This window comes from Scleropages formosus, chromosome 2 (genome assembly GCF_900964775.1).
Source record: "Scleropages formosus chromosome 2, fSclFor1.1, whole genome shotgun sequence".
Classification (NCBI taxonomy): domain Eukaryota; kingdom Metazoa; phylum Chordata; class Actinopteri; order Osteoglossiformes; family Osteoglossidae; genus Scleropages; species Scleropages formosus.
Window position 1 is genome coordinate 31,250,394 of NC_041807.1, and position 72,089 is coordinate 31,322,482.

At 45.3% G+C, this 72,089-nt stretch overlaps 1 protein-coding gene across 2 annotated transcripts; it reads right to left on the reverse strand.

Annotated features, from left to right (window-relative positions):
* Positions 1-822: 822 nt before the first annotated feature.
* On the reverse strand, positions 823-42,612 carry sema3b (sema domain, immunoglobulin domain (Ig), short basic domain, secreted, (semaphorin) 3B). 2 transcript variants are annotated; one of them, XM_018737779.2, is made up of 18 exons: positions 42,254-42,612; positions 20,419-20,752; positions 18,699-18,856; positions 15,378-15,440; positions 9,947-10,066; positions 9,285-9,378; positions 9,043-9,162; positions 8,502-8,644; positions 8,222-8,336; positions 7,975-8,044; positions 6,341-6,485; positions 5,928-6,147; positions 5,625-5,716; positions 5,456-5,497; positions 5,036-5,193; positions 3,992-4,047; positions 2,758-2,897; positions 823-2,285 (listed from the first exon to the last, which is right to left on the reverse strand). In XM_018737779.2, the coding sequence occupies exons 2-18, from the start codon at positions 20,582-20,584 to the stop codon at positions 1,788-1,790; spliced, it is 2,400 nt and encodes a 799-aa protein (XP_018593295.2). In that variant the 5' UTR covers positions 20,585-20,752; positions 42,254-42,612; the 3' UTR covers positions 823-1,787. The 2 variants fall into 2 exon arrangements, with proteins under 2 accessions (XP_018593295.2, XP_018593296.2); XM_018737780.2 differs by lacking the exon at positions 42,254-42,612 and adding an exon at positions 24,531-24,919.
* Positions 42,613-72,089: the final 29,477 nt, after the last annotated feature.

Consider the following 72,089-nt stretch of genomic DNA (forward strand, 5'->3'; position numbering starts at 1 on the left):
GAAACGCACACTGAAAAAACAGGAAAAAGCACCAACGGGATGTGTCTCACTCGCACAAAACAGCCCTCTTTGTCTTATTTCCAAGAACACTGTCAACGTTTGTAACGCACCTTTCAAATGTGAGCCTAAAAGCGTTTTAAAGTTGCTCAGTCTTTCTGTTGTAAAACCTTTATTTGCACTGGACTTCTTAAAGGGACCGATAAACACAGTGAAAATTTTTGAGCAAAACACGTTAAAACTACCGGTGAAACAGTTTGCTTTGTGTAAAATAATCTCCAGACAAGGGGTAGGTAGGAGACGGTAAAGAGTGTGTGTTCAGCATGGCTGGCGCTGCGCTTGTTAGCAGCATTTGCATCACCACGAAACCATCATGCGGCTTCAAATAAGGTGTGTGCCCTCGAATCCCCGCGCTAATGAAGACTTGGCATAAAGGAGCTACACAAACACAAAGGACACGGTGGCGAACCCTCAGCACACAAGTCAGTCACACCCAGTGGAGCTCCAGCCATTGGAAATGCCTTAAATATTTCAGAATTTAAGATAAAACACTCCCATTACCCTATACGACTCTTACGCGTTACATGCCTTGCACTAATTTTAAGCTTAAAAACAAAAAAAGTCATGCAGAGAGCTTTATGAATTCTCACACGGTGGCAGCTTTCGAAATAAAAAGGGAGTTTGGCTCTAAAGCTGCGTTCACTAGAATCAGAATAGTGGTATTGCTTGTCTTCAGTGGTTTTTGGCCGAAACGTCCTGTATGACAGGACAAGACCAGGCTTTTATAGTTGTGTCGGTTCAAACATGCACGCACACACGCACGCACGCACGCACGCACGCAGGTAGGCATGCACACGCACAAACACATAAGTATACAGTATGTTCACTGTATGTGCTGGAACAGAAGTCCATGTTACAAGTTGAGTCCAAAAGAACCATCCTCTTCAAAACGTCTCCCAGAGGTACCTCAGCAGTGTTGATGCTGGTGTACATGCACTGTGTTTGTGTGCACACGTTTGTGTCTCTATAACACAATATTTTCAACACACCCCGGCTCTGTTTGTCACGTTCCGTTACACGAAGGAGCTGAGCTCCGAGCGGTCGTTCGGGAACTCGTCTGCAGCCCCGCGCGATGATTCACTGCGATGTCACTCCATCTGCATTACGGCAGAACCACGCGACTATCCTAAGAGCTGGTGTTATCATCCGGCCAACGCTTGATGATGTCATCTAATGACAATGATGTCATGTAATGAGAGTGAGCGGAGGCCAGGATGTGAGCAGCGTGTGGTTATGTATTTGAGTGGGTGTGTGTGTGTGAGACCATCTGTGTGTGTGTGTGTGTGTGTGTGCGCGCGCGCGTGTGTGTGTGTGTGTGAACGAGCACAGATGCCCATGCTTCTGTTCTAGCTTAATTCCGGTTAAGAGCCTTTGGAAAAAAAAGAGTACAGAGTCAGTAAAAGCAGTGGCCCACACAGCCACCTGGGTTGTGGGGGAGCTGGGGGTGCTCAGGTTGTCCAGCACACCGTGCACAGGAGTGCGGATCACGCAGTCCTTGAAGGAGACAGTGTTTGCGGGGTTTTCTGGAATGGAGCGTTGAGGGCTAGGTGTGGGCAGGTAGAGAGGGGACTCGCGGGAAGATGAATATACACAGGAGATTCAGTGTTGACCACCTGCATGAGTCCTTGGTCTCTCGGTCTCTCGGTCCGTCTCTCTTTCTCTTTCCCTCTGTCTCTCGCTCCCTTTTCTCTCTCTGTCTCTCTGTCTCTCCACCTCTCGCTGCCCCTACATCACCACTCTCCAGCGCTGCGCGGAGCGCGATGGGGGGGCTTGCTCTCGTGGGTTCTGCGGTTCCGGCCCTTCCGGATCTCCTGCAGGTGCTTCCATTTGCTCGGAGGGCCGTGCGGGACTCCAAGGGGGGCCGCGGGCTTGCCAGAGGCAGGTGCGGCGGGCACCGGGGCCTTGCTCGGCTGCCGGTTCTTCCGCATCCACACCTGCTCGCATATCTGGTCCACAGTGTTCAGGTTGGGGTGGTCCACCAGCTGCATGAAGTCCCGGTACCACATCTTCTGATTGACGGAGCGACCGTGGTTCAGGCTGCTGAAGGGGTCGGAGGGCAGGGCTGAGGAAGGCGAGGAGGAAGGCACCACCTCTAGCGCAATGCCCAGCAGAGTCTGCGTGAAGCCGTGCTCCATGGCGTGACACTGGTACATGCCGCCATCACGCCGCAGAACATTGCGGATCAGCAGGCCCCGGTCCGTCTGCAGCACTCGGTCATCCAGGTGTACCTGCCACAACACACACACACACTTTTAGCTATTACTGTGAGGACCTCAGTTAAATAGGTGCTTCATAACCTCTTCCTTGCAAAATCCCAGGAGATATAAAAGATGAAAAACAAACTAAAGGTTTCAGCCACAAATTATAATTTTTAGGGTACTCCATCTTTAAGGAAAGCGCCATCGAGTTGACACGGAAAAGTAGAAGCGTAAAACAGACGCGGTTTACCATTGCCCTCTTCCGCACATGTTGGACTGTGGGAGGACACCCAGGGAACATGCCACAGTCCAAGGGATAGTCTGAGCCCAGACCCAAACCCTCAGCCCAGGAGCTGTGTGGCACCAGTGCCGCCTGGTAGGCCACTCTATCTGTTCAGGGGGAAATTTCCCCAGCAGATGCACATTTGGAAACCATTAAGTGCACACATGAGGTCTGTACGCTAGCAAAGGGAAAATGGCCAACGGTAGAAGCACCGCTGACCTCCTCACGAGGCGTGTCCGTCGTCCTCTGGTAGGTCCAAGTGATGCGGGCCTGCAGGGACTTGGGCAAGCACTCCAAGAAGGTGCTGCTGCCTTCCACGCCATAGAGCTTCTTCTGGGCCACGCGGTGCTTATGGTGATCTAGGGAGAACCACAGATACAGGTTTAGGACCCCGGTCCCGCAGCACCCGCCCCTGGTTAAAGAAGTGGCTTTGCTTCCAAAAAAACATTCATTCCTCCTCTGCTCCTGTAATCCTTGACCAAGTGGCTTAAACACACACACACACACACAAACACACACACTGGCTGAAGCCACTTGTCCCAAATGGGGTTGCAGCGAGCTGGAGCCTAACCCGGCAACACAGGGCGGAGGGCCGGAGGGGGAGGGGACACACCCAGAATGGGACACCAGTCCATCACAAGGCACCCCAAGCAAAACTCGAACCCCAGACCTGCCAGAGAGCAAGACCTGGCCAAGCCCGCTGCACCATCGTACCCTCCCTGTGGCTTAAACTGAAATATTCAATATCATTCATTTTGTCTTTCAGACTTTTTATCCATGCACCACTCCCTCATACAGGGACACATTAAGGGCAATTTACAGGTCCCAGTTTATCTGAACAGCATGAGCTGTAACTGAAGATGCCTCATGCAAACAAGTGGGGGACATGCAACAATGACACAGGCACAGATTCAAACCTGCAACCCTGGAGCTCTTATATCCATACATATATATATATGAATATATATATGTATATGTATATATATAGGACACATGTAGGGAAAACTCATATGCGATATGTGGATATGTCCTCAGCAGCTACAGTACAAGTGTACGCTCCCCCGTCTGCAGTCCTCTTCAGTCCTGCGACTGGCAGTAAGGTGAGTGTGAACAACAGACCCTCATTGATTGTCTGACCACTAGCTCACTTCCTTCGTGAGCACGCGTGCCACTGGGCTGCTGCGAGGACCGACGCCATCGTTTCCTGTCGGAGACCCAGAGCGACAGAGCTCGCAGCGCCCGTCAAAACACATGACATCACAGCGTTGCGTTTGATGTTGTCTGTTGGGTTGGTTATTATGCATTTGGGATAAATGGCCCATTGTGGTCGCGAACAGAGCGGATCCAGACGACAAAACTTGGCTTTGACAAAGGCGGCAACACAGAACATGCAACGGTCGAATGTTGGGACAGCACCCCCTAGTGATGACCTCAGAGAATGAACCGTCCTCACCTCCAGAGCACAGCGTGTTGGGGTCCCCGTTCCTCACATCCTGACGACGGTAACGCCTGTGCAGATTCGACAGGTGGACAAATCTTTAAATCTTCTAATGTCACATTTTAAATGCTAATGCTGAATAAAATAAAAAAACAGCCATAATTAGACTCTACAGTCGGCCCTCTAAATTCGCGAGTTTCATAATCGCGAATTTGATTATTCACGAGTTGGTCTTCAAAAATTAAATGGGAAGTTTCTTGGGACTTTTTTCGATCTCGCATAAGATGCTCGCAGGCTGTAAATAAAATGTAAGGAAACGTTCAGCAATTCATATAATCTTATGATATGTGCATTATTATTCTATTCTATGTATACAACACTGTATACAGTACAAAATTTATTATAAAAAGTTTTTCAGCTTTGCTACCTAATGCGAAAAACTGCAGATGACGATGCGTATCTTTGTCTCGGCAGCAGCATCAGTTACGTGTTTTGCAGTGATCGAAGTGGCCGTTTCATCTCACGCTTCCCGCAGCAATTTGCAGTGAACTTTGTGCAAGAAACTTTGAACTGTAGTCATGGGTTTGAAGCGTAGTGCTCCTAAAGCTTCAGGAAGCGATTCCAAGAGGCAGAAAAAACGTGAAGATCCTAGACCCTAGAGGTCAAAAAATTACTTGCGAATTTTCGGATTCGCGAGGGGGCTGCGCCCCAGCAACTCGCGAATACCGAGAGCCGACTGTATTTTCTTTCGAAGCCGACCAGCTCAGTACAGTACATGCTGTACTATTTACATTTAACTGACACTTTCCTCCAGTGTTACTCTACCTTCAATGACTTACCCATGTATTTGTGATTTTTACTAGAGGAACTTACAATAAGTACAACAGCTGGAAGTGGGATTTGGACATACAACCTTTGGGTCCAAAGGCAACCGCTCTAACCACTAAGATATCAGCTACCCTTACACTACCACCTAGTCATACTCTCTGTGGGCTTCAGCACGACCCAGTCTAGCTCGCTGACCTGAACCATGCTGGTGTAAGGGAACATGTGGCGTACCGTTTGGTGTTGGGTAGGTAGCGTGTGCAGGAGGTCCCATCCCAGGCACAGTAGGGGTCTCTGGCCAGACAGCACTCTGCACAGGCCTTGCCATAGATGCTGCAGCGATGCAGGGGCACCTGGGCCAAGCCGGTCTCGGAGCCCACATACAGCTGTTGCTATTGGGCCGAGAGGACAGAGCCTTAGCACACAGCGGCGGTGGGACGAGTGGAGCTACGCGCAATCAAGCACTGCTCAACGGTGTCACAAACAGACAGGGCATTCTCATCCCGCTTTGAGAATTTCTTTAATGCAGCTGTCATAGCTGTTCTTCCTGTCTTTTAAAAAATGAAGTAATTTTCGTATGTCTTCACGGCAAAATTATGTAACGGATTCGATGGTCCCTAAAGCAGCTGAAGGTAATGAGGAGAAGATAGTTACCCGCTTTGAAGAGATCTGCATGTTAATGATTGAAGATGAATCCTGCAGACAAGAGGAGTGTGGATGGTCAGAACCACATGGACACAGCACACACATACAGGATACACTCACACAGGCTCACGAGGCACACCTAACGGACTTGCGCGCTCACGCACACACATGTGCTCACCTTGAACACCTGCAGTTCCTCCAGGAGCAGCTCTTCCATATTGTCCCAGTTCTCCTTGGGTACAGAGATCACCTTCAGGACGGTTCCCACATCTAGCAAGAGCGCAACACACAATCAGTCTCTGTGGCCCGGATGCTCACCTTTTTCAATATCTGTCTTGTCTGTCTGTCTGTCCGTGTAAATCAAAGAAAAAATGTTCCAAAAACCTTTCTACAGCTTTTTGAAAAAAACATGTTGTCGTATTTAACACGATGGCACATGGGAGTATGGATGCTGCAGAAAACCCCAGCAGATTGGCGCTACCTGTGCCGATGAACATGACGTCGTACTGGCCATCAGCCGCGGCCACCCTGTCCACAGCGATCTGCGTGAAGCTGTAGTCCACATTGGTGCGCAGGAACACAGGACGGTGCTTCAATGGGTACACGGGGTTGAACATGAGTGGGTGGTGGCGTGCGAATTGGATCACGTCGTCCGGGAAACCCTTGGTCGACTCAAAGCTGCCAAAGGTCTTGCTGGGACACTGCAGGGGAGATGCATACAAACGCTATCTGTAAACCCCCCAGCTCAACAAATCCCTGTCTCCCACATGGGGTTGGGAATTGTTGCCCCCAAGCAAAGAATTCCATTAAGAGGAACAATATATCACAAATGGCAGGAAACATTCTATCACAGCTGGGGATCAGTCTTAGCTTGTGGGAGGCTGAAAGTCTTACCATGCCAGGTCGTGGATAGGGCACCTTTCCTTGGTAGGGGACCCACTGGTAGTTGGGCCCCTCCTTGTGGGCAAAAGGCCCCAGGAAGGCCCTGCGAATGTCGTTCATGGTGTAGAGGCATACAGCTGAGCCCTTGAAAACACTGCTGTAGAGCATCAGAGGACACAAAATTAGTTTCGGCTAAAAGGCGGTGGAATGATCTCCCTCCTTCACTCGGAACGGCTGAATCCCTATAAACTTTCAAAAGGTCTCAAAGGGTCTCAAAGCACATCCCTTTCAGGCTCATGACTCTACTGATCTCTTATCAGCTCCATGGATTTCCATTATATCATTTGCCACAAATACCTTTATATTACCTAAATAAATGTAAATATAATTACCTATCAATTCTATATGTTGGTGCTCACATAATGATGATGTTAATGCTATCTGCTTTAAATCATTTTACTCTCTACCAATTCTATATGCAGCTACACGTATAATGTATGGACGTTTAATGGTTTAAATGGTGGCATCAAATTGTGTGGCTACTGCCATCAAACCTCTGCAGCTGATACAGAATGCTGCTGCACGAGTTGTGTTTGATTTGCCAAAGTGTTCCCATGTATCTCCTCTACTCATTTCTCTGCACTGGCTTCCTATAGCTGCCCAGATCAAATTCAAGACCCTGGTTATTTTCTACAAATGCATCAGTAGAACTGCTCCCAGCTATTTACAAGACTTGATCAACCTCTATACCGCAACCAGACCGTTTTGCTCATCTACTTCTGCCCGCTTGGTAGTCCTGCGCACGAAAGGTAAAGCACGGAGGTTCTCGGTTCTGGCTCCGTTGTGGTGGAATGACCTCCTCCTCTCACTCAGAACTGCTGAAACTCTGTCCACATTCAGGAAGGGTCTGAAAACTCACCTCTTCCAGACTCACTTCACCCATGATCTCTCAAGCTCATATGAGGTGTAAATGTTCATACACCATAACTTTATGATCATACCCAGATAAACCTTTACACAGCCACTACTCTTGCTTGTACGTAAATCTTTGCGTACCCGTTGAAAAAAATTGTAGGAAGGGGATCAGGATTAGCCTATCCTGAGTTTTGTGCAGCTACTCGTGTCATGAACATCGGTGCATAAAGTGGAAATAAACTAGGTTTACTTGAGAATCCCATGTCTGCAACTATGTCTCGCTTTCTCCAAACGTAATGTACAAATTGTATTTCTCTGAGATGTATGTCGCTTTGGAGAAAAGTGCCTGCTGAATGAATAAATGTAAATGTAATGTAAATGTAAACTGACTGTACTTTAAGAATCGTGTCTCATCATTTATATCTCTACATCTGCTGGTGAAATGCGCTGTGGTTTACTCTCAATCGTAAGCCACTTTAAAGAAAAGCACCTGCTAATTGAATAATTGCAACATGTAAATGTAAAACACAATCAGAGGCGCAGAACATGTGATCAGATATATACACAGAGCAGAGAAAACCACACCTATGCACAGCAACCTGTAGAGTCGATGTGTTCACAAACACCCTCACACTGATCTCGCTAAAGCACTGCTCTGCAGAATGAACTTTGCAACAGACTGTGGTTGGCAACCCTGTTTATTTCCCTGCACCGTGGCTCTGACCTCTTACCTGGAAGTTGAGAAGACCGTGTAGACCAGTGGGTTCTTCCTGTCTCTGGTCTGCAGCAGGAACACGTCCCCTTAGGAGGAGAGGCCATGTGTCAGGGTCAAAGGTCAGATGAGAGAAAGAAACCAGTGAGTGCCTCTGTTTGTTTATGGAAGCTTTGTTTACGAGGCGTGTCAAACCTCGGCCGATTGCGCAGCTGCTGCGGCCTCAGGACACTGAGGATATCTAAACGGTCGCGACAGTAGCTTACGGAGCTCATCGAAGTAGGTGTCACTGCCGTCGCTGCCTGGAACCGAGCAGATGAGTCTGGTCTTGAGGAACGTCGTCCATTTGTTCACCAGGCTGCGTTGGCCTCCCATGTCGTTCTGAAAGGCCAGAGTTGATGTTGTCTACTGCCAGTTCACCATGTTTGTTAGTCACTGTTTTGTGTTCATTGCTTTGTACAGGTTGTTTGTACTGTATTATTTCTGGGGTGGCCTCTGCAGACACCCTACACCCTTTACTCAGCCAGGGACCCACGGGCTGCTCACCCTGCACAGCTGGCCAATGCGTGAGTAGGTGGCCTTTCCCAGGCCCTGAGCCTCCACGGCCGTCTCCCGGAAGAAGAAGAAGATCTTATCATCATCTGGATTCTCACTCTCGGGCACCCAGAACGCTCCAACAAACTTGGGTTCTGCACAGATAGAGATAGATAGATAATACATGCATACTAATGATAACATCTGCATTTATTCGATGCTTTTCTCCAAAACATCTTACAATGCTGAGCTGTTTACAATGATTTAAGCATTTATACAGCAGGATAATATTTACTCTATCAATTCAAGGCAAGTGCCTTGATGAAGGGTACTTCAACAGCAGGAGGGATTTCAACCTGGGTCCTTCAAGGGGAAGAAAGCAGCTTTAACCACTAGGCTATCAACTTTCATATGTACATATTTTGAATAAAAACACAACCACAGTGTAAACTGGATACAAATTTTTCAACACTCTGAGCTATCATTTTTTCCAGGGAGATTTCAAGTGGTCGAGCCCACACAAGACTTAGCCCTCCTTGGGGTTCGGCCTCACCATTGAGCCAGCGGGAGTCGTGCTGCTCCGTCCGAATGGATGTGCGGCGGCCAAGGCTCCGGAAGATGGTGAAGTCTCGTCCCATCAAGTCGGTGGCTACTCCAGAATACAGCTCATCCCCTAGAGGTCGAGAAGAATGGAAAGGCATGATCGTTGGTCGGGGCTATGATGAGAGCGGGGTTTCTGCATTCGGCCACTAGAGGGGGAGCAGACTCTCTTCGCATCTTACGCACAGGTCTCACCTATCAGGACGGAGGCGGCCGCATGCCGGGGATCGTAGGGACTCTTGCCTTTCCCATCCTCTATGAGTGAGGGGTTCATCCTGAAGATATGATCCTGAGCAGTGGTGACAAATGGAAATGGAGGACTGAGAAAAATAAAATAACGGGACACAGGGTGGCAAGGAATGACCTCGTGAAGGAAGGTGTGTTTGAGGGAAGCATATCTCAAAATAAACAAAGCCAGTTGTGCAGCTGATGTCAGGAAGTGAACAAATATAGCACATTATGAATTATCCAGATAGGGAGAGGAGTGTCCCTGTATGTTAGTGAAACCCTGAGTGTGTTCAGCAGCTGTGATGACAGTTAAGAAGAGAGGCCTGCGGGACCAACGGGGAATCACATAATAAGGGGAAAGGGTGAGAAGCTGAGCTTCCCTGAGCAACACTGATTGTCACCATCTGGCTAGATATGTATAGAGGTGGTTGGTTCGCTAAATTCTGGGTCTTTCCGAATCCCATGTGCTGCTGCTGCACACCCTAAAAATCCAGACGCGCAAGTGGGGGTTGTAGAACAGAAGGCCTCTGAAATGACAGTGTAGGCAGATGACTTTTGTGCAGAGGAGCAGTTTGCCAGAAGCAGGAGGGGGAAGGGGGAAAGCGGGCCGAGATGTCCGAGCCACCCACCTCCATCTTCTGGCCCACCTCCAGGAAGGCACAGGTGGGGTGGAAGGCTCCAGTGCCACACGCATACAGGTGGGTACGGTTGTAATGGTGAAGGACTTTCACGTAGTTTACGCAGTCCATCTGGTGGGGAGGACAGGAGCACAGCGTCACTCGAGACACGGCGAGGTGATGCTCATAGAACTGAACGGAAACCCACACCCTGCGCAGATCCTCACTGAGGTACCCCATCTGCTGCAGACCATCCCAACAACTAGTCTACTTAGTACACCGTATTCATATTTTGGTGTTCGTAGCCCTTAGCACTTTCACTCTGAAATGTGCAGAAAGTGGAGTAAACACCGATTGAACTACATCGATCGACATGATGCACTTCAAAATATTCTAATGCCGAACCATAGATTGACTTGAGAAGCCAAAAAAAGAAACTACCCAGGAAGTGCATAGAAATTCTGGATTTATGTTTTTGAAATGTAATTTGGAAGTTTTTCTTGCATAAAATTTCTGTTTCACCTTTTCCATATTTTTATCCCTTTTTTCCTTGTTTTTTCTGATTTTAAAATTTTCTCCCTCCTTTTTTGGCCCTAAAAATTTTATGCGCTCTAGGCACTGCGCTTGTAGTGTCTCATGGGAAATCTGGCGTTGGCCGTATTCGCTTTGGACACATTCAGTCAGGGCCCTGACGTCCTCTGACATCAGTTTCGATGCTGCCTTTACACAGAAGCTGGAGTTAAAAAGAAACTTTAACCATGGCCACTCCTACACTCCGATAAACAGGGCTACGTGGAGTGTACAGTGTCACCCAGAGAGGGTGAACCAATGTGTCCCATCCCGCCATGACTCATTCCACTCCTCAGGGTCCCCACAATGGCACCCGAGTTAATGATTGAGCGCAACTGCATGTGAAAAAGTCACATACGTGATGTAAGCAGGTGAAGTTGTCTTGGCAACCAGCAAACAGGGAGAAAACGTGAACTCTCTGCACCACCGCTGCTCCCGTACGGGTTGGGGGAGGGGCGTCGTGCCGCTCCCGCGCCAGCTGCTCATACCTCTTGTACTGTAATTACACCATTGGACACCCACTCTCGCCAAGCCCCCTCTCCATTAGAGCTGATAATTTGCTACAGGGTCTGGAATTACCGCGGAATCCAGCTACTGAACGGCTAACATCTGTCCGCTAGCAGATCAAGTTTCGTGGCGCGAGACACCCCGGCGTGTGTGCAGGCCTTTGCGTTGAGGCCCGTGGGATGAAAAGATCAACGAGATCCGCATATATCTGAATTGCATGTTGATGGGTCTTTCCGCCCAACGCTCGGCCCTCCTCTCCTTAGGCAGCCTTGCGTTTAAGTGCCGAGCCGTTTCTGTTGCCGCAGTGCCGCGGTGCGAGTCGCCACCGGAGCAGCGTCGGCACGTCAGCGTTACGGCAGGGTGCAGCGTCGTGGCCCGCTCGCTCTGTTCTGTCCCATTAGCCCAGACACACACACACACACACACACACACACACACACACCCCTGCTCAAGGAACAAAGGACCCCTCTCAGGACAGCGCTCTGAGCACTCCTGGAGGGGGCAGACTTGTCCGCGCGCCAATTAAGCTGTTGACAAACAGAGTGCCAGCCGTGTTTGTTCAGGGGGGCCACTCCCCTCCCCCAGCGCCATCTCCCCCACCGCGGTCCTCTGTTGCAGCGGCATTATGACTTTCAATTAGCCCGGGGGCAGAGTGGGGTTAAGCAGAGAGGAGCTGCAGTCAGACTCGGGGCTTTTTGATGTGAGCGGCCCCACAAAAGAGGCAAGAAAAAGACAACAAAGGGGCTGGTAGAGAGAGGCACTTCCCAAAGCCATGTGTCACCCATCGGCCCTTTTGTCCCCTTCAGCCTTTTCACTCATTCTGTGCGCAACAAAGCCAACGCATTATCCCATTAATTTAATGCTGTCTGAAGGGCTGCATGCAAACGTCGGCTCCAACATCGCCAGCTTCGGGGAGAGACGCACTAATCCGTTGGGACAAGAGGTCGCTACTGTATCTTTACAGTATCTCTGCCGTAATGCCACGGTATCATTACGGTATCCCCCCGCTGAGGTGCTCAGTAGTGATGACATCCTCACTTTTTAACTGGGATTTCCTGTACAGTTAAGCGATGGATCAGCAGTAATAAAACATGAGGAAAAGTGCGAATGTGCACATCCATTTGTCAAAGTGAATGACAAAGACTCGCTCTGTGTGCGTCACACCGACCAGTCCTGCTGGGCTCTAACAAGAGCCTTGGTTTCCATGACGTTGAGGGGATGAGGAGTCTAGTCCCACTTAGACGCAGCCCAGCTGTGTCCTTGCTGACTGGGCTGGGAAGTGCAGGAGTGTGGGGAGAGGGTACGCCGCTGTTTTCGTACCCTCAGAAGAGTTCGTGCGCCTGGTGCCTTGATAGCACTAACTTCTTAACATTGTCCCACATTCTGTGAATTGTTGGCACAGGTGGCACAGTGGGTAGCACTGGTTCCTCCTGAGCTGTGAGTTTGGATATGAGTCCAAATCCAACTCTTTCTGTATGGAATTTCTATGTTCTGCCCATGTTTGCATGGGTTTCCTCCCAAAGACATACATGGGAGAAGGCAATGGTAGAACAGTTCCATACCCTACCTTCCCGTGAAAAGTGTGCGAGTGGTTGCCAAGAATCGACTCAAAGACGTTTACTACACAGCACCCCCCTCAGAGTACCTCTGCTTCACAGCCCGGACACCTCACAGTGCATCTGCCTCGCATTACATCACAGAACTTCTCCTTGAGTGTTTACATACCTCATTATTTCAAGTGTTTTTTACAATCTGCATCTCAATATTGACACAGCCTCACAACACTAAAGCAGCAGAATCAAACCGCAATAATACTGCTGCATTCCTCGCATCATCTTACATTCACCCGTCCTGGGTTGTGTCCCCTCCCCCTCCAGCCTTGCACCCTGTGTTGTCGGGTTAGGCTCCTGTTCGCTGCGACCCCGCTCGGGACAAGCGGCTTCAGCCACTGTGCGTATGTGTATATCTTACATTCATTCATTCACTCACACACACACACACATTTTCAGAACCGCTTGTCCCATTCAGGGGAACGGGGAGCCAGAGCCTAACCCAGCAACACAGGGCATAAGGCTGGAGGGGGAGGGGACACACCCAGGATGGGATACCAGTCCGTCGCAAGGCATCCCAAGCGGGACTCGAACCCCAGACCCACCGGAGAGCAGGACCCGGTCCAACCCACTGCGCCACCGCACCCTCTCTTACATTCACAAAAACACAATTACTTTCTCCACCCAGCTGCTGTAGTCTGAAGCACAAGCTTCTTGATTTTCGCTAGGCATGAAATTAATTTATTTGGAAATAAAATAAAGCTCGGCTTGTTGCTTTTAATATGATGAGAGGAGCGAACCTTGGACTTGTAAATGTGTCTCACTGTGCTGCACAGCGACGGTGTCCGATTAGCAGCTCTTTCCCTAGGTGGCCTAGTGTTTGCTGTGCTGAGTGACACACAGCGCTGGGATTAGGGTCGAATGAGGGGTCACTGTACTCCAAACACAGAAGGGCCTGCATGTCTTTGGGTGTGGTGGTATTAGAGCAAATCTCTTTCAGGTGTTCCTGGAGACCTCACAGCCAGACGGCCACCACGGTAGGAAGGGGTGCCCTCCATGCAAGACCCCTCATACGACCTGTTGATGCTGGACTGTCTGGGATACGGAGCCAGGCCAGGCCCTTCACTCCTCGGGTGCAATGTGACTTTTCAACAGAGACGAGCACATTAACATGAAACACTAAGCATGCATTTGACCTGAATAACAGAGCGGGAATAGAGAGCCCTGAAGTCCTTTAGGAAGCTTCTTCCACTTTTCCCTACATTGCTGTCTTTTTCTTGACAAGCGTGTGACGATGAAGACACAACTGCCGGGGTCACGTAACAAGGGCATGCAGGGTTGACCAGTATTACCTCCGGGTCACAGCAGGGTCATATATCACGGAGCTGGTAGGACGGCTGTAACTTATGTCTGAGGCTGGCCCTGTCTGATTGATTTGAAGGGGTTCTGGGGTTCAGGCCCTAGGGGGGCAGGTTAGGGGTTGGGCCAGGTGATATATAGTGCACTAGGGTTACATCAGTGGAGGGTATGAAATGACAATGCTTTGTGGAAATGAATGGACTGAATACCAAAAGCACCCACTGGTGTTAAACGGGAGGGCGCAAAGGATTTCTGAATATTCTGATGAGCGCCAGGTCTTTGCCTCCAGGCCGGAGATGCCTCCAGTCCCGTTGCCCCTATGGTTCAAGTTCGGTGTCTCTGGCAGAACATCTGTGCTGAGTGGCCCCTCGTTGCCCAGTAATGAGCATTAATGTTCATCTGGGAACACATTAATTGATTTTGGCATGACAGTGCACTGGCTCTTTGACACATTACTGTCTGATTTGCCCCACCCCCCAGCCATTTCCACTAGAAGTGGTTAAAAGCATGTATAATATTACAGCATGGACAGCTCTCAATGTACGGCTCAAGGTGAAACAATGGCAACTGATTCAGAGATTAATTGTCCACCAAGGTTTCCATCTGGCCTCTGTTATTTTTTTTTTTTCTGAAGCCAAGCAAATCACAGCATAAGCCAAGAAAAATGAAAGTTACAAAGCCTGAAGAGTGTCCGCATGTGGGAAACACATGCAAATGCGCTTTATCTGAGTCTTAGAGCGACCAGTATGATCTCATGCAGTAGCCCAGCCTAAAAAAACGAGAAGGAATTTAAAACAACGGGCCTTTTCTGTAACTTAAGCAGCACCTCAGTTACATCCTAGAGAAGGTCAAATAATGAGAAGTCCCAGTCCTGGGATCAGGTCAGACCAGAAGTACGATATAATACAAGACGCACACAGCTGACACAGCTCCTCAGGTGTAACGGGACCCAGGACTTTGCAATGAATGGGAGCTGTTGTGTGCCTCCTCCAGCTGTATAATCAGGCTGATGAGGGGCTGGTGGGTGCGAGTGTGCAGGCGTGTGTGGCTAGGCTGTGAGCCTATACCCTTGTTGCAGAGCCCCCCCCTACACGTACAGACGCACAGAGTTAGAGCCCAGCACCCTCTCTGGGAGGGACTGTTTCCTCAGAGTCAAGGGCCACCATTCACTCTGAGTGGGTGGTCTCACTAAACATGGAAGCAGTCTGGGTGGGTCTAGGCAGAACACAGGCTGCTGAGGGGCTGTGAGCTCCACTCCCGGCTGTGTCCAGCTGCACTACAATAAGAGCGGAAGGAAGGGTCCACTGATCTCAGCCAGCAGCTCTAGCTCAAGGCTAGTCACCTGAGCTAGTCAGGCAGTTATGGGGTCATTGGCCTTGTTTCATAAAAGTAGAGCAGCGATAATCCAACATGCCTTTGCAAAGCCAGGAGTCCTAATTCCATCGGCAGGTACTTACATTGATGTCCTTTCCTGCCCAGTTGCACTCCTCCCTCCAGTCCACTGGGGCTGGCCAGTAGATCTGAGAAAGAGATGGGGAAGAGCAGCGGTCAAAGGTCAGTAGGAAGGCTATTGTACAGCTATGCCTGGGGTCTTGACATCATAAGCTCAGACTTGCCCAGCCTGCAGGGACAATGCTGTCCAACACATGTGAAGAATCTGCACATAGCACCATAATAGCACCATAAAAGTATAAAAACGACATGACACCAGACAAGCAATATAGGTGACAGACAACACCAATAAAATGTCATGTCTTTTATAAATCAAGTGAAACTGAAAAAAGAGAGCAAACAAACAACTGACAGGAGTTTATTTGTTACAGTAAACCTGTCTGGGCAATATGAGAGCTCAAGAAGAGAAATGGTGAGATGAAGGCTAAGGTCTATGCCAAGCCAATAGCAATGATGGGCCAAATGTAGAAGAACTGAAACGGTGAGAAATGAAGTCCATTCATGGATAAGGGTCAGAAACAATCTCCATGTACAGATACACTGTACAGTGTTTGCCTTTTGAGATCTTTACCTTCACTGTTTATCACCTTAAAACACTATCCATGTGCATATGTTCATAGTGCTGGCAGAGAAGAAACTGATAAGTGCTTTGGATTGCAGATTGTGAGGGGGGACTTTGTGAGGTCTTTGGTCTGAACAGTCAAGGATAAACATGGCAATGTTTTTGACTGAAAGAGAATCCTCCAGGTAAGGGAAGAATACAAGACGGATCATGGGAGAGCTAAAATGGAAATGACAACACCAAATAGGCACCAAATCCACTTACATGGACCTCAACAATGCTTTTCCTGTGCCCAGCTGGCTCCTGTGAATAGAACGCTGCACACACACTGCTTGCACCATTGAGAGGGTCTACACACCCCTGTGCCCCCAGTGACCTTCACTTTCCACACCTCGTTCACTATGAACATGCCCCAAACACAGAACTTTCTCACCTAATGCAAGTTACTCCCTTTGAAAAGCAAAGGCACCCCGTTCTCCCACAAAGGAATGTCAGATCCGAGTCGATGCTGTCAGCCATTAGCTGTGAAGATTTGACCCCCGGGGTGAGGGTTGGGATTGTCGGTAAGAAAGGGTCCATTCATATTAGCACGTGAGCACAGGTCTTATTTTTTCTGGTCCAGTTCACCGTGTGAAAGTATAGTCAAAGTGTAGTTGTTCAACTGCACATACCTGTTATACCCACAAACCAGTGGTCTCAAAGGCAATAGCCTGAGGTTGGGTCTGAGTAGCAGCACAGCGCAAGATTCAGACTTTACAGTCTTGACTTTATTAAGGGAAACGTGTCCAGCTGTGCTTTGGTTCTGATTTTTCTAAAAATCCTAGAGCTCAAACAGATCTCAGCATTGCAAAAGGAGCACAAGTACCACTATAATTGCACACGAACTGTATAAACAATAATTTTGCTTCGCTCTTGTTTGTATCTATAATCATGAACAAGGATTTCTGCAAATTTGGAAAAATTTTACCAGTCAAGCTACAGTAAACATGAAATAATGTAAAAAAGCACTCCCAGGATCAGGTTAGGATTCTCCAGTTTACATCACACACACCATACAGAACTGAATGCATTAAAAAATCCATGGAACAAAGAAAATGCGTGGAAAAATGTGTGGGAAAGAACCCGATGGGAAGAAAACGTGTGAAAGCAGCACACAGGAAGCGAAGACAAAACACGACTGTGTCACTAAAGGGGTGTGGGGGAGGGCAGAAGTATGCAGGGACAGGTTGTAGAGCAGAAGATGGGTCGCCTGGCACTGAAACAACAAACCTCTGCAAATGGGGTGTCCAGTGAATCCAGGATCTCTTATTTCCCACAACATTGTCAAGAAACCAGTTTGATTCTGGGCCTTTTTCTACTGTGAGGCCCCACCAGGCAAAGCTAAAACACCTCTAAGCGCACATCAGAAGAGGCCACTTGGATGAGATGTGAAACGTTTTCAAGAAAACTTATGCAAGTCCAGTTGCCTTTGTTTTAGCTTTGTTTTTAGATATACAATGACCTGGATAATTGAGAATCTTCACAGACATCTAAAATGTAATGATACATAAAAATAGCTAGAACACAATCAAACCTGATGATTTAGACTTTAAAAAATGTCTCCTTAGTGATGGTTTTGATTTAACTCTTAAAGACATTAAATGAAAGAAGAAATGCACTCTTAAAAATGAGGGCTGCAGCCCAGTCGTACCAAAGCCTGTTGTGCACCGCTGTAAACTTTTGCAGAAGTTACCCAGCACGAGAGGGTTCAGACGGCGGTCTGAAAACAGTGGACTGCTGTATCTCTCTGGCCTGTCACATTGCAGTAGGCTGATGGATAGGAGCCAGGGAGAAGTTCACAGACTGGACTCAGCTAAGGCTGGGTGGGAGGTTAGAGGGCAGGGGGCTCAGCCACTTGGGGGAGTTGCTGATGAAAGATCTTTAGAGATTAGCTGACCCCGCGACACTCACCACCACAGCTTCACAAGTGCATCGCATCGTACCGTCTCTGATCGTATGCCTATGGTAAGATACGGTGGGGTCCGTAAATCTGTCACCACCACTCTTTCACCAGCTTAACCCTGGAGGAGGTGAGGTTAGGAACACCACACCATCTATAACCTTCAGCATGAAGTGGAACTCGTGGGTTTTATGGGAATCCTTGTGTAGGTCAAGCTTCATAGGAAATATCAGAAAACTAAAGAGTTTTGGACCCAGTGCCACATAAATATGTGTTCAGCAGTAATACCAGAAGGGTCAGGAGAACTAGATGGATAATTTAAAGACCACCTGTGGCTTTTTGGATCGTTGAGTATTATTTACTTTACTGTTACTATTGTACTGATGTGTTTTTTAAAGAAACTTTCAATGGTAGGTTTATACCCTAAGCTGCTTACAATTATTTACGTATTTACATAGCTGAGTCGTTTATTTACTGTGCCATTTCAGAGTAAGTACCTTGATCAAGAGTACTACTGTAGAACCCAGGACAATTTACTGAAAGGCCATGGCTCGAACCTCTACTAACCTACTATGGTGTGGCAAAAATCGGATGTTCTGGATGAAATGGACCGTGAAATGCTATATGTAGTCATCTAAAGTTTCCATTACTTAATGTGCAAATCATATTATCACAAACTGTCCATATCTCACATAACAATGTAAATCTGCAGTTTTCTAAAAGACAATCTGATTGAAGCACATCACATGGTGACACACTAATAGGTCGACAGACAGAGCAATGTTAGATGGCTAGATGGCCACATCAATGTTTTTCATCGCAGACCTTGTGCTCTTGCTTGGCGATGTTGTCCAGGCTGAGGGACAGCAGGAAGTTCTTGGCGCCCACAAAGAGACGTCCCCTTTCCTCATCTAGGAGCATGGTGCTGAAGCAGCAGGACCGATCCAACTCGTAGCGGCGCACACCGTGGAAGGCCAGCAGGTCTGGAGGGGGAAGGTGTGCTCAGTTAATGTAGGGCGAAGTCACACAACAGCCACACACACTGACACATATAACCTCCCACGATACACTGCCAGCAAGACAGGCAGTGAAATGGATACTTGGTTTTTATGTAAAGAAGTAAAACCTGCCATTCTCTGTCCTACCCCTCACATACGCAATGTGCAGGAGACACAGGATATGTGATGTAAGGACCTTCAGTGCCAGCTTGCTAGTTGAAATGGAGGCGATGCCCTCACAAGCTCACTCTTTTCTCAAGCCCTTTTTCATCATGGTCTTTAAATTTGGCTTCACTTCTTTGCATTTTTTTTCTATATAACAAAACTTGTTGCACTTGTCCAGCCCATATGGTCAGTTGCAGGACTGGACAGATGAGCTCAATACAACTGGCCACTGGAAGAGGAGTTGAGAATATGAGACATTCGACATCGCCCACTGCTCCTGCACTCATATCTTCCCCACTGGGGTATTACCGCTGCCCTCCACAGTTACCCAGGATACAAGGCGAGTCCTGGGAGCTTCCAGGGCAACAGATGTTCAAGTCGATGGCTTTGCAAGACACCTCATAGGAAGAAAACGGGTCAGCTCAGTGGGGGCAATTTTGGCATATATTTTCATTGCCCTAGGTCTCTGAGCAGCTCAAAGAGGTGAATTAGCATGAAACTATATGACAATTTAAAACAAAAAATGTGACCATAATCTATAATATATGTACACTTACAGAAATACTAAACGTGACACCTTTTTGATGAATAATTGATTTTTATGAATAATTGATCAGAAAACTGGGGCAGCATTAACATTCAGACCAGATGAAATCTAATATACATTATTAGCAAATATACATAATAATTTAGTTAATCCTTAACAGGGTATTTAAATTGGAAGGACAAATCTTGAATGAATATCATAAATTGAAGATTTATTTTTAAAGAATGGGAAGTGAGCAATCGGGGTTAAAAAAATTAACTTCAAGCTACTGAGGTATCAGATCACATTTCAGGAGAACAGCTGCTATTGTACCTTTGAGTAAGCACTTAACCCAGATTTCTTCCTTAATTATCCAGACGTATAAAAATTTTAAGGTATGTAAGATGCTTCATAGAGAAATAAGTGAGCAAATAGTTTCTCCTGTTTTTGGGTTACTGCTCTGGAGCATGTTATCTATAAAGTTGTATATAAATGCCTTTTTAAATATAAATAAGCACCATGTTCAGTATGTTATATTATGAAAAAAATAAGGAAAAGAATTAGGGCATAGATAATATTCTAAGCAATCACTACAGTAATAATATTTGTATTAATTTTTGTTTATTTCATCTCTGAAACCTTGAGATATGTCAGTGCTGTATGTTTTTCATCCTGCTGAATGGATGTCTAAGAACGTTATGCATTCCACCCATCTTCAGAAGCTTGTACAAACAAGCAAACGTGTGTCCAGTGAACTCAGTGGGAGGTGCTGGTCCCAGCGGACTGCACCAAAAAGTCAGAGCATAATTAGTGATGTGAGTGGAGGAGCGAGCGTAGACTGAAAGAAGTACCTTACCTTTGTAAGAAAGCTTCATGCGGGGGGAGGAGGAGGATGAAGATGGGGGGGTTGGTGATGTGCTGGTCTTGGGGACATCACTGGAGGAGGCCTGCGCGGTCAACAGGCCAAGGAACAGCAGGGAGCTGCATGTCAGCGTCATGGCCATCATCACCATTGTCATCATCTTGTCGGTGGCCTCAGCCCCCCTGGGGGCCTCTCTCTGTTGTTTTGTTTCTGTGGTGTCCCCCCTCTTGGTTCCTTGCCTCGAACGTTTAGGTCTTGGCCTCTCTGCTCTCCGTTTTGGTGTGCCTCAGCTTTGGCGGGAGGAACACTTCCCCAGCGGGATCGGAACCTAAAAATAACCCAGAGCGGCACCTTACTGAAATGGCAGCCTACGGGCTGGCTGGCACAGTGTAGCACGGATGGACTATTTTAGGCAGAGACTGCCACAATGCCCAGGCGCCACATGTTAATGCCATCCAGCCGTGATGGGGAGGCAAATGTCATCATGCTGTGGCCGGGATTCCAAAATGTCCAAGCAAGGGACGGTGTTCCAGAGGTCTGAACCTCTGCATCAGTGGGTTCTTGTGTGATGCCAAAGCCATTCCAGATTCAAACTCCCAGAGAAGGGCTTCCATGCCAGCTCACTCTACGGTCATTGTATTTTTCAGCACTGTATCACTTTTCAGCTCTTACGATTAGCATCCGGGGGCTGTAAAATGGAAGGCAATGCAGTGATACGAGTTAAGAAAGTACTACAGTATAGGCATTCCTCAGAGGCCAAGGAGATTCAGCCAGTACAATTCAGCCCGCTGTTCATGCCACTACCTTGATCCCTAGTACACAACAATGCACCCTTTCAGGAGAATGTTCCAACATTGGATCTCATCTTGGCATACCCTATAAAGTACAGTCAAATCCCCCCCTCTCTCGCATGCACCAGCTCAATAGGAGTCCTGAGAGTACCAAGGTACCAAGGTAAGATCAGAGGGAACTTCGGGAACTGAATGGCGTGCATTGTGAAAGTGTTCTCCATGTCACAGGCTCAGGTCTTACACAAAAGGCCACTGGGGATACGTCTTCACATGAGCAGGTCTTTACTAAATGGAGACATGTTGACACCATAAGCAAGAATGCAGAGACAAGTCCTGCTCTAAATCAGAACAGGCTCCCTACCTGCCGCTGGCCACTGGCCTCAGCTCTGTCCAGAGCAAAGCTAAAAATCTCCAGACTTCTGAAGGTGCTTTTAAGCACTGCCAGGGATCTCCCTCACTCCAAAGGGCTCAGCAGTGAATCATGTCTCCTCAGGCATCTAGTTTAAACATCATCGCTCCAAACTGGCTGACATCTGAGCTGCAACTTTGCGTCAGGCTTGTGTAGTATAGCAAGTATGCTGAACAGACAGAGTCTGTGGTGTTGAGCCCTTTCTCGGATGTTAGCTGTCTGGCCCCTCTGTGCATACTTGGGTGGGTACAGACGTCCCGATGTACAAATTGCGGGTGGATTATAGTCCGGTTTGACGTGTGTCAACGCAAAGCCTTTCTCCACACCTCCAGGGACATATAGGCCCCCTTTCAAAGTGCCAACAAGGCGCTGCATAGCAACCCCCTTGTGTCGCCCTACACCCCACTGTGTTGCTATAAAGTCCCTCTCTTAACAGGGAGCAGAATAGGGCAGAATAGGGCAGTTCAGCAACTGCTCTGCTCAGCATGTAGCAACTGGAAAGGGCCAGAGGAGACATCACAAAAGAGATGAATGAAAAAGGAGAGAGGGGGTACAGGGGGTCAACAAGTAGATGCCCTCATCATGAGGGCAATGAGGGGTTCACAGACACCCTCTCCATGGGACCAACAGACACTGCAGACTCTAGGGTCAGTGCTGCAAGGGTATTTGTGTCTCAGTGCCGCTGTTTCTCCCCACTATATGTCTTTGTTAAAATTCCTTTTCCCCACCTGTCACAAACCAGAACAGCAGCTGAAAAGCATACAAGTTGCGTTCTAAGTGCGTTGAAGATCAAGAAATGAAACCGCAAGAGATGCTGCAGCTCATAACTGCTACTGGCTGACAGGTCAACCTGCTCCTTCCTGATGTTTCGGGTGTCCCAGGTTTCCACACAAGCTTCCCTAGCAGAGATTTTCTGCCCACTGCACTTTGTTTCTTTCATCGCTGTTTATATGTCATAATCACAATTTAGCGGCTGTTCTCATAGCTCCAGTAGAAAGGATGGGTCCTTTCAGTGGAGATGAGCGCTAACAGGTTTTTTGGTCTCCTGTGGCTGGGGGGGGGCAGTGGCAGCTGGCGTGTGGCTGCGGGGACGTCCTCCGGGGACTTCCACGATGTAGGGAAACTGGGAAACAGTCTGCTCCCTCTACTGTAATCACCACGGTACAGCAGGAATCACCCAGCCTACCCTCAAGGCCCAGAGACGATTACTAATGGAGACAGACGAGCCAAGGCTGAGGAGGCGTGGAAATTACAAGGATATGGTTGGGCATGATAACGTTCAGTAACACGAGAAACAGACGGGTGATTGGCAGAGGGGCCTGTCTTGGTTTACTGGCCACCTGGAGCTGCTGCTCTCACCCTGGGAGCTGACCTCTCCGACCACAGCTATAGTACAACATCCCGATCGCTACCCACGACTACTAGAAACCAACGACAGATCAGAAAACAAATCCTTCTCAGGCTCAAACACAGACTCTACTGCAGACATGGGTGAAAATCCAACCAACATGCATTCAACAGCAAGTAACTGCAAAGCCGGACAAATAGCAGGTGAATGAGAGCATAGCTGTTATACACAGAATTTGAGCTGCCTCTCACAACCACCCACAGAGCACTCAGACACACACGAGATACAACCCTCAGTCCAACCGCAACACATGCACACACAGCTGTGCTAACATGAAGCCACCGGTTTGACTCGAGTGCACATAAAGGGCCTATTGACCCAGTCCAGCAGCAAGTCCAGACACTCAATTCAGATCAGAATAGAACAGGAAGAGTCAAGCCATATCTGCTGCTGGCCAGTAAAAAGATCACTGGAGTAGAACATGCATTTATATGCTAAGTCTGCCCTGTTCAACAATTTCCTTTCCCATAATTAACAAATTAGAAGTAGAACCCATCTCAGGTTATGGTGTCCATTAGTGTGTAAAAATGGACAAGAATCATGACCACTATTTGATTTCATATAAAACCAAAAAGCGCACACAGAGTCTGAAACCGCTTGTGCCATACGGGATCGCGGGGAGCCAGAGCCTAACCCAGCAACACAGGGCGTAAGGCCGGAGGGGGAGGGGACACACCCAGGACGGGACACCAGCCCGTCGCAAGGCACCCCAAGCAGGACTCAAACCCCAGACCCACCGGAGAACAGGACCCGGTCAAACCCGCTGCGCCGTCGCTAAAACCGAAAAGCTGTTCTTAAAATGTTTTAACTTCTAAAACTGAATGAAATGTAAAACAAATGGTCAGAACAACCCGTTAATTGACCAAAGTACTAGGGCACCACTATAAGGATGAGTTTCCTGCACCCAAAAGATGTATTAATCATCGTCTGAAAAGCTGAATACTGCATCATTCTAAAGAACAGAGAGTGGATTCCGTCTAGTTTAATGGGAAAATGCGATGTACTGTAACGCAGAAAATACAAAATAAAGGCATAATTAGACACAAAAAAAGTGAAAAAAAGCTCATAAAGTTTAACCTGTAGGATTTCAGCAGTGATAAATACTGGCTCTGTTAACAAAATAAACACATTATAATGTGAATGAATATAATTACACGGGTTTCTGTGCACCATGAGCCTCCAATATGTGAAGCAGGGGAGGGAGAATAACGGAGAAAAAAGAAGCTGATTGTTCCGTGGAACGCTTTCCCTGGCCTCGGACCAGCAGACAGTGCCTCTTGTGATGGAGGGCATAAAAGGGAAGGAAAGGCATTTTATAAGAACAAGTCCTTATATGAAGTGGTTAAGGAGAGCAAACAGCAACAGTGAGCTAGCAATTAGTGGCTTTTGGTCTCTTTCTAAATTCAGCAGTGAATGAAGTCAGTGAAAAAAAAAAGCGAAATGAAAAAAAGTCCGAAATCGTCATCGGGTGAAAAAGCTGTACCCCGGGGAAACTCACCTCACTTTGCGCCCCACGCACAGCCCGGCGCACAGCAGCACCGACAGTCAGCGCCATGCAGAGGACCCTGGGCCGCTGTGCCCCGACGCAGCGCGCTGAACACACACTCACACACACGCACCGGGCGCAGTCAGAGCTGCTGTGCGCTGTGACCAAAAAAATAAGCTGTAACGGAATTAGAGCAGGAGAAAAAGTAAATAAATCCTCTTCTAAGTGGCACACCCGCTGATGTAAAGAAAATTACATGTAAACATATTGAGCTTGAGGACATCCACAGAGCACTTTGTTTGAAGAGGCAAGCTCACAAGAAGGCTTGTAAAGTCCAGGTCAGCTGCTCACACTTCATTTCCAAAAAAACTCTCCGGGAAGTAGAAGGGAGATGGTGCAGCTACTTGGAGCACGAATGAAAGGAGGCCGGAGTAATGGGTTCAATTGAAGAGTGCCGAGGGAGGGACGGATGGATGGAGGGAGGGAACGAGGGAGGGAGCGCCGGAGGGAGGGAGGTGGGGGTGGCAGCACAATGTGCCCTCCCTGGCTAGGATATTTAATCCCTCCCTCTCTGCCGCATGTTGCTGCAGGGGGATCTGGACTGGGTTTGGGGATGCCCTGAGAGAAACGCTGGAGTTTTGCAGGTTCGAAAGTAAGACCTGTTCATCACCAAGGTCAGAGCTCTTACCCAGAGGGGGGGAAGGACAGGAAGAGAACAAGAAGAAGGCAAAAAGAGAGACACTTAAGGAATTTCCTAAAAGCAGAGGAATTCCTGGGTAACATGTCACATGCCTGGAAGCCAGCTGAAGCATCATCCCCAAGAGCAAAGGCTTCTACCTTTTAATATCAGGGGCTTCATTATTACTAATGTATAAGCACACACACAGCACTGTCAGTATTACATTTTGGCTTTATGGCTGCACACATTAGCATGGGAAAGGGCACCTGCTATGTGATGAAAATGTAAGTGTACGGCGCGTCCCTCAGTCTCATGGCCACCATGGATGAGCACACTGGGTCAATGGAAGAGATCTGCTGTTTCCTACTGTTTCCTTGGAATGGATTCTTCCAGACTCCCCCAGCATGGTTTAATGAGGGGTTTTTCCACAAACCCACACAACTTGTAAGAGAGCAGTGCCGATCCTGCAGAAACCTGTGCTTCTCTGCCGCCAGAGAGGGTCTGCCCAGATCGGTGCCCCGAGGGGTGATAGTTGCTCCTGCGGGGCTGCGATGTGCTCGGCTCCTACGTCACATGGTGCCCCACGCTGGGTTCTTGGTGTTGCTCGGTTTTCAGTGGGCTCACAGACAAGTAGCTAGCCGACTGGACGTAGAGCTATGAAGGTACCTGCATCTCTCGCTCCTTCTGACCCATGAACAGTTCCATTTCCACAGCAACCCCTCTCTACTTCCAGACTTTTCATATAAAAACAATCTGAAGTGAAAAAGTATTTTAATTTAAATTTAAAATTTTAGCAATTTAAATTGATTTTTTCCCCCCATCAATCAGCTTGTCATACCTTTAAATGTTACCTTAATTCTTTTTATTTTCTGTATATCTTTCCATTTATGCTGACATCATCATTCCAGCCTTTTATCCTAGGATTCCCCCTTGAAATATTATTGTTCACAATGTGGCAAACTTTTGAAATAAAGCCCCATAGAGGCCATGGCCAGAGGTCAGAGGTCAGCGCTCCAGGGCCACACGACAGCGCCCTCGCCGCATGCCACACACCGAGTTCTCTGGGCCAGCGCCTGGAGACGAGCAGCCAGCTGAGTGTGCACAGTGCGCTGCATTCAATGCGCACTAAAGCCCAGGAGTTCCAGTCACAAAGACCAACAGACACGGCTGGTTTCAGTGCAGATGATGAACTGCTTAGATGAAATTTTCCACGAGCAGCCGGCAGCCAAACAAACTACGCGCTTCAGGTAGCTCTTCCTGTGAACCTGCACAGAATTGTTACAAAGGATGATGGAATTCGACCATGAAAAACCACTATACTAATCACTACAGCACTTTGTGTAAGTTGAACATTTATATCATTATAGGGATGGCTGATGCCTAATACACCCTTAATATGTGTGACTGCTGAAGACTACAACAAAAAGTATTTTTTCATAAAGTATATCATCAGCACCAAAGTAACGGAGGCCATTAAGGGGTCTACGTCATCCTCGGACTAATCTCATTTTATGTTCTAATTGAATTTTGTGGGACCTTTGCTCTAAGGAAGCAAATTGCTGTGGTCTGGTAAGACTCCATAGTTCCTGCAAGCAAAGCACTTCATAAATTGTGTTTGACATTTATGCGTTCATGTTTTATTCCATGTTTGCATATGTGAGCAGTTAAACGGATGCACATGATGAGGTCATGGATAAGAGGAGCCAGCGCTCAGGCACTGTTACCACAGCTCAGCAAACAGGAGGCGCTATATCTTCCCTGGACTCTAGCAAAATTAACAGAAATTGAAATGCTACAATTTAAGCCTAGTGATGCTCCCATGAGCTGTATTTGCACTGACATTGTAATTATTAACATTTACTCAGCTGACACTTTTGTCCATTGTGACAACATTAGATAATACCTTTTACAATAATTTACCCATTTATAAAGCAGAATATTATGACTGTGTCAGTTCAGAGTAAATTTTTTGACTAAGGGCCTGTAGCAGGAGTGAGAATTCAAACTGTGGGCTTTGCAGATTACAGGATGAAAGTTCTAACCATTGTGTGATATGGTGCTCCTTTTGGTATACAGTACTGTTATTTAATGTTTTCTGCATTAGTGTCAAAGGGAAAGAGCATATTTTAGGTTTCCAAGCATTCCTTTTGCCAAAAGTTACAGTATTATAGTGGGGGTTTTGTATGTTGTTACAGAAAGATAGGACACAGACACACACAGTCTGAGACCGCTTGTCCCGAGGCAAACTGGAGCCAAACCCAGCAACACAGGGCACAAAGCTGGAGGATGAGGGGACACACCCAGGACAGGATGCCAGTCCATCACAAGGCACCCCAAGCGGGACTCGAACCCCAGACCCACCAGAGAACAGAACCCGGTCAAACCTGCCGCGACTCCGCTCGGGACAAGGGGTTGTTGACAATGGATGGCTACTAAGCTTTGTAGGAAGTTTATTAATTGAGAGCATTATTTTTGGAAGCGTTCACACTTTACAGCTTTTTTGCCCAAGTGCCGAAATCTTTTGTACAGTACTGTACGTTTCAATTTGCACGCTGATCTAAGTAAAAGAGAATTAATTAAAAATGTCACATGAATAATATTGAAATAAAACTTAATAGTTATCCAGGTAAACTGCGGAGCCATGTTCCCTCATTTCCTACCTGTGCTCTTAGTGACCCTATGTATATCCAACGACCCATACCTCTGCTCACACACTCGAGTGTGATGCCCCTCCCACCAGTTAGGCATGATCCCTTTGGATTCCAGGGTCCAGAAAGTTTATCCATCCTTCACCACGGACTGAGGCCCGCCCCAGGGGTCTGCTTACCCTAAATCTGCTCTCTGTTTGATGTGGGTGAGAAGTAGGGCACTCCTTGGCCTCTGGCCTCAACTCTACACCCGATTCCAGGTACGGGGGGACTTGCCAATAGATTACTACACCTTTAAATACAAGGGCGGCTTAAAGCCAAATTCACCATACTTTGGCCCCAGGGTCCCACAGTCATCCAAGAATCAGTTATCAGCCACTTTCTATAAACTGAGTAGGATCGAAATGTTTCATCACGAACCATCACCTGAACTCTCTGAGAATTTTCACACTCGGAAGTTCTATCCGCAAGAAAGCGGGTTTGACAGATTTGTCTGACAATGATCTGAGATACTGGAAAACAGACAAGAGAGGAATGATAAAATATCAAACAATAACACTGCCAGACCACACCGCATTAGGTGGACTCACAAGAATATGCAAAAACAAAAATCAGCATATGGGGGCATTATTTCTTTTACCTTAGTCAGTTATCAATTTTACTTTCTTTCAGAATTCTTTTTCCTCCCAGCGTGCATCTCCTATTCCAGAGAACTGGCACATATCCATTTGTCGAGATCACAGGCTGCATATTGCATGTGTGGGGGTTGAATCAGCCAGCTTTTCTGAGTGTAGAAGGGTATGCATTAGTTGGGAGGGGTGAGGGGGAAGGGGGTGGTAAATGTGCGTATTAATAAAATGGAAGGACCACTGTGCAATTAGCAGCTCTTGGTATTTTCTGCACACTCATCGATGGAGTTTCCTTTACAGGTTATATTTGACTGACAGTCCATCATTGCGCTAAAGGCCACTTTAAAGGATCTACCTTTGAGACCTTCCCGCTGCGCTCTGATCAGTCCACACTCCCCACTGATGCTGAAATATAAGCTGAAACCAGCTTGCAGAAGCCTCTCCAGAGCATGGGGAGTGACTGACAGCTCCTCTCAACCACATTACTCCAGATGAAACCACGCTGATGCGCTGTCAGTTGCCTCCCCCCAATGTGCCGCATTGTTGAGGGTATTAGAAGACCAGGGTGCAGAGGGCATGCTTAAGCGGGTCGAGAATTGCTCACAGCCCTCTGCTCCGCCAAGCCGCTGCTTCCCCCCGATGGAGAAAACAGATGCTAAGAACAGGGAGGTAAATACAGTACACTGCCTGAAGGAGCAACCCACATACAGGCAGCACAAAGGTGCAGTGTGTAATGCTGCTGTCTTTCGGAGTGTGGATGGCGTGAGTGAACATGCGTTCAGTTCCTGCTTAGTCTGTGTAGAGTTTGCATGTTCTCCCTAAGGTCACGTGCATTTTCTCCCAGACTTGTCTCAAGTGAAGCGGTAACTCTCAGTTGTCCATTGTATGTGTATGCAAGACAGAGTATGTTCCTCTGGTGGATGGATGAGTGACTGACTGTAGGTCGTGTGTTTAGCACTGTAAGTCACCTTGGATGAATAGGTGTGAGCTAAATACAACAGGTGAAACGCTAATCCTGTCTGAAATTTTTCCTGAACGAAAATGAAGCGCATGAAGTATAGCGAGACGCTCGCTTATTGTTTAAATCGATGTGCAGGATCCCCAAGGGCCTTCCATTCAGAGCAAGTCGGACACACTCGCGCACGTATGCAGTAACTGGACCAGCTGAGGTTTTGGTGGCTGTTTTGGGACGTTTCATTAACAGGCCACAAGACCAGGGTGCCTCCTGCTGCAGTGTGCGTATTACAACTTAAACCAAACCAGAGTCCCACACGCAGGCTGAGCGAAGCTTTGTTTGGATTCCTGTGCTGCTTGTACATGACCTCAGCGTGAGAGTCGTTCGCCCGCAGAGATGAATGTTGTGACTGTGCGATACGGGCCATCACGGCCATTCCAGGACACCCGGTGCTGCCGCATTACGAACGTCAGCAGACACCAATCATCTGCTCCTTACAGGATGGGTCCCCTTGACACGTCCCTGAGAGAGACGGCACACTCGTGTCCTGTGGCCACAACAGAGATCTCAGCGGAGACATTCCAGTCTTCCACACACACACACACACACACACACACACACACATACAGGCACACACCAGCTTGCCCCACACACCAAGCTCAAAGCCCTGCTCTAGACCCATAAAATTAGATTATAAGGTTTACTTAATCATTTTACATTGATTCTCTGGTGGATGAAAAGGAAAGTGGAGGGTCTATGAGAGTTATAAATCCTGCCAAGTAAACCTCAGGTGCATCGTGGGATAAGAGGGCTTTCTATAGCTCACACAGCTCCGGCAGAAATCCCCTCCATTGAAAATTAATTGAAGGCACTCGCAGCTCTGGGACGGTGAAGTATGATCTACCCGCAGCAGGGAAGCGAAAAGAGACGTCGGAGAATTGGTAGACCTTGAGCACCGCCTCATACCCTCCCCACAGCTGCTTAATTAAAGAACTTTTCACCAAAAGCACTGGCTTTAAAAAGGCTTCAGTTGCTTTTATTGGACTTTTGTACTGACAGGCAGGATTGACAGGGGGTGGGTGATTTATTGCCAGTGGGAAACACCCTTTGGGAAATCACCCTTTATCAGGGTACAAACAGCTGTCTTCACAGTAGTCTGGGCTGAAAGACAGCAGGTACAATCCAGGCAGCATGGAGAAGTTCAGACCAAACCATCTCTGATCTGCATCCTCCAGGAAAATTAAAATGGTTTCTGGAATTCATGTAAAGTAAAGTTTTTCCAAGGTATGGCACATCCCATCTGTTACCATTTGTAAATACGAACACAAGCACACGCACACACGCATGCACGCACGCACACACGCGCGCAATTAGCTAAAAAACGGTGCGATTCTAACGAAACACCTTCAGATGGGGCATGCTGAATAAGTGCAAATCGAGCAACCGGTTCTTTGTGGAAAGAAGGTGTGCCTTTTAGGATCGCTGCCCCGCTGTGAACAACGGCTGAGAAACAGACTCCTGCTTTCATGCATCCTCACCATGACAACGGCAAGGCAGGGGTCCCATCTGCAGATTCCCCGCTACTACCTGTACAGACGGACGTCTTGCGCTTGGAGCAGAGAACCCCCACTGGTGCGCGTTAGCAGACAAGAGCCTCCAGCTCTACATCGAGCCGTTGGCTGTTCAAACCCCATAAACGCATAACAAAGACACGCAGCGGACCCAAACGCACCAAAAGCAAACAGGCACAGTTCTCATAGACAGCCCAAAGTTCCTTTAAATGTTAGCCCAATAAGATCTCCACATTGAAGTGCTTGCCAACAGCTGTTAAAGCACTAAGTGCATTAGTTGACCCCTGCCTATTGCTTTAGTTGTCCTGCCAGAAAATGTGCCAGTGCTCAGATGTGTTTCCTACTCCAAGGATGCCAAACCACCCCAGTCTTGCACTGACTTCTACAACGGTCTGGCTTGGTCTTTTCAGAACACAGGAGCATCTCCCGAGAGACAGAAAACAAAGCCGTGTTAACGCTTTACAGAGGAGACGAGGAAGTTGATGCAGGAGCACTGCTGGGAATGAAAATCCTAAACAAAAAACACTGGCAATATCTGGCAAATCAAACATTGAACTCAGTAGGAGAATCACAAAACAGAATCTGAATGCTTAGATTTAGTGTGCACAGAAAAAAAAAATATTTTAAGAGGGCTAAAAGAAGATAAACAGTTGCAGAACCAAAGATGGTCCAGGATTAAAACAGCTCTTCATCTCCACCTTTACCTCTCCTATTTCTTTCCTGCTCTCTCTGTAGTGTCCTTCTGGTGAAACAATTTTTTCTAAATCAGTCGCAGTGGAAAAAGTTGCAGCACGGATCAGCATTTCTGAGAAATATTACCATATTGTTCCAAAAGCTTTTAACTAATTAAAAGCCAAATGTGTGGGAGGCATAATGATGTTTAACAGCCATAAGCACCTCGAATCAGTGTCACTCATTGTTCTGGGTGTAATTTTATCTGCCACCTCACGTGCAGCAAGCACACCTGTTTTCTCACTCAGCACGTGGGGCTCATTTTGGGAGAGAGGAGTGAGAGTCTTGAATGTTCACTCTGCTCCTTCAGCGTGTGCTCTTTCCACCAGCTCTTTTCAGAGAAGCTCATGTGACACAGGGAGTGGACAACAGCATACAGGCTTGTTGTTCAGGAGCCGGGCTCCTTAAAGACTCAGGAGGACTTTCTCGGTGGGATCTCCGTGCCTACAGCCTCAAAGAGCTCAATCGTGGGCTGTAGAAAGGGCAAAGTTTGGACCTTAGGGAATCCTCCTGACAACAACAAAAAGGAAACCTGCTTCACCGATCCCCTACATTCAGTTGCTCTGCTGCTCTCCTTAGTCTGGCTTGTATAAAAACCAGTGGCAGCCCAACCACCCTGAGCAAAGATGATGAACAACACCAACTGTGCTTCAATATTTAAGGCTCATAAGTCAGGATATGAGACAAGATTTATTGTGTGATTGAGTGTCAGTTAGTCAGTGTAACTCTCAGCCATGACTTGCTCCAAAGCAACTTACAACATTAAGTTACCTACAGTTATTTATCCATTTATACAACTGGGTAACTTTACTGGAGCAATTCAGGGTAAGTAGCTTGCACAAAGGTACTTCAACTGGAGGTGAAACTCAAACCTGCAGCTTTTGGGTCCGAAGCCAGGAGCGCTAACCACTACACTACCAGCTGTCCCAGGCTGTACAATGGATGTACATTGAATAAAGGAAATGGTGGTTATGGCAGTCACCACCACTGGGCTTCTCAGCTATGACTTCTGGCATATGCACAGAAAATGTGAGCACATTAAATAAAAAACAAACTTGGGGCACAGCGCGTTGGGCAGCGTGTCAGCGAGGTTTGCTGACGTCATCGCTCGAACCCGCAGCCCCCGCTGCTGGGAGGTATGAGACAGAGGGATTAGACTGGAGCACTCCTCAATGGCCCAGTGAGAAAACAATGTGCCCATGTCAGCGATTCACAAAGAGAAGCTCACATTCCGGGGTCCTGGAGACAGGAAGGAGTCCTCCCGTATAGTCTTCGAAAACGCAGGAGGTGGTGTTTGTATAGTTGAGTTGGAGCTGTCCATTAGGAAGGCGTGATAATGAGGTTGATGAGCAAAATCAAATTCTGTTCAATGTTCCCAACTCATTAGATTAAACAAATATGAGACAAGACTGACTGAATCCAAGTGGAACTGAGCGGCATTATAAGATGTGCAGCATATTTATACAACGACATGCTAAACACTAGACAACGTAACAGTACATTAACCGTTATGCACGGTTAAGAACCTATACTTTTCAATTGATGCCACACCTATTCTCGGATAAGGTAATGTGCATGTCTTGACAACCCACTTCAATTGCACCACATTCTGTGAATAGCCCACACCAAAGCTTTATTTCACTCCAAATATCTTAACGTAAAGGTTAAATTACAGCTCGCACCAAGGCTATGTCGCTCTTCTTGCAACACTCTCTGGCGCGACTGCTTTTCCCTCAAAGTCTACTGCAAGGTCAGCAGCCCAGCAGAGAGATAATACATGTGACAACTTTTTTAAACACAATTAAGTGCTGTATACTGTATGCTGCACTTCCATAAAGTGGGTAGGTTCAGTAAAGCACGCGAGTCACAGTATAAAGCTGTTATGATGAGTCTCTCACAGTGCAAAAAACAGACCTACCTTAGAACAATACATCAATGGCTAAAAGGAAGGGGAGCTCATGAAACTCGGGCCTCAAAAAACTGTGGGAAACTCTCTGTCCATTGTCTCTATCTCCTGAGTTGCATTTTTAACATGAAATTCAGAAGATTGGACAATTCTCCATAATAAGACTGACTCCTCAACACTTCCTGAATGTCTGTAAATGAATAAATATTTCTATAAAGTAAGCACAGTGCATAGTTTTGAAGTTTCTTCGAAGGTAGCCGCGGTCAAGGAATTGTACTTGGACCCTGGATTACCTGGATTACCCTTGAACCTGAATTGCTTCAGCAAAAACACCTAACCGTGAAGAAGCATAAAACACTTCAATGGCCTTCAGTTGACTTAGCCACACTGATACTGTCAAGTGTTGTTCTGGTACCCCACAAAACCCTATATGAGACTGGGGTGGGAAAAATGGAAGTACAGGAAAGTTTACGGAAATGTGGCGGAGGAGAGGACGTAGTTTACCGTACAGTGTTTGTACAGGTTGCTGGGTCACTGAGCAGCCTTCACCCACATGGGTGAGTCATCTCCACCAGGGACCTCCCTCCTGACTCCCGGCTGTTCACTGTGGTCTTCTCCAGCAGCCTGCTGACAGCACTGTTGCCGTCACACACTCGACAACACCTCCTTGTGTTTTCGCCACCGACAGCAAAGCACAGGGTTCGGACGCCAGAGAACTGACTGGAGTTGCTACAGAGACCCCCTGCGTGTTGCCATTTAGTTCCTTGGTAAGAATGCATCCATTGAGGGGAATTAAAAGTGACTTTTATTACCCGGATTACAGCCCTCTGTTTACCATTCATGTAAATAGGGCATGACATGCCCAAAACACACAGACAGATTGCTCACTGGCGGGAGAGTCCCTCTTGGATTTCAGTGCTGGGAGGACTTTGCCAACCACAGAAAAAGAGCTTTTCCACTCATTAACCATACTTGTTTTACTCATTCCATTAGTCAATCACTAACTATTGGTGTGCAGTGGATTAATAAGAGTTCCCACGATGAGGCTTTCTGTTGGTTGCTCTGTTGCCTTTAAAGTGAGAAGGACAGGACAAGAGGAATGTTTATCAGTTGAGGGCAGTGATGCAAACAGTGAGGAGACCTCTGCCATAAAGGAGGCATTGAGATTTCTAACACATCACATTACTCTGTGTGGTGAGACTGGAAGGGCAAACTGTAGGCATTCAGAGATATATTGGAAGTGGTTCATCTGAAAGAGCACAGCCTTGAGGGAGGACTGCATACAGTGATTCATAAATGGAGGAAAGGTCATAGATATGAAGATAATGGCATGGTAATAGTATAATTACTCCATCTTTGACAGCAACCACTGACGGAACCACTGATGGGACTACACTTGGACAATATGACAGCAAGTCTCAAAAAGTATTGCCTAGAGAAGACATTAAAAGACACATGTAAAGAATATACCATGGCTGTACAGTTACTGGAAGATTGTGAATGACAGGGTGGTGTACAGTTACTATACAAAGCAGAGTACATTGTTTTCCAGTGCCAGCAAAGGTGAGAGTGGTTTATTTTGCTTACACTAGAGCTACTTAAAAATCACTAATTAACAGCTACACTGCAAGAAGCAAATTACTGAAATTTATTCTATACACATTTACCTTTATTTATTTAGCAGGCACATTTCTCCAAAGCAACTTCCAACAAACTCTTTGTAGTGTTATGAACCCACACACCTCATTCACCAAGGTGACTTACACTGCTAGATACACTACTTACACTGGGTCACTCATCCACACATCAGTACAACACACTCTCTCTGTCACTCACACACTATGGGGGAACCTGAACAGCATGTCTTTGGGAGGAAACCAGAGCACCCAGAGGAAACCCGCACAGACAGAGCAGGGATCAAACTCATGACCTCTCACACCACCCAGGCGCTGTACTCACTGTGCCACCGAAACTTACGTTTATCTGAGGCTTTTCTCCAAAGCCAATTACAATGTTAATCAAACTACAATTATTTATCCATTTGTACACCTGAGTAATTTTTACTGGAGCAATTCAGGGTTAAGTACCTACATCTACCAGAAAAATGAATGACTTGGAAGTCGGATGGGCAGAGTTAGTGGTAATTATAAGAGTAATTCAATATTAATACACTTTTGAAAATTAAATACAAGCTTCTATGTGGTAAAATTTTTAAAAGTAGCCGAATGGCACATGAGAATTGTTTCAATGAACAATGCAATTTCTGGCACCCCTTCCTCTGAATCTTTGTATGTGTGTCTTAGTGATGTATTTTAGTGACAGTAATTTCTGTTAGAAGAAGGAAATAGAAAAGATCAAATTCCTTCCCTCCTTTGTAAAAGATGAATCATGATGTTTGATAAATGGTATACAAACTGATTTAAAATTACGATATAATGATTTTTCTGGATGTTTGTCCTGAAATTAGTAACCCTCTCAACCAATCAGAATCAAGCAATTATCCAAGGCATTCTACAGTATAGTACAACATACATACATACCTCTCCTCTGTCAGCTGAACACTGCAAAAATAACAGTAACGTGTGAATGTGTAAACGCCAGGACAAAAGTAGCTGACCCAGTGTTACAGATCCTTGGACATCTATGGAATCATTCATGAAATCTCCAGAAAAAATGTTATTTGGAATTCGCTTTATTATTCAGTCTCCACCACAATGGCATGCCCCATCCCTCTGTGGCTCTCTGCAGAATGCCTTGCTACCTACCTTTACCATATAAACTCCACAATATCTTCTTTGTTATTTCTTTCCTTTTTCTGCCCTTGTGGCCTAGTGTGCATTTGTCTCTTTGGATGGCTAGATGCTGTCTCACCTGGACATTGCAGTTCTCTCGGCTTCTGGTATCTTGACACAACTCAAGAGATTTGTGGCACCTAAACTCTCACTCCATTATTCCTCTCCCCAAAGTGCACCTGACTATGGGAGAGACCAGGCTGGTCTGACCCTGAGCTCTGACACAGTTATTCGGGTAAGCTCTTGAGTTTTGCTATTACTGGCCTCAAAGCTCTGCGGCCGAGGGATCAGACAATATTTAAAGATTAGAGCAAAAAAAAATCATGGCCATTTATGAACACTTTCAATTTCAATACATAACTTGCCCACTTAAGAATAATATTAGATACCAGTGGAAAACTGACATGGATTATATCTTTTTCAAAAACAGCATTGTGATGTATTTCCACATGCAGCTCAGTTAGAGTGACAGAAGAGAAGCCACAAGGGATGGGCGATTATTGTTTTAACCTGTTCCTCACCTCTTCCTTTATAGGTGTGTCAGATGGACTGATAATAGCGGGGTCAGGCCCCTAAACAGGGCCAATGTCTCACTCCGACAAACTGCACTCAACGACAGGCTCTCAATACTGGGGTCCGTTCTCCTGGAGGGCGTTTTGGCACACAGCACAGCAGAAAATGGATACTTTTAAAAGGCTCTGACAAAGAGGTCGTCACGGGTCCCGCACTTTCAGCGTACATACAATGCTAGTCTTCTGTCTTTTTAGCTTTTTTCATTCCTTTTTCATTTAAGAGTAATGAATGAGCTGTGCTGGGGATTGGTGTGGATTAGGGATTTAAGCAGAGAAGTGAAGCCTGATGTTACTTCAGATGCCAGTTGTTACGACGTGCACGATCTGTTGGGTCTACCGTCGAAGTAACTTTAATTTTTGTGTTTTGCTGGCTAACCAGGCAGGTTTTGCCTGTTCTCCAATGAGGTCTGTTTATGGGGTTTGAAATCAATCACAACAAGTATGTGACTTACTGCATAGCGAAATGTTAGTCTTCTTGGAGGTGTGGGACCCTTGACTTTACATAGCCATGTAGCTGAGCCACACCATCAGACCAAACAATGAAATAAATCAGTGCATTATCTGTTTTGGGCACCTTGAAGAACAGAACTATCTGCCTCCACGGTAGAATGTAGCTGTCACAAATGCAGACAGGAGACAGTAGGTAAGGTTTGGACCCAAATGCGGGTTTGTTTATTCCGGGACAGGACACGGGAAGAGACAGGGATCGAGGTCGAGGGCAGGCGTGGGTCTTCCGAGGCGCGGACATCTTTCCGAGGAACGAGGCAAGAATCAAAACCGAGTGGACGTGCAGGTCAAAAGCCAGTAAATCGAAGAACAAAGGACAAGGGATGCAGAAGAAGGAGTAGACGCGATGAATCACAGGCCAAGAAGGTAAGCTCTGTAAGATTCTGCAACCCGATGAGTTGACGTTGTTCCTTTATACCTGGCCAGTCTGATTTGCGGCACATGCGGTCACTTGGCTCGATGGCGTGGGCGTGACAGTAGCTGAACTCAGCATATCTACAGGTACTCTGTCAATGCCCCCTTTACCCTCTTTCAGTCTGCAAACCTTGAAATCCAAATAACGATGACATTCCATGGACGGATGATCTATCCCACAATCCCACTTACACAAGTAGGGGGCATTTATTAGGACTTCTCTACACGGCAGCCTCCCCAGCCCTACGTCTCCTGTGCTTTTAATGAGCTCAGAAACTGGTCGCTCGAAACAAGTGTGTAGTTTGGGACACAAAGACAGCCTCTGTTTGCCTGTATGGGCACAAGTCTCCATGCACGTTCCATTAGTCTCCCTCATAAACCAGCTGAAAAAAAGCCTTATCTGCACATAATAGGCATACCTGTAATACTTTCACCCAAAGCAGGGATAACAAATGGTTTTCCACACGAGTGTGGGTCCTGGTTCTAACACACCCAGATCATGTCCTCTGCTGGACCTCCCTGGGACATACTGCTGCTGGATATGTTTTGGTGGTCGATAAGACATTTTTGAATACTCTTCCCCTTCAAGCACTTTAAGAGGCATGGGTAATTACAATAACATACCACAAGCAGAAACGCAGTCCTTCTTACATAACCCCTCCCAGTCCCTGTCATCATCCCTCTCCCCCACTGTAGCTGTCTACCACGGTTAACTTTCACTTCACTACACTGCAGATTCACAGCAGAATCACTTTTTCATACCTGCCACATTATTCATTACTACTTTTAGTCTACATCACCCTGAGTAAATCCTTCAGGGTAAGAAGTCACCAAAATGAAGCATGTGGTCCATTTTTATGCCTTCAGTAAGGTATCTATTCATAGGCAAAAGAAAACAAATACTAAAAAAGGATCATAAAGCTACAGGAATATATCTGATGTCTGTAATTCTTGTAATTGCCACCTATGAAACATATACTTGCCATACCTGCACCACCCTCACACAGACACATGTACTCACACACACATACACACACACATAACGACACTGACAGGCAGTGACATTAGTTTAACGTACAGAAAGGTTCCCCCTGCAGACTGCATCCGTTTCTCATCACAGACTCCGGGATATCGACTGCAGTAAGCTCTCAGCCACTCTCATCGGTTCGGAGGGTTTCATCAACAGGAAAAAAGAAATTAGAAAAGAGCAGCCCCATCCCTCCACCCCACGCCTGGGAGGAACGCAATTAACAGGGTTTTCGGGCTAAGCCCCTCCGCCTGCTGAAGGCCATCTTCTCACTGGGGTGGATGCATAATGCAGAGCGCCTGTCCCGCAAGTGGGATGATTGGTGCTGGCAGGGAGACCCAGAGCTGTGGGAGCACTAGGAGGAGGGTGGCACAGGCTGACAGAGCTAGGTGGGGGAAAGTGAAGCGCAGGGGCAAGCCAGCATCAAAACCACCAGCGTATGGTAATGAGCAGGATCAGCCCATCCCTCCTCCCGCTACGCAGGATAAGATGGGGAATGTTAGCGGGGATTGAGCAGAGAGGGAGCCCCCAGTATTTAACTCGGAGCTGTCTGGTTCCACTCTAATCCACTCTAATCATGAGCTGCTGTCAACAGTGGTAATGTACCTGCAGTCAGAGCGGAACGGAAAGAACGACCGAGGAGATCTCAATCCACCTGCAATGTCCATTCAGTAACCAGAACGGAGACAGGTTCCAGTGTTCACAAGCAGTGGATTTGCTATAGTTTTGCTGTTGTGGGATACAAGAAAAGATGTGTTCACTTGTAAAAGTGCCTGAGTGAGAATGCAGTGCACATTGTCCTTCTTGTGGAGAACTGAAATCACTTTGTACCACACTCTTAACTGCAGCTGCCCCAGAACAGCTGGATGTAGGACTGCAAAGTCAGCCTTCTGGATTCCAAAAGCCTTCTTGATCTATTCTTAACAGCCTGGGGACTTGAACCTGCGATCCTGGTGATCCATTGCTGATGTGTAACTGCCCAGGGACTTGAACCCATGACCCCACTCATCAGTGTCAGATGTTTTTGACAGGCAATATGTGCTAACTGAGGCAAAAAACTATCAGCGGTGTCTCCAGATGCTGTCTTGTTATCTCGGAGGCACACAGCGAAGAAGCCAAATCCCCATGTGCTAAACCCAGGAAGCTCGCCCCTGGGGATGGAAAGCGTAGGGGGTGGGCATTGTTTTCTGCCACCATGCCGAAAAGCCTCAGTAATTTCATTTCCACTCCAGCTTCCACCACCAAGTCCAAAGTGACAAAGTCCCCCCCCAACAACCACCCCACCACCACACAGCGGGGCTCGGCTCTGATGCAGCTAGGTGACAGCAAAAGTGAAGGCCCCCCTCAAAGTTTCCGAATCAATGCTCAATTATGGCACTGGCATACTCTCCCCTGATGGACAGATCAGCCTGTTAAGAAGTAAGAGAAAATGCTGAAAATAAAGAGTTTTTGAATGATCGCTCAAGGCGAGGATTCGACCTGCCAGAAGACACTTCTATTCCTTTTCCACTGCTTTCCAGATTATAAATCCATGTCAGCATAATGCGAAGTTGTCAAGAGGGTTTATCCCCTTGCTCTACACCAAAGTATTCACATTCCAAGGAGGTAAAATTAGACAGACTGCTGATTTGGTGAGTGTAAGGCCTTCAAAACCTCTTTATTCGCATTGAATTCATTCACCCTTGGTATGAAAATACTGCTGTTCAGCTGCAAGATGTCTTCTTTCTAAAAATATTCTTATTTTATTAATTCAATATTTTCTTAATATTGTTTCTTTAATAGGAAAATTCAAAAGGCAAAAAGCTGGCTTCATCAAACAGTTAGAGCTCAAGTATATTTATGAATTTATGCCATTCTGAGGTTTGTCTCCACTGCTTTTAGCCAGACTCACCTCACTCCATTGTAATGTATTCGTTACGAATAGATCAGGGTCAGGGACCGTTAGGCATGAACAAGTGACACATTATGGATCACTTACAATTTGATTTAAGTCTTTGGTAAAATGTCACTATATAAATCTGCAGCAGACATTATTACTAGATAACAAAGCAGTGAAACGCCATCAGAGGTAATTCACACGTTATCAGTTTAATTCCCTCACTCAAAACACACACGAGACAGACCTTTACTTAAACTCAAAAAAATGTTATGTATTTGACTGAGTGAAGTTGCTCTAGTGCGACAGAGCTCTTGAGCCTTTGAGCCCTTGATCCCACGCAACAAATGGGCTCGTCTCCTTAGTGGTTTCCACGGTCCTGCAGAAGTACAGTGGAGGTGCGCACCAATGACACTGGCTTCCTGCGTCCACCCGCTCCCAGCGTACCATACCATTTTCGTGCTTTCCATGCTTTTTGTCCGTATTAAAAGAAATGAGCGTGTGCCCATGACGATGCGTCTTTAACTGTGTTATAGCACGTCCTGTGTTTCAGGAGGCTGGAGCTAGTGTTTTCACATCCATCTCTTCCAGTTCCCCCACTAACAAAACAAAAATAAAGCCATGAAATGTTTATAGTGACATCCTTTTGCTTTTTACAAGACTGGAAATGCAACCTCCTCTCTGTTCTTTTCTCCTCTTCCAGAAACTGCAAAGTCAATATTTCAGAAGCACAACTGCACCAATTAAATATTTCAGACAAAGAAAAGAGACAGTTCTGTAAACTCAGGCGATCCCTGTCCTCCAGCAAGCTGAGAAACAAATCTGTTTGCTCAAAAGACATGCTGTGAAACCCCTGCCAATGGCCATGTGGGAGCTGGTTCATACGGACGTCCACTGCAGACACTACATGGATCAGTGAAACGCACCACTGTAAACTTTAGGACTGATAAAATTCTAAAAAGTGCTTAATTTCATAATGATTAATGTGAACAGACTACAGATAGATCCATAGAGACACAAATGTGGACAGATGCAGTGTCAGCTCAACATATATCTCACTAGGATATTGGGTGGCACAGCTGGATTTGTTGATAAACATCAAAAAATGTCCAAGAGTTAAACTTTATGGAGAATTCTATTATTATTATTGTGGAGGTTCTTGTTTGACCTTAATACCATGTTTTACACACCTACAGAAACTGCAGTGGAATACTGTGGAAAATCTTTCAACATGCAAAATCTGATATGGAAAAAGAAGATTCTTAATCAGTCAGAAACTTCTTATTTGATGTCATGCATTATGTACTATGATGTACATGCTAAAAATTAGCCCAAGAGTAAGCAGAGCACTTGCCCTGTGTTCCCAGTGACACCAGTGATATAAAGGGACTTGATCCAAACACAGCCCGGGAGAGAAAAGCGCTCACCTTTGTACTCGGTCCCAGCGTCTTCAGCAGCCTGCTCTCGTGCCGACAGGTGCCATTGTAGAGTCCGGGCAATTTGGCCTCTGCCTGCCCGGTCGTCCCACGGGGCCACCTCTCGACAGTAACAGCAGCAGCAGGCGGGGCAGACACTAAACCTCTCTGTGTGTATGTGTATGTGTGTGTATATGTGTGTGTGAGTCCTTCTCCTAAACTCCACAGGCTCGTTCTCTGTCTCTCTCCTTCCTTCTCTCTCTCTCTTTCTCCTTGGTCCTGTACTTGGGACTACTGAGTGACAGGTCTGAGGGCTGGGTCGGCTTAGCCAGGCTGCTTTTCAAACACAGCCACTCGTTCCCTGACTCGCTCCCTTCTCCCTCTCTTTCTCTCGTGCTGCACACTCCCTCTTTCTCTTGCTCTCCTCCCTCGTTCCCTCAGGCCCCTCCCTCCATAGCAGTCGGTTGGAATGGGTGGAGACCGTCCAAAGGTGAAATCTCTCTCTCACTCTCTCATTCTCTCTCTCTCTCTCTCTCTCTCTCTCTCACTCTCTCTCTCTAAGTGTGTGTCCACATCGTTCTCTGGGCTGCTCACAGTGAGGTGGCCACACTTTGCACATTCATTTTTTGTAAATCTCCACATGAGACATTAGTGGAGGACTGCAATACAAACTTAGATTACGTTTACATTCGCTCATTCAGCAGACGCTTTCCTCCGAAGTGATGTACAATGATTATTATGCTGCATTTAGCTGAAATTTTTATTTAAGGTCACTAACAGTGTTAGATATCCTACAGTGAATTCTCTGCATTCTCCCATCGATACACCAAAGCCATGTAACAGACACACATGCACAATGTGGGCAGTTTAGAGACTTCAGTCACCAGCTTAACTGAACTACGTATCTTTGGACTGCGAGACGGAACCCACTGAACATGGAAAGAAGATGCAAACTCCACACACACTGAACCTACATCCAATCACATAGCCCAGGCACTGGGAAACACATCTATGTGGAGGGTACCATCTAGATAACGTGTGCTGAAAAAAGAAGGAAGCAACATTCTTTGATAAAAACACATCCCACAGTCATAAAGTAAACTTGGTTGGGGAGGTGTTATAACGTTTGTTACAAAAATTGCCACTTTTCAAATTTTAAATCCCTTGTTATTGCACCTTTCCACAAATGAAATGGTTTCTGTTTTCATTTTGAAGAGTTTTACTCCATAAAAACCTGTTCTCACATTTTCTGTTGTCATTCAAGTACTTCTTTGGGGTATAGTAACAGAGTAGTTGGAGTGGCTTCTTTTCACAGGATCCAGGTTACAGTGGTTACAGTGGTTACAGTGGCCATCACCTTGTAACCTAGGCTCAAATCCCAGTCATGGTGTAGTACCCTTGATCAAGGTTCTTACTCTAAACCGATACAGTAAAAAAACACAGCTGTGTAAATCACTGAAAGTCACAAATATACAAGTGTATCATTACAAGTTGCTGTGGGGAAAAGCATAACCTGAATGAAGAAATTATAATAATTGAAAAGTCCTCCTAAACAGAACTGGTTTGATCATGTTAAAAACTTAGGAAATTACAACTTTGCATATTCACATTTTGGGTGATTTTTACATCTATCAGGATCACAACAAGCACTTATATAAGTGCTTGAATGTGTTGATTGCTGCAGACGGGACATTGCAGACGAGATGGTCACTGCCCCCTGCACGAGGATTCGTGTTCGGCACTCCCTGGCGTCAGGATCCAGACAGTGGCTGGTGATGGCAGCACTGTGTACCTGTGATTACAGTGCCCTTTCCACTTCACAAGTGTTACCCACAGCCTGTGGGTTTCCACATTATGCAGTAAGCAAACTCCAAGCAAAATAAACATGTCACAGAAAACTGTAATACACTGAAAAGTTGGTTAAGAACACACACACACAAAAGTTTTCAGCATTTCCATCATTGCCATGGTTTCATCAGTTGTATCTACTCTATAGTCTTCTGTAATCGTTTAGTCCATTCATAACAATCATTTTTATGCAGAACTGTGAATGATCAGTGTTCTTAGACTTAGGAAAGGATTTAACTGCTGTTGTATGCCCTTGACAAAGTACACACACACATACACACACACACACACACACACACACACACAGTTTGAAATTGCTTGTCCCAAGCAGGGTCACGGCAAGCCAGAGCCTAACCCGGTAACACAGTGGGCATGAGGCTGGAGAGGGAGGGGACACACCCAGGACGGGACGCCAGTCTGTCACAAGGCACCCCAAGGGGGACTCGAACCCCAGACCCACCAGAGAGCAGGACGGGGTCAAGCCCGCTGCGCCCCCCTTTTGATAAAGTATCACTTTGGAATTCATACATGCAAAACTGTTGAAAGGAAACTAAACTGGTTTACCTGTCTGCAGGAACATAAACCATTCTGTCCAAGACCATTCATTAGCTAACAGACCTTCTCATTAGTTACTGTGGCTTCCAGATAGAAGCTTTGAAGAAGGGCTGCCGGACGAGACCGTCTCTTCCTCCAGCCGACCTCACTGCACTGCTTCACCACCATTCCTTGTCCTTCTTCCTTTGCGTCTCCTGTCTATGTGACCACTAACCGCGACCCTCCCAATAGTTTCACCGGGAGGCTTCAAGGATTCCGACAAGAGTGAGAGAAAGAAAGTCACAGCCACACAGCATCAGGTAGAATACTGACGTGCCCAACCCTGAGGTCGTCACATGTCCCATCCGGAACGCAAGCCATTGCGCTCCCTCTTCCACAGGAAGGGGCCATCGCAAAACCACTGAACTCTGAAAAGGGTTTCATTCCAGGTGCCTCCGTTGTCAACAGTGTGAATGAATGAACGACATTCTGAGAGCAAAATAATGATAATTCTCTCCTTTCACTCTACATCCTTGTGTCAACGGTGAGTGGTGGGGGCAGCAATCCCTTTATGTCTTCTGCATAATGAGGGAGAAAGAGCTGCTTACGGGAACACAGCAGACAACACAGAGAAGGTCTAAACCCTTCCCAGGGTGAGAATGGGCGGACAATCCACTGGTGAATAGCCCCGCGAAAGAGCGAGGCCACAGCGACCTCCCATCTCAATGCAAGGGCCATGGGAGAGCCTTTGAAAGGACAGCTTTTCTCCCTGTGCTCATTGCTCCATTGGTCTCCATCGCTCCCCTTGTCCAACACGCAGTTTTTAAAGATCTAGACCCTTCATTGCTGATATATTTATGACATATTGGTAATATGTCATAAATCCTCATCATCTCACAGTGATGACATCCATCATGAAATGTACACAGCAATCAGAAGTGCACAATTTTTCAGATTCACAGACCCACATAAAAGGCACATGATGAAACTGCTATTAATGTTACCTTCACTCAAAAAGTTTTGAAAGTACCTAAAGAAGCATATCAGATGCTGAAAAACTTCTTGTCCTGTTGGTTGAACTTGCAGGGGCAAGAGGTCTCATGTCTGAGTTCTGGGAGGAGATCTTGGTCTACACACCTGCTGAAGAGGTACAGAAACAACTGCAGCACATCTTTTATCCACGCTACTACCTTCCAGTTGCCCTTATTAATAAGTGAACAATTGAAGTTAGTTAACAGCTTAGCTAATAGATGAGTACAGGTTACCCTGCCTCTTGCTGCTGAGCGCCCAGCTAGATCAGTGTTAAGGGAGTCCTTAGCCGTGACCCCTGCCTGAGACTGAGCGTTCTGTGTTGAACCCAGTAAAAATGCAGGGATGCGACACATTGAAGTGATGCGGCATCCGTAGCCCCACTCCGGGGTGAGCCTTTTTACACGAGTTGTCATGGAGACAGGCAAAACGAGGGTGGATTGTGAAGATTGTTATGTCAGTTGCCAAACACTTGTTAGTGACCCCCTCGCCCACCGAGCCGCACCCCTGCCCTACTCCTCCTTCCTACAAGTCCTTAAAGGCTGGCGCTGGGCCATCTATGTTGGTGTGTTTGTTTGTGTGCCTCTCTGAGTGGGTGGCCCAGGGAGTTTTTTTCGTTGTGTACGCCTCGACAGACATCTGTTTTCATACGTTTCTGTGTCTTTGTTTTAGTCCTTTTGATTCGGTTTGCATCTATGACTAAAAGCTGAAGCAGAACAAAACCTACAATAGTCTCTTCATCCAAGAATGCATGTTGTGCAACTCCTTTCAAGTACTCTACACCAATTACAACTCATTTACATCAGTCACAGCAGACTAAAGATTCTCCGATAAAATGGAATTGCTTTCTGTCTGATGTTGTACCACAGCCTCATTCTTTGAGTACCGTACCACTAAGTACACTAAGTTTTATAACTAGACATAAAACCTCTTCACGGTACGGTCACTTCTCACTGAACGATCATTTGCACAACTTGTGGAAGTATAAATATTCTGGTAAAAATACTAATCAGATGCATCAGGACAAAGACAAATTTGTGTACAGCACCACACAATACTGTAAAATGCTTTTACTCTCTTTGCTGCGTTTTTTGTGGGGGTTTTACTGAAACCTAGGTGTAAAATTAAACAAAGATAGATGTAAGGGTGGTAAATACAGTTTATACTAAACACCCTTTGACCTATATGAAGCAGTGTATACAGCACAACAATGCCCAGAATCAGTGAAACACACTGCATGACTAAAACTAAACATGTTTCCATGTTTTAAAAATATATCCAAGACATTTACTTCTGACTAAAAGCTTGGAGTGTGTAAAAGAGCATCAAGTTCAAACTCTTAGGAGAGTGTTAACTTATTACAATAAACATGATCTGTATATAGAGTATCATTCTAAACTTTTGCCCTGCAATGTGTATTTTGATTGATGAGTGGACTTGTGAAGATGTTATAACCTCTTTCAAGGTCTCATTTTACCTAAAAATCTTAGAAATGGATCTTCCCTAATTTCCTACACATGAGTTCCCTGAAACAGCCTCTCTTTTAACTTTAAGGAACCAAAGTTTCCATTAAAAGGATTTTAAAGGGATAGCACATGGTCAGGTTAAAATATCAAAAAGAAACCACCTGAAATAAATTTCAAGTAAATGATTTTTGCAAGATGCTTGCATGTCAGCTTTCTTTAATATTCTTTTATGTGTTTTTTTCTCCATCCACCCTACTCTGGAGTCAGCCAGTCCAAGAGTTCCTGCCATGACTTGCACGGCTTGTTCCCCTAGGAAAGAAAACCAGGAATTTGTGGACCAGCAGCCCACTGAATGACCAGTCCTAAAGTGTTCCCGGTGCAGGGCACCACACCATCACAACCCACCAGGCAACACAGATGCACCCTTACAAACCGACTGTGCAAACCGAGGTTAAATTATGGCTCTTGTACTCAGTCTAATCCCCTTTGTATCCATATTGACTTAAAGGCCAGTGCCAGTGCATTGCCACAGTATCAAAAGCCCCCTTGACTCCTAACAGCTTTTTAAGAAGTGCAGGTGCCTCCTCCGGAAACAATGGGAACAACTGCTCTTTCCGGCCCCAGGGCTAAGAGGGGAACCACATGGACACCTCTGAAAAGCCTGTCCCTTGTATCCTGAACAACCAAAACCTGGACCTCCACTCCAACTCACGATGAAGCAGGACAAGTGGACAGAAATCTCAAACTGACATTTAGTCTTAGTGCCAATGACAGTCAGTGGATCTGAGATCCAAGTCTTATAGCTTCTTAGTTAATGTGAAAAAGGAAGGGACAGAGAGTTCCCTGTGGTGCTGAACAGAGAGTAGCATACCGGGCTTTGTTCCCAGTGAAATACAGCCCAGCAGGCCTGTTTACTGCGGTACAGAAGGCTACATCTGGCACACGCTGCAAATAACTAATTCAGACCTGAGGTTAAAAACACTTGTCTAAGTCCCATATCCATTCTTTCTCTCTTTGTTTCATTCCCATTCCTCCATCAGGGACTATCTGGGGCAGGTTCTTCTGCCTTCTCCTGTTCTCCATTTAAGCTTTTATGTGTCTTCTGACCATTTATCCCCACCCCTTTGCTTATCCTGTGTTTTCACTCTCAAAATGAAGGAAATACTATGCAAGAAAACTTGGAAGGAATTTCTTCATTCTTGCCAGCAGGCCTCCACACTTCTGCAGAGGAATTCTGATGTCTTCTCCATCACCCTTCCCACTTCGCACAAACGCTCTGCTGCATAAGTAAATCCTTCTGTGACTGACGTGCATTCAGATCTTATCCACAGTGCTATCACTGCTATTCAAGCTTCCAGGGGAACCTTTAAGTGACCCGATGGATAACGTATAGCATGTGGAAACAATATTCCCGTTTCCACCTATGCAAAGTATAAATTAACTTCTTGTTGCCAGAAATGCTTCATATTTAGCTGGTGTTTGGAAGCGCTACTACAGTTTATGGGGTAGTTTTGAAACCCTGTGAGGAAGATTGTCAGTGTCCTGGCATGTGCCCCTTTTCAGGACCCAATAAACAAATGCTATGAAAATTTGTCATTTGGCAGTGATAAGTTCCCACATTCCACCAAGCTGTAATACATTTAATTAAACACACGGTAAGCACTGTGCTTTCACTCCCCTTGCTTCCCCTTTCTCTTCCTGGTATAGTGTTAGGCCCTGCTTGCTGGCCCCTTGTGGTGCAATGGCCTCCACTGCCACCCCCACCTATCTCCCTAAGCTTCATTCGGCAGTGTGGTCCCCCGAGCGACAAATCCCTTCTGAACACAAATGGGGCTGTTATGACACTGGGGGTGTGGGGGGGATAAGCCTGCCTCTACCCCCCGAATGTCCCCAGGGACCGTGGGAAACAGAGGTGGCCATATGCCTCTGGAACAGTATCCGCTTATTGTTCGTCCTGCTTGGCATCCCTATCTTGGCCAATGGGACAGCTGGGAATTGTATGATGTAGGAGGATGAAGTGACCCTTCAAACTTTGTACATTTGGATTTTAAGATAAATTGTGATGGAGAAATGCTAATCATAATGATAAAATAAATCCAAAAGAAAATGTAATGTGTTCTAATTTTAAGGTTCCCCCCTACTCCTATCAACCAGTATTTGAATCTTAGTCTGAATGGTGCGTATGTGCAAACAAGAAGGATAGTTATACTGTACTGGTCTGTTCTAACACCTAAGATTTGTCATTGGCGTTGTGCTTGTGTGTGTTTTCAGCATGCACTTGCGGAAGCCATCGTGCTGTCACTGGCGAATGTGTACGTCTTTTCTGTTCCAAGACCACTTCCACACAAGGTCACACTGGCTGACAGCACAAAGGGATTGTTTTGTCGCCTCACTTATCAGTGCTTTTACGCCCTTGAGGAAAAGTTTAACAGCACCTCTGCAGTTTCTGAAATCTGCAAAGACAGTGGGTGACAAATGAAAACTTAATAAGGAATCAAAACACGCAAGCTCTGTGCATACCTTAGCAAAAAGAGAAGACTAATCCCCATTCCATCACCCCTAGGAAAAAAAGGAAATACAGAGACACATAAGCAGATAAAGGATAATGGATCTAAATGGAGAGGTAAATAAATGAATCTGAGTTAGAAGGTTGGGAATGCAGTCCTACCTAATGAAGATTAGAGAGATTAGAGATTCTGCCCTTGGATGTGAGTGCTTAAATAAGTGCTGCAGCCATGCAGATGAGAGCAGTCAGAGTAATTTACTTCTGTTTAACTACACACTAATGCCAGCGATGTCCCAGCCAAAAGCACCGATAGTTCCTGCCTCATTGCATGCGGTCTTTTCTCTCCAGCTGTACCACTTTCATATTTTACATCCCATGAGACCCTAACCACATCATACAGGAGAGGAAAAGAAGGACATACGCTTATACACCATGAAACACGAACACCTGCACTCATCACAGGACGACTGAGGGAAAGATAACAGGTGCGTCGCTTGAGAGAAGCTGTAGAGGTTTATAACTGATTGGCATCAAATTAAACTTCTGATGACTGTTGCGTTGCCCTTGGGGGTCCTCCTCCATCAGTATATTTAACTTTAGTTTTCAAGGGGGACCTCATGTTTTCCTTAGAAGAAAGAATAAGAAACAAAATGAGAAAGTCAATTTAATGCATTAATCTGCAAACAGCACATATGAAACAACAGATTTTATGTGAAAAGCCTACACAGGAAAGATGAGCTAGGCCTGTTTTTAAATTGTGGATCAGGTCAGATTGATTTTCACCTTCTAAATGCGATTTGCAGGAATGCGTCCAACACACACATAGAGCACTTGTATAGCCCTTTTAAAAAACGCTATTATGAAAAGTGGAAAAACCCCATTAAAAGTATAATAAAGTGGAAAATTAAAAGTGCTTCCAAACAGTCCTGTGTGTAGCATTTTGTCACTCGTGATGCAGTTACCTGAATTGAAAATTTTTTTTTCAATTGCAATGTACACAAACTTCTCTGATGAGTTAAAGAGAGAGGCTGTTTGGATGAAATTCTGAAATAAATGAATATTTTTTCGAAGATATTCATATTGTTTGTATAACAGCATAATTAATTGCAATTATTGCCGGAGGAGATTGGCATTGATTGTACTGTAAGTGAAACACGATACTGTGTAGAGAATACGAGCAAAGACAAACTTCATGACTTAAATTCCGTTGCCGAGCACGAGTTGAATTCCAGTTACTGGTTGCAATTGCGCTGAATCCTTCTAGCTACATTTCTTACTGGAAACACTTGGAGAAGCAGATGTGTGTTTTATGTTTCCTGCAGTGATGGAGATTATGGTTTCTTTCATTTTACAGAAGCAAGAACCAGACTGGAGACACAAGACACCTGAAGGTAGCCCCATGACCCTTTACACCCCCCCCTCCCCTTAATCATGCTCATATGGCTACCCTACTCACCTCATCCAATGTCTCTCCTTCTTCAAAGGCCTCACACCAAAACCCCTTTTTCACTGCTCTTTGATCCGTGGGTGTAATCCTTTCCAGAAAGAGTAATCCAACCACAGTATCATGGCCTTTCCTTGAAAAGACTGCTGGCAGTGACCCCACAGTTTAATTTCAGTCCTTCAGTGTATTTAAATCTGAGAGTCAGCGAACTGTCTGCAAATTACATCCCAAGCAACCTTTACATATAGATGTAAAAGATCTACGTCTTTCCTTCAGCACTGCAGCTGCTGCAAATTGATTTACAGTGTAAACACGGTACACAGATAAATATTTCAGTGGTTAGTGGTAGCAGAGACTGCAAGTAACAGAACGCCCTTCCAGCAACCTTCTCATTCTTCAAGGAAAACCCACACCACTGGTGACATTACAGTGCCCAGCACTCTACAACAGGACAAGGGCATTACTTCTCACAGGTTCCTGCACTAAGCCGCCTGTGTTCACAGGTCAAAAAACCCTCCCAGAAGGTTAAAATTGTGCAATGTGTATCTATTCCACTCATGGGTCTCCTCTCCCAGCATCTAAGCTTCCACTTATCAGATGTGTGATTCAGCCAAAGACTAATAGCAGCAGCCGTCACCGTAATCTGGGCATATCTGCACCCCTGGCATTAAACCGAGTTAGAGGAACAGAGGGAGTGTTGGCAGCTCAGGTAATTACACTGCTACTGAAGTCTGACCACCTGGCCACCGTCCTCCTCTGAGCCACGTTCCACTGCAGCACACCCTAACTTAACTTAAAAGTCTGGCACATACACTCCCTCCATATGGCCCACGGGAAAGTCAGAGCTAAATAAACAAATAAATAATAGCGCACGTTCTCCTTTCTTCATCAGGGTCCGACTCTTCATCCTGTGCTTCGGGTCCCATGGGAGGCCGATGGCCGGTATGCAGTAAGGAGAATCACGGCCGGGAGCGCAGCCAGAGAGCTGCCCCGGAGCACATGCAGGCCGGGCCTGGAGGGGCCATTAACGCAATGAGAGCAGCTGCTGAGGGAGAGGGAGTGGGAAGACGGCGGAGTCGACCGCTTCCTCCGCCTCTCATCCCGCTAATTTAAGCTACAAATGTCAGCTGCAGCCTGCTAACACCTGAATTTCAGTGTGTTTAAGTGTGTGCCCTCATTCCCCTGCTATCCTGATTATTCTAACTCTGCACATTTGGAATTTGGATCACTCTAGAATTATTCCACGTATGTACTGTGTATGCAATTCAAACACATGTAGTACTTCAGTTTTTACTGTGCTATTGTTGTATCTGGATGGAGAAACTAGAATGGTAGGGTTTGTGACAAGTGTCAACGTGGATTTGGCCTGTGCCAAAAATGGAAATAAAATTTCCAGGGAGCTCTTGCGTACAGGTATACATTTTACCAAAGAGGTGTACATTTCATATTCAGCTGAACAAAATACCAAATACTCACATCGTTAAAGACTAGGTGTCACACAACAGTACCTGTGGTCAACAGCATTTCATTTAGTCACGTGGACAGGCAGACAAAAATATGTATTCCCTCCTCCCCAACTGTCATTGCCAGCTAGGCATTCAAAAAGTAAGTAATACTTGATACGACACTGCATTGAAGCTACATGTTCTAAAGGATCGGCTTTGCCGGTCCCACAATATGTATTTTTCAGAAGGAGCTGCAGTGTGAATTGCCAGTGTCGGCACTGCATTAGCTTTTTTCGCTAACCCTGTCTCAGCTCGAATCGTTTCCCAGTATACCGAAGCCCTGGGCTTTCAGCCTCAGAGCACCGTGACAGGAAGAAGTCCGTGTGACATCTCCTGGCGAACCTTTTGCTATTGCTGTACGACCTTAGGGAAATATCTAAAAGAGGAGAAGCAGACTTCTCAAAGCAGCTAGGAACACACACTAAAGCGCATGCACAAGATTCATTTATAAAGTGCAGTGCTCCATCACTGTCTATACATCCTGTCTTTTCCCACAATGCATCAGGCCCTGCCAGGGGCTCTCTTCACATGTGGTCACCATTAGCAAGGATGATGAGGAATCATCGAATCATCTGATGTCAATTGCACACAACAAACAGGATATTATACTTCCTCCTGGTCCATGTGGCAAGGGGCCTCTAGCGTACCCTTCTGCCCATTTCCGAATGTTTCCACACGGGCAGGAGTCAGTGGCACTCATCCACCCGGGGGCTTACTCTCCTCACGCTCCTCACATTCCTAGTTTGGGCGAGGGAAGGGAGACGGAGTGGGTGAGTCCGTTCCGGGACTGAGGACATGACAGCTGGGCATTGTCCACATTTGTTCACAAATTCATAGTTAGTATGTGTGTGCATGGGTTCTTGAGTACAAAGGACAAATAGCTCAGGTCCAGTACAGAAGACCTTAAAAATAAGAGTCTGACAGGGAGGGAAAGATACGAGCCTAGATGTAGAAGTAAAAGTGCTGAATACAACAAGACCAGTCCTTAGTATTGTTTTCTTGGTCACATCGCTTCCCTTTTGCCTCTTCTTTTTAAAATTAGCCGTACTGTGCAATCAATTTGTTCATGAAAATTCATCCACGAAATGGAGATATGGGTACAAGAAATGTTTTTCCCTTCACTTTTTATGGCATAAATTGTAATATATTACTAGACAGATGATTTTTTTAAAACCTCCCTTCTGAAGTCCACCAAAAGAAAGCTTCCTTAATGAGCATAACTGCTATCAATCTCCACATTTTAGGTGTTTGCAAACAACATACAGAAGGTGTTTGGCACTGAAGTATCTCATTTTGCTTTTAAATAACTCACTGTGACTTTGATTTGTAGCACTTTTTGAGGTCCTGGCATTTTGTACAATAAGGAAAAGCCACAATTCCCATCTACCGCTGAGTAATCCGAGGGATCGGACTAAATATAAAGCCCCAAAAACAGTAATCCTCTGGCTGCCCTTCCTGGATTGTTGGTTTATAAAAGTGCTTAAAAGATTTGTAATAAAGAAGATTTGTAACAGAAAAACGGCCACAGGTAAACTTAAAAGCACCTAACAAAAATGTAATGAAAGTTTAAAAAAGTTCATCTCATAAAAAAAAAATCAAGCTTTCACTACCCATCTGACAGGATACAGAACCCCCACTTTGTCCCTTCACCTGACCAAGCCTTGTCAGTTGCAGGTGGGTTTTGTATAAGAATGATAACAACCAATATCATTTCAGACATTTGCACCCATCATATTGTCACCAAACAGGGAAAAGTCCTTTACTGTAGTGGGACAAATGAAGAGGATGAAGGCTCTACCAGCTCCTCTTTGAAGCTCATATATCCAATGATCTCTGGATGTACCATGTTCTTGTATTGCTAGCTTCTCCACTAAATCTTCTTGGTCAAGGTGGTGGCAAAAGTTATGCGCTGTTTTGAATTTTACGTTGCATCCAGTCATGTGATATCTGATATTTTGATGGTGCACAATGTTGACAATCTAGGTTGAATTATGTACTAAGTGAGGAAACAGTGACTTCACACTACACACGCCATCCTTTTTATTTTACCATCCCAGACAATTGCCTGCACATCACATGCCTCAAGCATGCACTGTTTTCAGGTACACCCAAAGCAGCCCTTCAATAAGGGCATCCATTTATTTTCTGAGAATGACATCACTTTTTATTTTTCTTTTGCTCATGCTGGGCCTTAATAACAGACTGAAAATGCAGTTTGTTTATGTACATAACAGGAAAACTGCCAGGAAATGTGGCAGTGCATATTTCTTATGCCAATCACCAGGTGTAGACAGCCCATACATTGTGTGTTTGTTGCATGGCAAATGTGCACAGCTGTTTCTGTTTTATTGCAAACAGAGGTTACACAACCTGTTGATAAATTACAGACCCCAAGTGGCCCCTCAGTGTTATTTTCTTCACTTGTTGTGACTCAGTAGGTCAATCAGACCTAGACTGTGTTGGTAAGTAACACTTTGGATGTAGCCTAACTTAATTCAGTTGTCAACATTAAATAGGAATGAATCACAGTAACTCCAAATTTGAGCTGGATAGGCAGGTGTTTCAAGAGTATTCTTACTTATTAAGGAGCCCAATGGCCGTTAACAGAAATGATGAAAGGTGGCACTTACTGGAACAGAACTGGAAAAGACCAATCTGTTGCTGAAGGTGCTCCTCAGGTGCAGCCACACTCCCAAGACTGAGCGAGAGTTCCTGGTCACTTTATTCTGTCTACTGCAATTACCTGTAGAGGCTCCATTATCCCAGCATACAACTATATAGCAGGCTGTACCGTCTATAACAGAGCAGTAGAACATGCGCTGCTGCAATCTGCACGCTCCAAACACCTCGAGTCTCTTCCAAAAAGAAAGGTGACTCTGGCCGCTCTTTGCAGAACCTCAGAAGAACCTCAGTGTTGCTGGACCACTCCATTGTGTTATAGATACAGATAGATGTATTAAGTTTGACATTTCAGTAAAAGGTGCTTTGTCTCCAACAGTTCAAGTGCACATGTACAATAGTTGCCTCGGACTTCCCAAATCACGTTATTTTAGATGTGCTTAGGAAAGAGAAGACATGATTTTTTTTCTGCAGCCCTCTGAAGGAGAGGTTTCATCAGCAGATATTCACAGTGGATACTCCCGAGGCCTATGTTAAGCTAATTTTAGAAAACTGTTTTGAATATTTATTCTGCATGGTAACCATTTGTTTTGCACCACTGGGTATTAATAATGCAGGCTAAAAAGAAAATACATAGGCAAATGTATCCAGAGGCCCACTGGCTTTTTTTCTTCATTTTGAGCAGCCTCACCAGTCCGATCTTGTTTAACGTGAATATTTACTGGGTGACTTTTTGTTCAGCCACTGCAGTGTGGACACAGTCTGGAGTAAAGCAGAAAGCTGGTGACTGAGGTATGTTCTGGGCACAGACACAAAGCATGCACTCTTACCTACAGAGCCACTGACTTGCTGGCAAGCACACGAGGCATTAGAACTTGTGGGGCAACATATCATGTTAGCTTCTGTCGAATGAATAGTGACTCTCTCCTGGTTTCACTTCACTGACTGAAAATGTTCAAGATTACAAATAGCGGGTTTTCAGCTTTAACAAAATAGGGTGCAATTTTTTTGGAACGTCCAGTCAATGAGGTAGATCTGCCTCCCACATTCACATCTCTTTGCACATGTCAGTCCTCCCATTATCAGAGAGAATGGTTCCTAGTTCCCTTGTGTGGCTGTTTTTCTTCCTTTCTACTGCTCTACTCCTTTTTCTTCATCAGTTGCCAGATTCTCTCTCTCTGCACAAACAAACAGCAGTCTTTTCCTCTCCTTTTCTGCTGGCATTAGAGAGCCCCTTTCTGTCGGGGTCCTCACGGCTATTTTGTGCTCCGCAGGCTCTGTGCCGAGGCAGTGAACCACAGACGACTCACAATGTGTCAAATTGGAGGCAGTCACCCCGCATCCGCACCTGCCGGGCTCTGTGAAAGACTCCCAACCTGCAAGGGAAGGCGCTTTGTGTGCCTTAAACAAGCACCATTATTTGCATCCCGGTAAAGATCACCACATTCACGACTAACTTCCTTGAAACTCATAATTCATTTTTAAGTTGTTCCCAGAAACCCTCCCCACTTGGCACAATACATGTACTCATACTGTACACTGAACTCTGTAGGATGCTGGAATTGCATCCCAGAATTACCACCCTCTTACACTTTCACCTTCTTCCATTTCCAGGCTGACAGCACCTTTCACACTGAAGGCAGCAGACACACACGCACAGACACACACACACACACACACACACACACACACAAAGAGGACACAGACACTTGGAGACGAAGGCACCAGGCAAGCAGTTTAAAGTAATGCTCCTTGTGAACTTGAAAGAGGTCATGCAACATTTCTGATGTGGATTTAACATCACAGTGGGGTTGCATATAAAACCTCTGACTCAAGGTATACACACTAAGCTACGTGGCTTTGTTCAAAAGTAGCAGAAAACAAAAAGGTGTTGATACATAAAATTATAAAACCATTTCCATCTTGAGTTTCAGTAGAACTGGGGGCAGCAGATAGTAAATCAATGAGCACTGTCGCCTTGCAATCTGGAGGTCCCATTTCAAATCCTCTTCCTTCTGTAGGAGAACGTACTTTCCAGAATTAATACAGTAAGAATACCCAGTTGTATAAATGGGTAAATCAGTGTAAAGTTGTGTAACTAATACTGAAAGGTGCCTGCAGGAAAAAGGCAAAAGCTAAATGATGGATAATAGAAACAATAACACATTTGCAGAAGTTGTGCTTATAGACCAAATGTGGTTTGTGCTACATCCACACAAGTATATCTGACTTCTGAGAGAAGGTACCAAGGTTGAGAAACCGTGAGCGCAGCAAATGGTAGATCGCCAACCAGCAAATCATGAGGCCAGGAAAGTCTGGAATGGAGGGGTACTCCAGGTCACAGTTAAAGCCTCTGGGTTTATTGACCACAGCGTTGGCCAGAGGGAGTTAGGAAGCATCGCATTCCGCAGCTGCAGGATCCTGCAGCTAAATCTAAATGGCGCTTGTGTTTCCATTGTTTTCCACTTTCCACCAACCTCAGGGGGAAAGATGTTTCGGATTGTGGGTTTCCACAGCTCATCTGCTATCAGTGCCGCTTAGGTATCAGCATAAACTGTTTGTCCAACAGGTTATTAAATGCTAAATGGTGAATCTAAAACCGTAAATCTGTGTCTATCCCATTCTTTGTCTTGCCAAGGAATGGGACAGACACGGATTTAGATTTTTAGAAGAAAACAAAGAAAACCAGCTTCTGATCACATAACATGTTACTGTGTTAAGCATTCAGGGGCAAAAAAAGTCTTTGTAAAAAGTCTCAGTAAGCATCATGAATATATATTCATAATTTGGCCACACTACACTGCTCATATCTGTACTGCTAAAACATTGACATAATAGGACCAGGAGGATTTAGGAAGTGCCGCAGAAGATGAGTGTACCTCAACAACCTTGACCCTTCACCCTTTTATAGGCTTGGATAAGTAACAAAGTGGTTTGACTTTTAACTTTGACCTCAAGGTTTGTGAACCTCACACAGCATCTTTCCACCTCTCTTAGGGGCATAAAACCTTATCCTTATCTCTTCCTTGGAGCAACACAAACCTTGCACTGCAGGTGCAGCATTTTGATAACCGTACTGAAATGTCTGTCTCGTTTCCAGTAAAAACGAGTGTCAGCTTGCGCTGCAGATATTCTGTACATGAATACACGTGTATATTTTATATTGCAATTGATGAATCATTGACATTGACAACACACCTGTCCAACTCTCAACTCCCGTATATTCAACAATTTATAGTTTTTTTCCTCCAAAGGAACAAGCGGCTCACCTGTGCAGGTGAGGACTTGCCTGATGGACAAGCAGTAGAGCTGATGTTCACATGAGCTCACCATGCCTTTACGTAGCCCTGAATAAGGGGGATGCAGTGGGTGCACTTGCTGTCCAGGCATGTCTGCTGCTAACCAGCAACACACCCCCTGAGCTCCTCACACTCTGGAATCTTGCAGAAGAAACACACACTTGAGGAATCTCCTATGCCCACGGGGCATAGAAAATGACCAAGAAGACACACATATGTCAGTGTGCCTGAAGAAACTGGGCAAACATTTAAGCATGCAAGATATGATCCATAGTATTAGACTCTCACATTATGTGAAAAACTAAATCCAAGCCCCAGAGAGATTTACCCAGCCCCAAGGTAAAAGGGCAGAGGTCATGGTGTGAAAATTGCCACTGCCTCAGTGTGTGTAAGCAAACATGTTACAACAAGTGCCTACCATGTGGCTTTCTGTGAAACCTCAGATGTTTGCTCAGTTAAACTGATTGCCTGGCTTGAAGATGATCATATAAAACTGCTTTCTCTAAAGGGAAGCGGGTGCCTATCTCTCTCTCATCAGTGCCGCTCACTGTCTTGTTACCCTTAGTGTTATTCGCTTCATCTTTCTTCCTTTCATTGCTAAATCCATAGAGCCCATACCAAACCCATATGTGCACATGCCTTGCAGGTGAGAACAGAGAAAAAAGCGAGGAAATTCTGAAAACAAGAATGAAAATAGAATGGGAAAGACTGAAGGAGACTGGAAATAAGAAAGGTAGGGAAGGCTCTGAAAGAAAGAGAGAGATCACTGAGTAAGGATGATGGAAATGGAGAAAGGAAGGTACAGGCATTTGAAAAGAAGCAGCAGCCCAGGGCTCTGGCAGCAATCCTCCATCCTTCCCTTCCTGAAACGGCCAGGGTTTCAACAAGCTGTAAGCTATAGGTACATGAAAGATGTATGCACAAAAGCAAGGACATTGATATCCACACACATGATTCCACACAAATATGTGGAGAGGAGACTGGAAACATTGGGTGTATCACATCAGGGTCCCTTTAATGACAAGGTGAGACAATGTAAGAAGAAGTCATAATGCTGTCACCTGACATAAACTATAAGGTACTCAGGACAAACTACTTAAGGGAATCTCTATAAAATAGGAGCTCCACTGCCCAAGAGTCCACTGGAAAACGTAGTCCTGGAAAACGGAGGCGAAACGCAACTCGTATTTCCCCACAGGCTTAGCTTGGCTTTGCATGACTGATTGAACAACGTGCTGTTTTCACGTGCCTCTCTCAAAGCAAACAGAAACAGGCTTGATCTTCAGATTACAGACAAAGTCCATTTGAGTCAAAAATTAATATAAAAAGTGAATATTTACAGAAGTGATCATCATAAATCCAATAAACAAGATTCCCTGTAAACAGTGATTTGTAACAGACTATTTACATTTAAGCTGTTATGATGCAAAAAGTGAAAAAGGATACAAGAGCGGACAGTTACCGCTCCCCTACTGCCCCCCACTGACTTTTCATCACTGTCTGCGTCCAGTTGCTGTGACAGTGTGCCGAGGAGCACCGAAATCCTTCTTTGAACGCCTTGTCACCACTTCTTTTCCCCACCTTCAGCTTCCTGCCTCTCTGCAGTGGAATGGATCTCCTCAGAAAATAAAGGATTAGTTGTTGGAAGGGGGAAAAATCCATCACGTCTGTAGTAATAACAAAATCCTTTGCATTTAAGTCACCATAATCTTCCCAGTAAGACTGTGGAGAGGAGGGGTTGACTGCGGCCCTCACGTCTTAGTGGACTGTGGTAAGTGGTTTGATGCCGTGTGGCTGGAATAGACCAATGGGAGACTGGGTCAGCGGGTCGCCACCTTACCTATGGTGGGTGACTCCTTCATCAGGACTTGGCCAGGCGGCCAAAATATGGGCTGATTCGCAGGGGGTCAACCTGCATCAGTGTGAGTAGGAAGGGCGGTTTCAAAGAGCTTTCTCTCAGTCGGTTTAGAAAAGGTGCTCTGCTGCTTATTTTAACAAGTGTCTGCTACATTTCCAGTAAGTGGATTAAAAATGCATTTATTGAGAAAAAAATTGCATTCCCCTGCTATTTCATTTACCCACTTTTCAAAAGCCAACATGAAATGCAAATATCATATGCCAGCCATGCTACGGGCAGAGCTGCTCTACTCTGTGTTGTCAGGAAATACCCTCATCAGTAAGCACACCTGGGTCTTTAAGGCCATCCTGAGACCTGCTTACCCATAATTCCACTCTATTTTGACACACCTGCCATACCTACCTACCACAAACCATAAACTATTACACTAACTACGCAACTACGGCAACTAAAACATTAAAATGGTTTTATATTCTTGCCTACTGTAAACCCAGTGCTGTATTTTATGCACTGAAATATCTGTACTATTTGGTGTCAGTCTGAATTAAAAAAATACTGATGATTTTGATGATTTTGTTGATAAGATTTAAGGTTATTTATTATTATTATAAAATGGTTATTATTATGGATAAAAAGTGTTTATTCTTCTGCTTACGTCATGTGTGCCTTTTCCTTTAATTACAGTTTTTGTTACAAAATAAAATAGATTGTCTCCCCATCTGTCATTTTACTCACCGTTTGCTAATATAAATATGTAATAAATTTCTGAATTGCTCTGGACTGCAAAAAACTTTTCCCCTATCATACAAGGACAGCTGCCTGTGTGCTTCCAAGCAGAAATCTAATTTACAGGAAGTACCACAATGAGAGATAAGGGTCTTATATGCATATCATCATATCTGATAACAGAGCTTAGGGCAACAGATGGGACAGAATTAAAAGAGCCCATTTGCAAAATTCTGAAAAAAAACCTGCAGGACTTAGGATTTGCAATCCACAAAACTCTGTAAATGGCAGACAAATATACTTTTACAAAAAATTTTAAGGTTGAAAGGTGAAACAAAAAAAACAGACCTACATTAAATTACATTCCCTTACTACTTCTCACACACACGCACACGCAGTCTGAAACTGCTTATCCTAAGCGGGGTCGCAGTGAACCGGAGCCTAACCCGACAACACAGGGCGCAAGGCCGGAGGGGGAGGGGACACACCCACGACGGGACGCCAGTCCAGCACAAGGCACCCCAAGCAGGACTCGGACCCCAGACCTACCGCAGAACAGGACCCGGCCAAGCCCGCTGCGCCACTGCACCCCCCACCTTATTATTTCTCCCCACACAATAATTTAAATATCCCCAAGAATGATTTAATATGAATAACTAGGTTACTGATTTAGTGAATTTGTGTATTTTTATAAATGTAACTCAAAAATCCCAGTTGCCTTTGTTGTGTATAGGATGTTGACAAAGTGTGCTTTTTTCTGTTGAAGTAGTGATTATAACTACGTGTCTGTCATACTTACACAGCGACCCACACCATGTTAATCAAGGTAAGCGGCTCTGTCAACAAGGCGGTGCTTTCAAGCCTCCAAGGACAGAGAGGCATCTGTAGCAGTCTGAGAACATGACCAAACAACACCACCATCCATCATGCCGACATGACAAATAAAGTGGAACCTTCAAAACCACTCCCCTTCACCTGGATCCGTCAACCATGGCACAGCACCTGTATGGAGCATGTGCTGCAAGGTGGTGGGGTGGGGGGGCACATTCACAGTGCTCGGAGGCACAGAGGAAGAACAGAGGAAACCACAGAGTGGAGAGAAGCCCAGGGCATCCTATATATCAAAAAATGAAAAAAGCCATTGCATGAGCGAGTCACTATTCAAACCAGGGTTTAATACTCTTGCAACATTGCAAACATTTGGAAGATAATTCATCGGATGTGGTTTTTTGCTTCTGTTTAAATAAAGCATATAAAAGAGATGAATAATATGGTAATAATTTAGGATGACATGCAAAGACTGCTGAGGTTGTTGCAGTGAAGGCTCTGAAGTCGTGGCTGCGGCTGAGTCCCGTCAGTCAGGCAAGCTTCATTACCTCTCATTAGCACGCTGTCAAAAGAACGGATCTGGAAAATCAAATACTGGTGGCAGTTAGGCTGCAGATTCACCACCTGATGCTTGGAAAGCCTATGAACATATGTAAAATATACTTCTTGAATTTTTTCTTAATACATTCTGAAAATGAACATTCATTTACGGGAAGGGTAAATGCTGTTGATTACGATTGGACTAATTGCAACCACTTACGTAGTTTTCACGGTAAAGGACAGCGTAGAAGTCGTTTGCCACCGCTTTCTTCCATGAAAGTCTTTGGACTGCAAACACAGGAAGGACACGCAAGCGCCACACACCCTGAGCTGGATTCAGATGGTACAGGTGAATGTGTAGCTCAGGCACTGCCATTCCTAGCTGAGCTGCCACTTTCTGTTAACGGTGCTGAATCACCGCATTGATTTTGCCTAGAGGAGGGACTGCTGTCACCCATGTGGAGCCCTGCAGTGGCTTAGTGGCCAACCTTTCTGGATGAAAAAATAATTCTGCAGTGACCCTTTTTCCACCTCCTGATGAATCCAGCTTTAAATTGTCTTAATTGTGCTGTTGTGTCGCTCACTTTCTTTTCGCTATGGGGAAAAGCACAGGGATAACGTGAGGTGACCCGTACCACTTTGCTTCATGTACCTATAGGCACAGGTGTTGTTGTTAATAGTAAAATAGCAGGAGAAGAAGAGCGACTCCGCAGTTAAAGCCACTCAGAAATTATTGGTGTAAATAATCAGGCTGGAAGAAATGAACACTTTGTTAACATTGATGTGCTGGTGTCCTGCGTTCGGACATTTATCTCCCCACATAGAGCCTTTCCACAGGGCATTCTGGCCTTGGCAGGGCACAGATGGGGGGCCTGGTAGAAGCATTTCCCAGCGATGGGAAAAAGCATGGTTGTCGCTTGTCAGCCCCCTTATCTTTGCGGCAAAAGAGCCATTCCTGCTGAAACACAACAAAATGATGAATACAGTTCCACTCCATGCCCGCTTGTGAGGAGGATGAAACAAACCAAGGAACCTCCTGTTGAGCCTCGAACACAACTAAACTTCATAGCTCTCTTTCATGAGGCTTACACACTGTCTTTTCTCATCACAGAGAGTCCTGCTCCAAATCTTTCTTACTTGCTCCCTCCTTTAATACAGTCTTCCACCTGTCAGTGACCATTTTCTCCTTCAGAAAGGTAGAGGCATCTGCTGCATATCTGGGTATAGATCATATAACTGCCCTTACATTTATCTGGCTTCTGCATTAAAATACTTACTTAGTCAAGCCAATTTCTAGGTTGATTAGAGTCCATGGCAGCGTTGGGTGAGCCATATATCATTTTGGTAAATCATTTCTTCAGTGGTAAATCTTTCTGCACATTTCCACTGTGACCAAGAAGAAAGGAATGCAAACTTTGGAGAAGCACATTTCCTCACAGTAAGAGCATCAGATGGCTTGGAAAATGGAACGTAAATTGGCAAACCTGCCATGTTTTTGCTAGTAAAGGAATGCAATTCCAAAGGATTCTGGAATGCAGTGTTGCTAGGGACTCCACTACTTTTTAAATCTGGAATTATCTATAAAAGCAGGCTGCTCTCTTGTGTTTCTTTGACTAAATAGCAAGCCGTGTAACATCACTAACAATACATAATGGGTGCTGTTTTTTAGGCTTTTTGGGGTATTGTTTTAGCCATCAAAGGGTTCCTGGAATTGGAACGTAAAACTGGAGCTTTAAAGGGCCTAATAGAATGTCCCAGGCTATGTGCCACAGGACACAGACTGGAAATAAAGCGTCATAGTAGAGATTATACTTGTTTGTCCACCACCTCCTGCCCGTTTGTTTAGTTTTGATGCTATTATTATTACTCATCCAATTTCAATAACCGCTTGCCCTGAACAGGATCACAGAGAACCAGAACCTATCTTGGAGGCACTGGGAGCAAGGTTGATGGGGGTTACACCCTGGACAGGACGCCAGTCCATTGCAGGGCAGCCACACAAAGTCACTCCTTTGTTTACACATTAAGGGCAGTTTAGCATCACCAATCCACTTGAACTTTATGTCTTTCGACTGTGAGGGGAAACCAGAGCACCCAGAGAAGCCCACACAGACGCAGAGAGAACATGCAAACTCCACACAGACAGCAGGGACAAAACCCACAGTCTCTCACACCTCCCATGCACTGTGAGCTGCAGTGCTACTTGCTGCACCACCCTATTATTATAATAATTATTAGTCTTGCTATTATTTATTTAGCTCACGCTTTTCTCCCAAGTCATTTACAATATTCAGCTGCTTGCAACGATTTATCCGGCTGGGCAATTTAAGGTGCATACCTTTCACATGGGTCCTGCAGCAGGAGTCTAAGCTGGGTCCTCTGAGTGCAAAGGCAGTGATTCTAGCCACTGTGCCACCTGCTGACCAGAAACAGTAACAGCATCACGAGCAATACAGTGCTAATATTAGTGGTAGAATTAAAATATTTTGGACATTTTGTGGTTGTAATAACAGTTGCAGCAAGTTGAATAATTTTTATATACTTAAATCACACACACACATTTTCGGAACCGCTTGTCCCATACGGGGTCACGGGGAACCGGAGCCTACCCGGTAACACAGGGCGTAAGGCCGGAGGGGGAGGGGACACACCCAGGACGGGACACCAGTCCACCGCAAGGCACCCCAAGCAGGACTCGAACCCCAGACCCACCGGAGAGCAGGACCCAGTCCAACTCACTGCGCCACTGCGCCACCGCGCCCCCATACTTAAATCAGTCCAGTGTTTTTTTTTACAAATAACATATTTAAAAGTAACAGCAAAGGAAGAGATATCACTAAAAGTATATTGTACAATTACTTATTTATCAGTTTTCTTCAAAGTAATGTAGAACATTAAGCTCCTTACAATTGTATAACCATATACACAACAGGGTACTTTTTTTTCCTGGTACAGTGTACGGTAAGTACCTTACTCAAGGGTACTCAGCAGGAGAATAGATCTGAATGTGCAACTAACTATTGAATCAGCTCTAACTGCTACGCCATCTGGAGTTTAAAAAAAAAAAAAAAAAAAACAGGGGTGGCTTTGTCAGGAATACCAGACCTTGTGTGCTGTTGTTAAGACTACGCTACTCTGCTGTTCAGTTACCCCATAAACACTCCCATTCCTCACGGATTTCCTTATGCGGCACATGGGCTGCAAGATCGGTGAATCCACTAAACGGGCCCCGAACAGTTCTTAAGCCACCATTATACAGCAGGGCTGAAGGCTAGATAGGGGCACGGAAGCAGGCAGCCAGAAAACTACAGATGTAGACATCCCCTTCTGTTGTGCCCTCACACCATCTCTCTCTCTCTCTCAATCTCCACACCACTCTGGCAGTGCTCTGTAATTATGGGGGAAAAATAGCAAAATGCAGCAGACCAGCACTTTTCCATTATAGTCTAATGTGTACTGTCCCTACAAAATATTAAAGGATGGTGTAGCTATGGTGCTTCTGTCCCAACTTCTGCTATTTGCCCTGAACAGTAGCCAGTGCTTCAAGAACACAGTCCAGAGAGAGCTGTGAGGAAACAGGGGCCAACAGTGGGGGGTCCAAATCTCAGCCGACCTCCTAGTGCTCCACAAGACAAACAAATCAAAATCCCTCAGTGGGGGAAAGCATTACGCTGAAATCCGACATAGCTTTCGAAGTTCAGGCGCAAAACCCACAGGGTGCAGGGGTGAATTCAAAGCAAGTGAAAAGGGAAATCCTGCTAGCCCCCACTGCCCTTGGATCCTGGATGGGGCTGTTCACTGGCTCCAGAGTGCAAGACCTTCCCAGGAACATTAATTTGATCTCAACTTTAAATCACCAATTTAATCAAGCATCCAATTAGGGACCCCAATTAGTTCAAGGGCCAAGTGAAGAAGCAAATCCTATTAATCACTCTGAGAGCTCCCCCACGTTTTAATGAAGTGAAAGAGCATGTTCTATAGCTGTCCTCTTGAGTTAGCACAGAAAACAACTCAATTAGAATAAGTTCTTCAGACAAGCTCCACTTTCGGTCTTTAAACAAGAAGTAATAAAGCACAAATTACAGAAAAGTAACATTTTTAATGTATAAACATAACAATCTGTCTAGCTCAGAAAATTGTCGTAAACAACACTATAGCTATTCTTTTACTTGGGTTCAGTAGATAGACTGAGGTTTCTGACTTGCTGTATTAATGTCCCCAATTTGAATCCCTGTTTGAGATGGAGTACCCTTGAACAAGATTCATATTCCAAGTTTTTCCAGTAAAAACACTTTGCTGTAAAAACAGATAAATCATTGTGAAGTTGATTATCCTACATTTCAAGTGCCCCTGCACAAAGGCATCTACAAAATAAAAATTAATAGTAATAACTCCATTACTACAATACAGAAGTGGTAAGTCAATTTGGCAAAAGGTCATATTTATGTAAAGAACTAATGATAAATTGTAAATATATGGAATTCCAAACATCCCCAAATGTGTTGTGCCAACAAGCAGGCTGGTAAAAATAAATAGATTCCGCTGGATGGTTTTGGAATCCCAGCGAAGGGTGTGTAATAGAGAAGACTGGCACACTCACAGTGGCTTTTCATGGAGCAGCTTGAGCAATCATTTATACCCCAGCCAGCACTGAATCACACCCAGAACCATCACAGGCAGGTCTGGCAGATGGCTGTTTGGTGTGCACCACTAGGCTCTGACAGGTGGACTAATGGAGAAAAAAGGGTATATCTTTGGAGCCAGCTGTTGTCACCAGCACAGCCCTTCCAACCATCTCCAGGCGGTCAGTTCAGAAGGCCATTTAGAAGGAGTCTCAAAGCCACGGTTGAGAAACAGGGCTTTAAGTGGGGTCCTGGTCAGTCACAGTGCAGACACAGAACTTTTCCAAAGTAGACTTCTTACAATCTTGTGAACACACACTGCAGTGGGAGTAAAGGCTTACATCATGCAGGATATACAAAACATATCAGGTAGGTGGTCCACTAACATATGAACCAAAAAAATTGTGGATATGCAGAATACTTTTTCAAAACCTGGAAGTTAGCAAGAGAGAGCTGTACAATAATGGTCGGTGTTTTCATCAACAGCAGATCATCTTATCCTCATTCATTTACCGTCTAACTAAGGATGGAAATCCTGTATTTACAAAAGAGAAACAAAGATATCTTACACAAATGCTAATGTTCCTCAGTCCTCCATCCACTAGCCCTCTGTAACTGCTTCACAGAGAAGAATTGAGAGTTTGGCCATTAAAGACCTCAGTTTCAACTCTTGGCAAGCACAAAATTCCCTGCAACATATTAATCTGTGGCAACTATAGCACCATTAATAGAAGGCTTGGGAAGATCAAATACAGAAGGCACTCTGAGAAGCTGGTCAGCCAAAGATGCTCATCAACACTTACAGTATTCTTCTATACTTGAGTTTTCAGCTGACATATACAATACTGATACATGCAGAATACCGATCAATGTCATCACTTTGAAAATTCTAAGCAATTTAGTGATTTGTCAATTCATTAATGGGGGTTGATTCAAAATGTTAGCCATGATGAAAAGCCCAAGAGGCTGAGAGGAAGGAATATTTAAAAACTATTGAAATACTAATTTTGGCAGCCAGGCTTTGACAAACCCTGCTGTTTTTAAAAATGGCTCAAGAACAGGGATGCCTTTCCTGCAACAAAAATGAAAAATACTAGGGATTAAAGGGACTAAAGACACAAGCTTTGCATATGGTTCTGTGTCATCTTGTGCAGTCTCTGAAATCTAGTCTAGGCTCTACCTTCTAGTCCACTACATCAATGTCTCATATAGTTTGGAGACACCTGCGGACATCAGTAGTGAGGCATACATGTAGCATAACCAGACACACATAGAAGTATTGAACAAAAGATATTAATGCACACACAAAACACCTACAGCAAAATGGGCCATGCAGAGAAGCAGAGAAACAAGTTACAGAGTTTCAGCTGAGCCTCAGTGAAGATGTACTCATAAATGTTCATCTAAGATATGGTCTGCACTGAGTTCAGGGTATATTTCAGAAAGATGAGCCCACTGTCACTTGTGGTCCCCACCCATTACTGGCTGGTAGAAACTCAAAATCAAGCTTTCTGCTGCTGCCTGTATCATACCCCTTGGTGGCCCACCACACCATGTCAAGATATCTGAATAAACCCTTCTTGCTTGGCTGAGACCCAATGACTAAAGCATTGGACCACCTCTACCACATGGATGTAAATAGGACCAGGTCATTTGGGCCATTTTGTCTCCCAGATCATAGGCATGCAGTCAGTATCTGGTCAGATATATTCAGTATTATGTTCATACATCTGTGAGCGACACAGCCCTTCAACTATGTAAGCACATTAACCTATTTTTACGTTTCTCTCTTAAGGAGTCAGAAGACATTGATTTATCATTATGTCAACAGTGTTGCAAACCTACGCAATCTAACTAACTCCACTGCTGCAGGTAAATAATTCATTGCATCAGGAAGTTGGCCAAAAAATACCCACCCTAAGGTTATTGATATAACATACTTCTCTACTGCATTGTAAGGGATTCCAGGTCTTGGCATGAGATAACAGAGCAGAAAGAGTGTAGGTGGGTGGTATTGCCAACACAGAATAGGACAGGGTAAGCACCATTAAGTACGGGCTATGACATGGTGAACAGTTGCTTGGTTTTGATAGTATGGGGGGCTAGGAAAGTGGTTGCCTTCTTCGCACATGTCTTTGGGTTAAGGGAGGAAATCCATACAAACACAAGGAGAAGTTGCAAACTCAAGACAGAGCAGGGACCCAACCCCAGATCCAAAACAACAGCCCAGTAGTTGTGAGGTACCCTTGCTACCCACTGCACCACTGTACTGCTTTTGGGACATATCACATCTAAACTTTTACCTGGTCCAGAGTAAAATATAAAAGGTTTAGAAAGTATAGCATTTTGTTTTATATGTATCATAACTATACACAGTGGCTATTATTACGGGAAATAAAAATGGAAGTGACCCTTATACATGGAGCTGTGAAGGGTGCAGTATTAAAAATGGGATGATACAAATTTAATTTCTGTACCTACAAGGAGATCCTTACCTTTTACATTACTTATAATTGCTGTGTTTTGACAAGGGAAAGCAAAAACACCATCGTAAGTGTTCCCACTAAGCAATGGTGCAAATTCCATTAGATTTTAAAATGTATGATGTGATGATAGCAGTATATTGTTGACAATTAGTGTTGTCATCAGGTACCTTGGAGTGTGAGGGGCTTTTGTGCTTTTATGAGTCAGTGCACATTATCTGTGAATGGGATTAATTGAAAACTGGAGAACCTACATGGATGATGTTGCAAAAATAGGCTGACATTATCAATCATGACCCCGCAGTATTAGATGAAGTTGTTGAGGATAAGATCTGGAGTCCGAACATGAACAAAAATTGGTGATTCAAAGGTACTGAGGCAGTGTGTGGTTTTGCCCTGGATAAGAAGAAATGGAAACGCAAATAATGCTACCAACACAAACAGCTGAAGGCCGAGCCCAGAGCCGTCCACTAGCATGGATGCCAATAAGGTTAAAGCTGTGGTGTAAAGTTTAGGTACCGTAACTGGGCAGACTGGAAGTGTTTAGGAATTTGTTCAAGGGAATGACAGGATCTGCAGCAGAATCATTTATCCAAAGATAAATATTAGACTATTATTTAGGACAGAGTGGAGTCCAAACAGTAAATAATGTTGTAAACTTGTTTACTTTCTACAAAATAAAAGTGGGGGGCATTTAACGGAATTAATAATTGCATCATTTCTATTAGAATTAATAGCTGTGGTAGAGATGGACAACTGTGGTGAGTAAACGGCTGTGTCCTATGCATCTTGGAAATGAAATGATAGAATTAACACAAGGAAGTTATGCTGTTTAGATTAGAACAAATAGCTTGTTTACCTCCAGAAAAATCAAATCAAATGTGTAAGGTGGTGGATTACTAGTGTAAGCAGCTGTGTTTACTCTCCATAAATAAAAGCAGATAACCATACCCAGCAGTGAAGTTACAATGAGTAGCAGCGTCCTTTTTATCCCTTGTAAATAAAATCAGTGCCTATGTCAAGCTTTGGATTAGTGAAATGAACAGTTTCTGTCAATATATTCATAAAGCCATGTGGAGCAGTGAAGATAAAAAGGATAGTTGTATCAGTAGGAAGGAACCAATCAGAGTGGACAAAGCAGAACTTGGTTATGATGTCCTGTTGCAAATAGGATCGTAGTCAAAGAAACCCAATAAGCACACAAGTTCTGCCCCAGCATGTGCAGGGCTTTTGGACGAGGAGATGTTACGGAGGCATAAAATGAATGAATGGCCAGAAATGCAGTGACAGTGACAGAACAGCAAAGCCTTCTACAGCGGTGGGGAAACCGGTTGCACAACACTGTAGAACATCTGAGTGCAGGGCAAAGAAAGTAAAGGTAAGTGTTGTAGGAACTGGAGGACATGAGGAAATAAACAGGCCTCTGAGGGTCGAGCAGCACAACATCAAGGCTAAGCAGGTCAGGGTTGTAGGCAAAATGCCACACCAGGAGTGGCGGAGCATTGACTGTAGGCAAGACAGGAGAAGATGGCATCAGATAAACTTTCTCTGGGGCAAAATGATCCGCAATTGCAGAATGTGACCCAGAACCCACAGGTTGCAGGCTATCCCAGGGATCAGAGGAAGAGACAGAAGAAATCTAGCTTCTGGTTGATCTGGGGAAAGAAACGCTCTGTTCCCAAAGTATCCTCAGCAAGCTGGTAACAGTAAATTCCATGAAGATGAAAACTTCAGCAGAATGATGGAAGACTAGGGGTGTCACAGCTCACAGATGAAAGCAAAGGTGGCTTTGTCCGTGTGACAGGCAGCAATTCGTGCAGAATGCTGGAGAGGCTGGCAGACTGGTCAGCAGGAAGGTCCAGGCCAAGATGGCAGTGGAGGGGCTCTGGAGGTAACACAGGAGGGGTGGTAGAGGAGAAATCGGCAGCAGATGGAGAGCGTGAGGTTCAGAATGGAATGCAGCACTGAGGAAGTGGAATCAACGACATGAGCAGCATAAACAGGAGAGCCGAGGTTCACTTCCAAAAGCTCCTACATGGACACTGCTTCCCCTATCCTGACCAGCAGAGCTCCAGTTTCTCACACTAACGCAGTTCTCTCTACCCAACCCCACACTTCCAACTTCTTGCTTCTCTACAAATAATTAAGATGAACTAGATTAACCTCAGCACCAGATGCACCTAACTGCGTTCACTCCCCAAGGACAAAGATGATGTCCAGCTGTGTGGCTGAAAAATCCAAAGACCAAAAGGCACCTGCTGATGTAAAAACTCTGAATGAATGCACACACACACACAGTCTAAAAGTGCTGGTCCCGATGGCTTGTATGTATGGTTATGTACTTGAATTTGCAGATATTCGGCTTTAGGATGCTCTGAGGAGGTATGAATCGCAGTTTATCTGAATGTTCTGCTACCTGTACTACTTTAACAAAATTAACAGCCCACTGTTCAGAAAACTGCTTGTATCTTATAATGTAGAACCATTTTTCAGTTGAAATGTAATAATTCATTATTGATAACTCTCTCTCCATTAGATAGA

Bases quoted from the DNA above. Each gene is read 5' to 3' on its own strand.
- sema3b (XM_018737779.2), bottom strand. From the start codon at position 20,584: ATGATGACAATGGTGATGATGGCCATGACGCTGACATGCAGCTCCCTG. The intron at 8,045-8,221 runs GTAAGCTACTGT...TCTCCTCCTAAG, and splicing joins CACCTACTTCGATGAGCTCC to GGGACGTGTTCCTGCTGCAG. The intron at 2,286-2,757 runs GTCAGCGGTGCT...GTGTTGTGGCAG, and splicing joins CGGACACGCCTCGTGAGGAG to GTACACCTGGATGACCGAGT.